This window comes from Salarias fasciatus, chromosome 11 (assembly GCF_902148845.1).
Source record: "Salarias fasciatus chromosome 11, fSalaFa1.1, whole genome shotgun sequence".
Classification (NCBI taxonomy): domain Eukaryota; kingdom Metazoa; phylum Chordata; class Actinopteri; order Blenniiformes; family Blenniidae; genus Salarias; species Salarias fasciatus.
Window position 1 is genome coordinate 16319377 of NC_043755.1, and position 60948 is coordinate 16380324.

General features: G+C 40.4%; 2 protein-coding genes across 2 annotated transcripts; both read left to right on the forward strand.

The window, feature by feature from the left end:
• Positions 1 to 21306: 21306 nt before the first annotated feature.
• Positions 21307 to 42460, forward strand: LOC115396910 (lysophosphatidylcholine acyltransferase 1). The gene is made up of 15 exons (XM_030102994.1): positions 21307 to 21769; positions 28706 to 28845; positions 30054 to 30268; positions 33228 to 33337; positions 33676 to 33736; positions 33910 to 33968; positions 36614 to 36648; positions 36981 to 37035; positions 37208 to 37290; positions 37449 to 37574; positions 38213 to 38366; positions 38689 to 38787; positions 39536 to 39677; positions 39803 to 42255; positions 42299 to 42460. Exons 1-14 carry the CDS (start codon positions 21647 to 21649, stop codon positions 40033 to 40035), a joined length of 1635 nt encoding a protein of 544 aa, XP_029958854.1. The 5' UTR covers positions 21307 to 21646; the 3' UTR covers positions 40036 to 42255; positions 42299 to 42460.
• A 6685-nt stretch (positions 42461 to 49145) lies between these two features.
• On the forward strand, positions 49146 to 60747 carry slc6a3 (solute carrier family 6 member 3). The gene is made up of 15 exons (XM_030103016.1): positions 49146 to 49244; positions 49670 to 49880; positions 50684 to 50815; positions 52859 to 53075; positions 53948 to 54086; positions 54238 to 54372; positions 55413 to 55516; positions 56110 to 56234; positions 56405 to 56517; positions 56611 to 56739; positions 56869 to 56968; positions 58264 to 58364; positions 58503 to 58670; positions 58752 to 58823; positions 59000 to 60747. Exons 1-15 carry the CDS (start codon positions 49158 to 49160, stop codon positions 59021 to 59023), a joined length of 1857 nt encoding a protein of 618 aa, XP_029958876.1. The 5' UTR covers positions 49146 to 49157; the 3' UTR covers positions 59024 to 60747.
• Positions 60748 to 60948: the final 201 nt, after the last annotated feature.

A 60948-nucleotide genomic window follows, 5' to 3' on the forward strand; every position in this document is an offset into this window, starting at 1 on the left:
TTTTTTTATTTTGTTGTAGTTTTTTTTTTCTTTTTAATACAATTGTCACCTTTTCCCAACCTTTTCGAAACTAGGATATAACATTTTGCATCTGTCTTATATGAACCAATTCAAGCCTTATTGTCAGTATAGATATATGATAATAAGTCTCTTCATCATACCCTGAAACAATGCAGTTTTTTTTTAGAGTAAATAAAAGTAGAGTTACTTCTCTGCACCGAGAGGAACATTTCCAGGCTGTTGAGGCACCTGATTAGGATGCCCGCTGAGCGCCCACTGTTGAAGGTCTTCCAGACTCAGTCAACTTGGACGAGACTCCAGTGTTGGCCCCGGACCCGCTGGAGAGATTAGATCTCTCGGTTGGCTTGTAAAGCAAGTTGGATCCCCCAGGATGAGCTGGAGGAAGGTGAAGCAAACAAAGACATCTGTGCTTCTTTGCTTCCCTGTTGCCACTGTGACCCGGTTTGGACCGCACTGCGAGGGAGATGAAGGCCTGAATGGGTGGATGTGAAAAGGTCTTACAAGGGCCTCTGGAAAACATATGTTAGAAGCATGTCAATACAACGCACTCTCTATGCATCTCTCCACATTTTCAACACTCGCACATAAAAGTCCTTCCCACACACACACATTCACCCACAGCCACAGATCCCTCTCTGCCCCCACAATCCACTTGATATCCCATATGGCATCTTGCTGAATGAGTGAATTCATCCTGACAACAAATGGGGTATAAGACAAAGAATATGTTTCCCTTCACTCGCCTGTATTACTAATAGATAGACTGTTGGGTTGCATAGCATAAATACTTTAACCACGTCACCTCCATTTGTAGCTGTGTGGCGCAAACAGATTCAAACAGGAACATATGAAATATAAATTGGCATTTTATAATGGCCTTTTGTGTGCGAGTAAGTGTGTGTCGGAGTGTGTGTATGTTGTTTGCAGTGTCGTCATGTTCTGCAGGGACTCTCCGGTCCTTGCAGTCCAAGTAAATTGAGAAAGTAGTGAGCAGTGGGAGTGAACTTTTCCGTGGGGATTTGATCGGAGACGGCAGGCAGCTGTCAGAGGTCAGCACAGGGGACAGAAACCGTTTCATCGGAGAAAATTCCTCCCTGTTTGGTGTTAAAAAATGAAATATATTGTGGATGCAATCTCTTAACAGAAATTTGCATGCAGAAATGCTATTTGTGCGAAACTATGAGGAAATTATGAGATATACATCTATAACAGTAATATCATGTTGATAAGTAAATATGCAACTGTATAAATATTAAATTCTATGTTGTCAGAAGGCAAATAAAAATCTACTTTAAAAATATATTCTGCAGAAGTATCCAGTAAAGGGATTGGAGAAGGAGACAGGAGGAAAGCTTCCCAAAGAAAGAAAATGCCATTTGCTTACCACAAGAGAAAATCCTCGTTAGCTGAGCAAATGCACAGAGCATGTAGACCAGAAGCAACATGGTTTCTTGGAGCTTGTACTACACTTCTGTTGGACATCATGTCAACCCAGGGCTGATCCATCACACTCAGAAACACACGCACACGCAGTGAGTGTAGTTGTGAAGCTCCGGCTGCAGATCTGTCATTGTAAAGGCTGTTGAACATCTTGTCTGTCTAACACGTACACACCAGCCTAACTGCTGTACTACATCTTAAATCACAGGTCCATCATTGCGCCGGGTGAGGAACATCTAGTCTGTCGTGTTACAAGCACAAGACTGCAAATTGAGGCAATTATGGCTTCATGGATTTTACACTTACAGCACGCAAGTATACACAAGATAGAAATTTCACTTTTGCTTGATTGTATTGGCTATTTATTTTTGCACATCGTCTCTCAGTGACTTAATTACAGGAACATATAGATATGGGCATTTCTGTTGACTGTGTTTTGTTGAAACATCTTACTGGCTGTTTTTAGACAACTTTAAAAAATCTAATTTAAGAAGGTTAACAAGGTAGTCGCAGCACCTTCACCAGCTGATGTGTAGTTTTCAATAGGGATACCTTACCCCTGACCTTAATGCTGTTTTTGTCAGCATTACAGTCTCAGTCGTCTATGAAAACCTCTCATAAAGCTTGAATCACAACCCTCAAACTGTACATGCAAAGTAGTTTTCTTCATTTAAATGGTGGACTTCCTGGTGTTTTTCATATGATGCCATCAGTAGGAGCAGCTTTAATTTAAATTTTTTTCCCCAGTACATTATGTTCTGAAATGTGGGTTATCCATAAAATAACTGCTGATTTTATCCTCCACTAATTCTATTTTTATCATGATTATTTGTCAAGAATTGCAAAGACAAAAGGCTGTGAGAAAGCGTCATGCCATCTTCCCCAAGACTCTCAGACAGAGCGCGTTTAACCTGATGCCTTTCCAGAAGCTCCTAAAGGGAAGAAATGTTTCATTCACCTCAAAGTCTTCAGGTTTCTGAATATGATTACTGTTGAAAAGTGTCAGAACAGAGAGATGGTGAAAAGAGAAGGAAGTGAGAGGAAAAGGAAGACAGGGGCAAAGGATGAAGAGGAAATTATCCAAACACAAAGTAAGCCGAAGGCTGCAAAAGACTGGGGGGAGAGAGTGCCTGTCCATCCCACTTATCCCAGTTCAGATACTGGCAACCTTTGATTTTGAGATAATCTTCTTATCCTGATCTGTGATAAGTGGACATCGGATCTATCTGAACTCACTCACTGTTTCTTTCTGTTGTGTGTCTGGCTGATTGCCTTGTCCCTCTTCCTCTTGCTCACTCTCAAACACACACACACACACTGACACACACAAATTCACACACCATACATAGTTAGATACATATGTACTGATGCAAGCCAAGTTTGAGTAAACTCACACACACTGGTACGTTTGCATATTCGGTCACTGACAGGGCCACACACACAGCGATCGGCAAACAGTTGTCCTTTCTGTTTTTAGATCCTTTTCGCCCACACACACACACACACACACACACACACACACACACACACACACACACACACACACACACACACTCACACACAGTCTCGGAGCATGGCTGAGCACCCAGGGGATGGATAGCATCACATTTAAACACTTAACAGACCAACTGGCAGTCTTAATGTATCTCAGACTCTTTCCTCTCCGTCCAGCAGCTGCTGTGAGAGATAGACAGATACTGCAGATGTTTCTGCTAATGGATCAAAAGACAAATGGGGCTTTAAAAGGGATAGCTGCTTTCCGGGAGTGTGTCTTCAGGAGATAATTATATGACATATTCTTCGTCTGGTGATTTTTATCTTATGCTATTATTATTAGCCGAGATGAAAATGTATTCAGCAACTGCAGGAGGGCAATGTATCACGTTGTAGGCCGCATGTTTTATGATATTTTATTTAGCTCTGTGATTTTTGTCTGGAGTGTCTGTCACGCACACTTACAGAAGAGGGCGTTGGTTTTAGATTTGTGTTTGTGCCAGTGTTTTTTTTTTTCTTTCGAAAGTCCGCTTTTTCATCGCTGTCCAAAGGTTACAAAATCTACCCACCAATACCTTTCAGGTTCCTCAGAAAAAGACCCCTAATTCACAAAATATGAAGCATAAGAAAACATGGAGAGGAGACAGGTTAGCCAAGAGAAATTTTTCACTTACTCCCATCCATCCACCTTCTTTATCGCTTCATATAATTTAGGGTGATGTGTAGCTGGAGCCAGCTGTACGGTGGAACAGTGGTCACTGCTCTCTCCTCACAGAGAGAGAGTCTGGGTTTAAATACGGAAAGGATAGGAAATAGGACAAAGTGCAGAAGATGGATGGATGGATGGATGGATGGATGGATGGATGGGTTGGAGCCCTGAGATCACGAGTTCACAGGACAATCACACACTCACATTCACATGTATGGGTAAGTTAGATTCACAAATTCATTTAGTGCCCACAGAAAACTATTGCATGTTCTTGTGCAAGGGCAAACCACAGTGCAGCCATGAAATGGTACTTTTTGCGGATATGTTTTTATTTTAAAGGCATCAGAAAGATTTATGTTTCGCAGATTGGAAATAAACAAGAGAGAGGAATTGAGACACACAGAGAGAGAAAGAGAGAGAGATTAACCATTAGTCAAATGTTATTAATGACTTGCCCATATGCATGTGCTGGACAATTAACCATTCACAGGTGAGCGTAACCGATAGGCGCCTTGCTTTCCCTGCAGTAAATCGAATGAACTTTGATAACATCAGTGGCATCCCTCTTTTTTCCTGTGCTCATTCATTCTGGTCCTTTTTTTTTTTTTTTTTTTACATTGTCCACTGGATGCTGGTGTCCCTTTGGTTATCAAACTATCACCAAAATTTGCTTGCCCATCTACCGAGGCGGAAAAAGAGGGAAGGAGGGCAGACGAGAAGAAGAGAGGGAAGAGCCTAATTACTTCAGCCCGTTCCACTGTCAGGTCATTAATAAAACCTAGTTATCTTCTCGTGACGCCCAGCCAGGAGCCTCCCTCCACCGTATCTTCTCCTTATCTGCCATAAAATATTTGGAAATTTTTCCAGCTGAATATAATTCAAGATTTTTGTCTTGGTAGGGTTTTAAGAAAAGGTGGCAAAAAAAAAAAAAAAAAAAAAAAGTGATCCAGGCAGAAGGTATTCATGATATAATGGAAAATTCCCACTAAGTGTGTGTGCTTGTGTTTGTATGATTCCATGTGCATGTCTACATGCACGTGTGTGTTCTCGGTGGATAAATGTGCTAGAATTACACTGGCCTCAGCTTCATAAACATTGATGGATCTGGGCAACCTGCAAATGCAGATAAGGACGGTGGAAAAATCACTGGGGCAGTTTTTTTTTTTCTTTTTTCGACTTCTCACCCAATGTATATTTAAATAGGAGTATATGTGCTATAGGTTACATCTGCATTACTTACTCTTTTGCCCACATACATCAATGACAAGCAAGGAAAAATGAATAGTCAATAATGGCATGTCCCACCGAGTCCAGCCGTGCATATTTTACAAGCAGCTTTATCAAATAGAAATAGTAATGTGATATGGACTTCATTTCCTGTAGCATAACCTCTCTGGCCTGTTTGCTCAGGAGTCTGGTAGATAAAAAACAGAGTGTAAATCAGGTTGGGTACATAAGGTAACACAGTTTCCTACTTGCTATCATCTGTCTACCTACAAAACTAAAACCAAGTTATCTTTCTCAAAAGAGCCACAGCCAGCCGGCTGCTCCCAGGATGCACCATTCCAGGACAGGGATCCGACCTGAAGAATTATTTGCAGTTACAAACTTAAGTTTGTTGCCTTTTTTGATTTCAATGAAACAGTAAACATGTTCAGCTGTCGGCCCTCAGGTATCATAATTAAACGCACACGGCATGTGCATGTGTTGAGTGTGTATGATGTATGTTGCCTAAAGCTTTCAATTACAGCCCATAATACCCAGCCATTATCTTCATCTCGGCCCCCCGATGACAGATCATTTCCAACTGCTTTGAAACAGTAGCACCCTCAGCTGTGTACAAGTCTCTGATCACACAAGAGCCGCATTCAGCGGGGAAATTGAGAAACTGGATATGGATTATAAAAGACGCTGCCCGGTCGAAATGTCCCCATGTCCCAGCGAAAGCATACCACAGGTCCACTCAGCGGAGGAGGGCGGAGGTGTGGAAAGTTCAAGCAAAGTGTCAGGAGAGTCGGAACAGGTGTCTCCTTGTGTCCACTCCGCAAACAGAGGACGGGCTTTATTTTCACCCTATTCCACATTACTAAGCAGTTTATGTGTCATATTTATCCTGCAACAAGCAGCTAATTATACTTCTTAGTGTAGTTAATCACTCTTGTGTTTAACACTGCAAGTAAAGGTCATAACTCCACACTATGATCTTTTATTTGGATACAGTCGGGACCCTACTAGAATAAAAGATGTATCACTAACATTTTTCACTATGGTCACACCAACACACGCAGTTTTGTTATTGGAAACTATATGAACTGGATGGCAAAGGAAAGTTTTTGCTGTACTGGTTCAAGATGTATTGGCCATATTCACTCAAAACCCAAGGTTTTCATTTTGTGTGGTGACTCCAGTTTGTATAATCTTTTCTATAAAATGATGGAGTAATATTAGGTTTATTGCACAAAAATAAGCAATTGTGCTATTTTTCTTAGGGAAAATACTCTTGTACAGTTATATATGTTCTTTAAAGTACTATGATGATTGTTTTACTGCTATTATGGTATGATTGCTGATGATTACTTTGAGTGTCACTAAATATCAATAAAAAAATTTGGTAACACTTTGTTTGAAGCACCCCTGTATAATACATTATAAGTACATTATAGCACTGTATAACTATAGTTATAAACACTCATAAATGATCACAATGCTTTATAACATCAGGACCTAACTTAACCCTAACCCTAACCCTATGCTGTATAGTGAGTTATGAAGCATTATGATCATTTATGAGTGTTTATAACCACTTATACCTGGTGCTTCAAGTAAAGTGTTACCAAAACATTTAGTTAATAATAATGCTCCATATGCAGATATTATGCAATACAATACACTTTTCTGTGAACTTTGGTGTTTTGCCGTTTTTTATGCAATAAACATGCATTGAAACCTAAAAACATGAAATTGCACAAATAATGTAAAGCTGATTGATTCTTGACCATTTGTTTATATTGTATTTCATGATAACAAACAAATATAATTTGTTTGTTGTGAATAAGAACGTGCTCAACCATAATCAGGTTTATTAAACTGCTAATTCCAGATGTTTACGTTTGCCTTGTGCAGATGTAAACACCAGGAGCATACCGTAGTATTAATGAGCACAGGACACTTGTGGCCCTCATACTTTTCATTAAAATACTGAATGTTTATACATCATGAAGGATATTTTTAGATAAAGATCGCGCATGCTCTTTGTTTCTCCGAGGTGGTCCGTAGATAAAATCAACATCCCAGCTGGCACGCTGAGTTTGAGTCAATCACACAGCTTCCATCTAATATCCCCCAGCTCACTCACATACATGTAGCCCACCCCCTATGATTCGGGGTCAGTCATGCCCATCTCCTCTGCTCTGCATTTAGGACTCATGAATAAGTAATGACATCTCTCATCACCTCAGAGCACTGACAGTCAGGCCAAGAGCTTTCATCTGCTCCAGCCCGTGTTCAATGTTAATGTTTTTCTTCCTTCTTGATCATGTGACAGACAAGCAGCTGACCCGAAACCACCATAAACAGTGACACCCTGTAAATGCAGGATGGTGGGGAAATGGAAATTTCTGGCTCGATTATTTCATTTTGATTTCAAGGCCTTAGTCATGCATTCAGTGCTTAAGTTTGCAAACTTTTTCCAGCCGTTAAATAGCGAAAAATAAACTAAAATGCAAAAGTGGCATCAGCGAAACATGCCTAAAATACATTGTTTTAAAGTTTGAAAACACGCATTTCTTCTGCTTTAAACTACAGTGAAAAGTGATTTCATAACTAAGAGAGCTCACGAATGAAGATCCATTTAGCCAAAATATAAATATTCATGAGTTTAGTGAGTACTTAGGCAAAGCAAAAACACATGACAGTATGTAAACACAGTCGACACGCAATCACACACAATTTTAGATGGAAAAACAGACTTTTTTTCATTATGATGGCATAAAATTCACTTATCTTAATGTTAATAAACCTTTTCCATTCGAGGTCAACCTGTAATGATACGTTCAGTTGTTCCTAAGTCATTAAATCATTATATTACAGCAAACAGGGTTTTCTTCAGGAAATCAGACATTAACTGTCGATCATCTATCTAAATCTTTACAGTCTTGATTAATTTATGCTGTCAGACACCCAATATCAAAATTAGTAGCAATTTACGATAATCAGTTAACCTTAAATGCAGACTTCTGTGGAAGGAGACAGGAGCACCCTGAGATAATTCTCTCCAACAAACACAAACGGGAAATTTGCCAACTCTACAAATATTTTCAATCAAAGAATTGATTTGAGCCTGAAGGGATTTTGCCTGAAAGGCAAACTGCAACACCACTGTGTTCCTGCTTTCATAATATTAGTAATACAACACAATTAATGGTGGTGGAGTGTGTGTTTTTAAGTTGTGTATCTGATTTCACTGTTTACAAGCACACAGTGTTCCTCATCCCGTTGCTTCCTTTAAGGAACGTTTTCTCTCTGCTGACTCAGCTTTTTCACACAATTTTTTAATGCAAAGACAAAGTAGAACATGACAGTAATGACCTGGGGAAATTATCTGTCTGACAAATGCTCCTTTAATCAAGGTAATATTACAGTAATCCTCCTTCATATGCTTTCTATTCTTTTGGTATTTTCCCTTTTGCGGTTGCCAAAGCAAATCCTTTCACTGCCCTGTGCTTCCTGTATCTTCCTTCGTCGCACCTGCATGTCCACCCTCACTGAACTTGTTCACCGGCCTTGTTTTTCTTTTCTTTCCTGGCAGCTTCAGCCTTGGAAGCTACCATTTCTCCTACGTATGAAATGAAACCATCTCCAACTGTCCACCTTGAACCGTCTCTTTACTGCACTCATCCTGTCTAGAGAAAATGTCAACATCCTTTGTTCAGTCTTCTGTTTTTCCATTTAGAACTTTTTTTTTTTTTTGCATTTTTATTGTATGTAAAGCTCTCTGATGCATTACAATCACCAGTGGAAAAAGTGTAAATCCATCAACATGAACGTGCATCATATCCGTCTTGTGTCCTCCTACACATACAGTATGTGAAAGGAAGTTTGCTGGTTCAAATCCCACAGCCAGCATGTCACTGCAGAGATTTTTTTAAGCAAAGCTCACTATTAATTAGCCACCTACTACTGTCCATTAGCTTTTAATGACTGGCAAAAGTTGCATCAGGAAGGACATCCACTGCAAAAGTTGCACCAAATAAACAAGCAGATCTCATGTTTCACTGTGGTCACAACAGAGACGGACAGCTGAAATACAAGAAGCAGAAAATAGTACTGTCCTCTAACATTATTGTGTTGGCAGCTCTTCTCATCTGAATTGTATTCATTCAAAACAATATAACTCAGCACACCTGTCATGCTAAAGTTACTCTCTAGACCAACAGAAGACAGAAAGGTGGTTGCTTCTGGAGGTCTTGTGATACAGCAGTAGGGAGACAGTCTGATGGTGCATTAAGTTGCACCTTTAACCGCTTTCAAAACTGGTACCATCTGTGTGACATTTGCTTGCTCTATATTTGCCTGCTAAGGTTCCCTGAGGATGGGGGACTGTTGGGTGTAGTGTATTTCAAGATGTTTCAGCCTCCTTCAATGCTTACAGTATCGGTGCATGATTAACATTTTCTGTTTTATACTCTTTTTTTTATTATTTTTTGATAATCGATGAAGGCTTCCATATGTTCTAAAGTAATGGGTCTTTACTGAAGATTATAGAATGGCTTTTTGGAGGCAATACCAGGAAAATTACTGTTGTCATTCTCTCTCAGTTCTGCTCTCTTTCCCTAATTCTCTTGATGTTTAGTCATTGAACAAGAGTGGGCCAGATGCTTTCCATCCCGCAGCCTCACTGTGGCATCATCATTTCATGTTAAATTGATGGATTAAGTTATCCCAGCCTCACAATCAATTGTAACATGGAATGTATCCCTTATTCCTTTACACCACTGGACCACAAGCCCAGATAGAGAAAGACGAAACGGAGTGAGAGAGAGAGAGAGAGAGAGAGAGAGAGAGAGAGAGAGAGAGAGCGAGAGAGAGAGAGCGAGAGAGCACTAAGACGCTGATAAGGCTCAGTCCCATTATATGTCATTTTAAACAAAGAAGCAAAGCAGCCTGTGGAGACTCCCTATCAGCTATTAAACAGAGACGTAGCATGCAGCCTGAGATTGATGATTAGCATTTTCTCCTGGTAGAATAAAGATGCTGGCCTGGACTCGTGATAACAAGAGAGAGTACAAAGAAATGCTTCTTTGCTTCTCAGTTTATTTTTTCCCTCAATATTCTTTAAGTGCTTTTTTTTTCTTCCTTCTCTGTTTTTAAGTATATTATAATACCCTCATGCGTACATGTATAACAGTTTCATCCAGTTCTTTTGTCACTTTTATTTCTTGTTTCCTCTTTCCTTCTCACTCTCCCATCACCCCCTCTGTTCCTTTCCGCCCTTCTCTCTCCCTTTATAGAGGGATATAAATGCACAGGATGTATTGCTGTCCTTTTGTCTTGCATCCTTGTGTAATCTGTTAGGAGTGGACAGCATGGAATCCCTTATGTCACAGTCAGAGACTTGTAAGTCCTGGTCAGATACAAGGCAGAATGACACAGAATGAAAGCAGGGTAAAAGAGGGGATTTAAGAAAGCGTTTGATAGGAGCATGTCAAGCCATTGTTTTCATCTGTGCAAAACCAATGTCAACCATTGTGTCGGAACAGTTTTAATAATGTGTAAGAGCTGCAGGACAGCGCGGTTGTAAATGTGCGGGAAAGAATGTATATGCTTGATAATTTGTCTCCTGTTGGATGCTTTTATACGCAACTGCCAGGGTTATTCTTCATGAAGGATTGAAATAGTATTAACAATCCAAACTGTAATATCTCCAGTCAGTGATGAAGGAATACATAAATGGAGCTGCATTTCTTTAAAGTAAAAGTTGTTTTTTTTTTTTTGCAGGTTTTGGGCTGTTTGCTTATCAATACTATTCCATACTATTTTATTCTATATAGTATTCATTCATTGATGATACGTCCAGCAACACGTTCTCGTCCATTTTTTTATATTTTGAATTGCTCGAGGGTGGTATGTCACCTGAATGTAATTCTTCTAAGTTGTTTTTTTTTTTTTCTTTTGCATTTCTGTGAATCATTTCACTGAGAAAACATGTTGCATATGTCACATAAATATAGTAAGGCACAGTAAGTGCTTGGTTTAAAGGTCAAAATATTTAATATGGGCTAATTCTGTTCTCGGCACTTAATATGATCCATGGTGTCAGCAACCCGACATACAGCTGTTGACGTCTGTCATGTAGGCCTGTTCACTTCTCCTTTTTATTTATAATATTGCACACTGATTTGCATGATTTGCCCACAATAGACACATTTAGTATCCCAAGATTGTTGCAGCCAATTAAAATCAGTTATAGATCCCCGTTCTGGCTGTCCATGAGTTGAAGTGTTTTAGGGAAGAAAGTTGAAGATAGTTTTCTTCTTAATGTGTATGAGTGGGTGAATGCATGTGAGAAACGTTTGACTGCAGAGGAATCCTGTCATTTAAACCAATGATGAAATATACACAGCAGTCATTTCTGAAGCTCCCCAATAGGATATATGACTCACCTCATCTCGCACAATAACTTTGAAATTAGACAAAATAGTCCTTGTTTTTTCACACTTCAATATATTTAAATTTATAGAAATTTTTACATGATTTGTGAAGTTAAAATGAAAGTAGGAAACCCCTGAAGACGTTGTAGCTGTTGTTCAGATATAATGTTTTTCATGTTTGTAACATGTTGCTACAACTGTAGTGTTTTTTAAAATGCTGTGATAAAGTTACTTGTGATTGAATTTAAGATATTACAAAATCTGAATAACCTTTGGGGCTGTGGCTTTTAAAGGTCAGGAGTAAGAAGTTAGATGAACACTTGGGAGCCTTAGCTGCAGCAAAAGTGTGAATTTGAGAAAATGACTTTTCACCCCATGATTTTCATTTGTATCTTTATTTTATTTTATTTTATTTTATTTTATTTTATTTTATTTTATTTTATTTTATTTTATTTTATTTTATTTTATTTATTTATTTATTTATTTATTTATTGAGAGAAAATATTTTCCGAAGAACAAAGCTATTTATTTTTAAATTAAAAGAAACAGTTTTTGGATTTAATTAATTATAAGTGGTACGGTATAAATATACAAGTAAAATGAAGTTAAATAAACTCTATGACAGTTATCGCACTAATAGACAAATTATAAGTTTTATGGCCTATCAGTTCAAATATCTGTCAAAAAAAATCTATTGTGAAATCAATCAACATTCAAGCTAAAATTACAACCTGTCATGAGTCATATGTGGTGTAAACTTTGAGAGAAATGTGGTCTAAACTGGTTGTTCATTCTCCCACATTCAAGCACGTAAGCTTAACAGATTTCACACTCACAATAGCTGATTCTACAATCTGATATAAAGTTATATTGAACTCTGGTCCAGAGAGCAACATTCTACTTTTGACCAAAGCTTCAGTTGTATCTGTAATTGGTACTTTAATAACACAAAGATGTGTGTACGAGAAATTACATTTTGACCAAACATGTAGATATTTAACATGAACATGAAGAATACCCAAAATCAACCACACAAGTGCACGTGCATGTTTGTGTTTGGGTATATACAAATAAGCTTGTTTAACACAACTGAAGCTTATATACATTTGTGCACAGGGTGATGTTTGTGGTCCTCCCAATGGTCTTCTCAAGCACTCACAAAAACATCACTAGAGCTCCTCCATTTGCCCGGAGCCAGTACTGCAAGAGCCAAGAAAAAAAAAAAAGAGAAAAGAGAAAACACTGTGGCTGATATGACACTGGTAGGTATGTGGATCTATAAATGTGTCTTTTTTTTAAAGATTTAAAACATAAGATTTTAGAGAATTTGATGACTGTGCTCAATAACACCACTTCGCCAAGTCAGTCCATGTTAAAGGCCAGTTTCCCACGTCCGATGCTCAAAACTGCCGGGTATAATTTGACCATCGCCACCGGGATTTGACCTATAAGATGTGGAGTCACTGAGGGGAAGCGATACGTTCAACAGGAAAAGAGAGCATGTAATGAAAAGCTCATTGCTTTGATACCTTTGTCATCACTGTAGATGGTCAATTAGACCAAACATTATCCCTCATTTAGGAAAGAGCACTGTAAGAGCCGGAGAGGGACAGAAAGGGCACATTTGTTGCAGTGTTGGCAGATGTGGAGACAGGGGAAGAACATTTACACAAAACGAAAAAAAAAAAAACTTTCCAAGAACAGTTGACACGAAACATGGCACCAGCCTTTCAGCACCGCGGCTGCAAATTCACCTTCCCAAGCCCCTCATGCTTCTTCCATTACTGCATTCCCTGACCACTTGTACCTATCAAAGTAGAGTAATTTTGTTTTAGTCCAATCTTTTCAGTCCGTTTGTAAAGGAAAGAATTAGCCCTCTGTTTCTCTTCCCCTCCACTCGTCAGCCTGATGGTCATTCTGTCTGTTCAGTTGATGTAATCTTTGTGATGTTACTTTAATGTGAAATTGACTCGAGCCACAACTCTCTTTTCAGATTGGAATTATAACATTATGGTGCTTTTTTTTGAATGAATTGCCATGTTTGTATAAGCCTCTCTGTGCAAGTCCTCCCTGTGGGTTTAATCCCACAGACCAACAAAATGTATCTGAGGCTAATTAGTATCACAAAATCTACTAAAACTTTGAATGTGAGCATGTGTGGTCACTTGTTTTGTCATGTTTACCCTGAGATGGATGAGCAACCTGTCCCCCTATAGTCACCTGGGAGACATGTTGAACTCAAAGTGGTTTAGAAGATGGATTGATGGACGTTTGTCTTTGTCATCAATGGAGAAAAATATATTGAAACCTTTACAGGCTTTTGGAGAATCACTTGAGAATCATGCTGCTACCATATTTTTACATTTCTGCTGCTTATAATCAACATGGCACAGTAATGGTATGGTTCAGGACAACAATATGTTATTGTTACACTTTCATTTGTTTGGATGCTGCAACAAAGACATTATGCTAATAAAAGTGGGTGTTTTGTTACTTTTTGAATCATCCAGATTAGCGTCTGCCTCCCGTCTCAGTGCCAACACAGGCTAGTAGTTGTATCAATCTTTTCATCTAACTTTCTGGAATAAATTGATAAGCATATTTCCAAAAAAAAGTATGTGATATCAATGACTCACGGCCCATGAAATACAAACCGACTGATTCCAGCAACTTAAAACGCTCAACTGCATCCAAAACATTAAAAGTTCCCATGAAAGGGAGAGTCAACTTTCCGTTTAATCTCAGGGGGCTTTTGCTCCCCTTTCTGTCAGTGGCCAGTGTGGAATATGCGGATGAATATTTGGCAAACACAACGTGAACACAAGGCGAACGAGAACGACAAATTTCAAAGCAAAGTCTATTTTATGCTCTTCATCTCACACATGAGAAGAGATGTGGACCACTGAACTGATGGCTGTGCCTTTAGTGAGTATCATTTAAGCCAAATCATATACATAATGGATTATTTCTACTAAATTATGGAGCATAACACCTGCCACGCTGTGATGCCGGCCGTGTTATTTTATACTTCAGAAAGCAGGGCGATGCTTGTTGAAAGATTGTGTTGTTAACCACGCTATCATGATAGTCTGGTTCAATGATGAGCAAATAGAACAAGAGGAACATATGATCACATCCTGTACAAACTCCACTTGAAAAGCCTTTGAATTTCACATTCATATCTGATGCAGAGACACAAATACACACCGGGACACAGGTCAGCGGTGCCCAAGTGTTTTATCACTGTTTTAACGCTGAGGTAGATATGTGGTTTCTGTCAACCAACACTCGACACTCAATGATAACGCAACCGTGTGTGTGTGTGTGTGTGTGTGTGTGTGTGGCCCAGAGCAAACTTTCAGAGTTTATCTCTTTCCTCTTCCTGTGTTTTATCACTCAGTTGCATTCCAGCGCCATGACCTTCCCCTCAATTCCCAGACAGCCACGCGCCTGAAAGAGGCTTTTGAAGATTTTAAATCTCTGTCGTAAAAATAATTATTTGGTCCTTTCTTCCTTCAAAAGCAAGATTGGTGCGTGCTTGTAACTCTATCGTTTGTAACTGTATTATATTAGGCATTTAATGACAGATTAAACTGATTTACTCTACATTGTACAGCACTAACCTGTGTATTTATTACAGACATATATGAACCAGTTTTGATTTTTGATTTGGACTGTTTTTCATTATTGTTGTTGTATATTTGCTTTGTTATTTGCTAATGTTATTTATGACTTATTTTATTCTACTTTTTGCAATTTACCCAGATGGATTTTACAATATGTGTCTATTGTGGCCATGTCCTGTTTGTTTTGTATTGTGATTACTTTTTCTCACTATACTGCATTTTTTCATGTCTTTGGATCATCACTGTATGTAAAAACTATACTCTGATGGTGACTCAGCTATCTCTCAAGGTCAAAGGTCATCTCTTGAAGATTGTAAGATTATTTTCATTGTCGAAAATGCATCAGTGTCACTTCATGAGAGACTCTTTAGAAATGGACGGACGTTTCTTACTCCAACAGACATTAACCTTCAGAAACGGGCACTCAACCCCACTCACTAATACTTCCCAAATAAAAGACATACCAAACACAAACACATGCCTGGATAATCCCTCCTTAGGCCCCCCCCCCCCCCCCCCCACCAGCTCTCCTTTTGTTTTTGCCTGTGTAAAATTACAGTTGTACAGGTGTCCCGCCAGCACGGCAACGCTGACAGACAGGCATGCAAGAGGACAGCCAAGCACTTGTGTTCACCACAAAGATCTTTCTTGTCTTACAACTGGCTGTCCTGCCCAACATGTGGCTTTGGTTACACAAACCCGCTCTCCAAGCAGGAGCCCCCTTCATCTGCGCGAGGAACACAGAGGACGCTGGAAGGTGCTTTCCAGGATGAGCAGCAAAGTGGCTTCCTTTTTCAAAGGGCCGCGGATGTACATGGCTCACGGATTCCTGTGTTAGCTGTGAGATAGCGTGGCACCTGGAGAGGCCAGGCAGGAAGAAAGGACAAGAGAGAAGGAACAGAGAGAAGCCGCTTAGATGCGATTCCAGAGAAGGAACCGGCGGCTCTCTCAGATTTCAAATGTCTGTCGTGTGAAATTGGGCTTTCAAACGCTACCAATCTCACTGACTCCACTCGTCATCAGCACATCATGAAACGTGTAGATTAGTTTCACAAAAGCCTGCTGCACACAGATGAGTGTTGTGAATTTGTCTTTTACCTGTAGGCTTTTGACAAAAATCCCCTCTTCACTTTTGTACGAGCTTTCCTTTTAACCGGCTTTTCTCTTTGAGCCAAACGTAAAACAAATAAACACAAAACAATTTTGTGTGTGTATCACGTACAAAAGCATATGAAACAAAAGGTAAAGTCTTTGTTCTCGAAGCCCGAGACAGGGGTAAAACAAAGGGCCTTTGGTGATTGACACATCCAGAGAGTCCCCTGCCAATCTCAGGCACAATCCATTTCCTCAAGCCAAAGTGTTCTCTTTGTGTGTTGAATATGTTTTGGAACATGCCGGCCATTGATTGACATGGGCGCAAGGGCTGGTAAAACATTTCTGTGGTGTGAAGCAAACAACGGTCCGTCTGTCACTCCGCCTCAGATGTTTGGCCTGCGGGGGTATGCTGATATAATAGTGCTACAAAAATCTGGACATTCTCCATCTCGTTCTCCTCCTCTTGCTTTGCTTTTTCCTTTGGCTCTTTCTGTTCGCTTTCAGACCATCATGCTCTTTGTTTCCTTGCCCTTCGATTGTCTTTGTGTTGTGAACCGGTTTTTTTACCTGTTTGTACCTGATTCTGAGCTCCTCCCTCTGCTTGTTTCACACAACTGGCCATCAAATATTTAAATTTCCAGTTTTCATGAGCTGCTTTGGTAAAAATGCATGATGCTTCGGATTTCATTTAGATGACAATGGCAACAACACTGCAGTAAGGCTCCAAAGGACTTCAGGGGGCTAACGTCTTTCTCCATCTTGACTTTGTGTTTTGAACCTAAACTAAAGAAATGTTTGTGAGGTAAAACTATTGATTATTTCACCAAGGCACATTTTTGCATTGCAATTTAATGCAAGTAGACTGCATGGTAGCTGACAGTCTCATTTCTGTCTGAAGTTTGCATGCTCTCTCTGTTCGTTTTCTCCATACTTTCCTTCTGAAGTGCGAAAATTCGTTAAAGCTCGATTGTTAACTCCAAAAAAAAAAGCTTGACTGTGTGTGTGTGTGTGTGTGTGTGTGTGTGTGTTTGCCCTATAGTGGTCTTGGAACTTGCCTTTCTTTCACATACATTCAACTGAATTGAAGAAAAAAATACAGAAGATGGATGCATAGATGAAATTTTTATAAGTATAACATCAATAAATCAACTCTCACACTTTATAACAAAGCAATAATTCCTGCTTTTGATGACATCAGACTATATATAAAAACTAATCATTCATCCATCCATCCATCCACTTCCTTCCTCAGTCCGCATGGGGTTGTGATGGCAGCATGGAGAGCAGAGAAGGTCACACAACTGTTTCCACTGCAACTACCAGGCCGAACAAAAAAATATAATCTCTCCAGCGGTTCTGGGCAGACTAAACAGATTGTGTGAGCTAAAAACATCCCATCAGAACATTTGGAGTTATGCTTTTTATTGCTTATGGATCCTACGAGCTAGAACGATAAAAACATAATGTGAAAAAGCATCAGGAAGGCTGGCAGTCAAACAAAACTAATTGTTCTGTGAGGTGGAGTTCATCCTCCCACACTTTGTTTCTAACTTACACTCCAGTTTATGAGTGGAATTATTTCTAAATGGTATTCTACTCCCATCTTAATCAGGATTACAACTTCCTGTTGCTAAACACACTCACACGCATTGATAATTGCCCATGTGACTTTTTAAGTAAACACAACGCATGATGATAGTGACATATTAATACTTGTTTAGAATGTTGAAACTTCCTTTTTCCTCCTCAAACAGTTGGAAGGCATAGGGCTGACACCCAGTGTGAGTCGCCACCTTGCACCTTTCAGTTTCCAAATGAAAACAATCGGGGAAAAAACGTTGTATATATAAAATGTCCTCATAGTTGTGTATTTCCAAAATGTCATACGGATTGATTCAACACAAGCATTACAATTTTAATCAGTGGTGTAGAACCAGGTGTTAAAACGCATGCGGCAGCCCTCCGGGCCATAAGAAATTGGACAAGGCACCAGGAAATTGTCTCTCCTCTGGAAACAAGTGTTTTGTGATTGTTTACCCCATGTCTTTAAATTGCATTTCTTCCTTTTTAATTTAAGCACCTCAGCTTTGGGATTGAAGGAGAGAACGAGAAATGGAAGGGGTTGTTGGAGAAATGGCGGTGGTGGTGGGGGGGACTTTCATGCTATTTTTTTTTTCTTTTTTTTCCATCCCTCTGTTCTCTCCAGCGTTAACCCTGTCTGATGTGATTCCTGTCAAATGCAAATGTCACGACCTGATATGGTCAGCCCACAGGGCACTTTGACTACATGCTAGTCCACACCCAAATTAAAATATGAAGTTGAGTAGTGTGTGTTTGTGTGTCCATGGCTGCAAAATATACAGCATGCACATTGATGCATGTGTGTGAGTGTGTGAGTGTGGCTGTCCTTGACACATCTGCGACAACAGAAACCATAAGCAACAAGAAAAAAAAACATGATTGCTATGAGAACAAGGAGAAATCAAGTGTCATAAATAAAGTACAACTTCCAACATATTGCACGATTTCTCACTCTATGCTTGAGTACTTATATGAACATGTACAGTGCAGTTCATTTGATAGGTCTGCACAAAGCGAACTTCTAAAACTGCTGTGTATACACTGTTCAGTTGGCAACCTCAGCAGACAAAGAACTTATTTTGATTTTTTTCATTTTTTTATTTGTGTCAATTTTGTGTCTTCAGGTTATTTTGATCTTTACGCTAATTTCTTCATGTCTCTTTTATTCAGAATGGACAGGAAACACAGTTTGGCAGATATTTGCATTTTAGCGTTATTGGTACAAATTGCCAGATGAAATATTTACTCTAAATGTTTTCTTATTGAATTCTCAGCCATTTATTGATTCACTGAATTTGTCACTGTTGGTTTTCCAGGACATGCAGGCTATCTTCATATACAACAGAGCTACAGTAGATGCATTTACAAATTTGCATTGACTGTGGATTTCATGCACGTTGTTGGAAATGTAACGTCACTAAAACGCCATTACCTGATTATAGCAAACAAGAGGGTTACAGTTTCTCTTCTCAAGAGCTCATTACTTTTGTTATACAACTAAACAGTAAGTCAGCTGCTGTCTCTCGGCTCTTCTGTCCCGAATTACCAGGTTTTTGCTTTTGTGAAATGTTTATCTTAAAGGTAAATAATAAACTGAACTCCTGGAGAAGGAGCTTCTTATAAATCTGGGTGTCTCTCATGAACCAACATGTAAGATCTCAACTGTCAATCCCATTAGTAATATCCTACACTGCATCATTAAATAAACATGAACTTATAACACTAAGAGCTGTCTATTTGCTTCTCAGTCGTAGCTATCTCAGCTGTTTTGTTGCTGTGTCTTGTAATAATTATTATTTTGTGAATATGTTTCTTTTAATCACATGTGTTATTTATATATGATTACTGAAAAAGTGCATATCCCATTAGAAAAAAGCATGCAGTGGAGACATTTCAATTGACAATACTGACTAACTCAAATAAACCAATGTCTTCAACTAATGGTGTAATTTCAGCTGAAATTATTAAATGGACTTATTAGAGAGACCATAGTTCTGAGCTCAGCTCAGCTGTCACAGCAACAATGCAACTTTGCAAACAACTGCACATGATTTAAACATTAGTGGTTTCCATTTCATTTTAGCTTTTTAAAATTAAGGTTTTAAGTTAAGCTCTCTTTTATGTTTATCCTTTCCACTGTTACTTGTGCTTGCTCATGCAGAATTGACGTTTTTCTCTGTAAAAGTTCCTGCTAGAAATGGCTATATGACTAATGCCATTAAAAATTTTGAATTGAATTGAATTGAATTGAATTGAATTGAATTGAATTGAATTGAATTGAATTGAATTGAATTGAATTGAACAAGAAAAATAACTCCACCATTTTCAAAACAAATAAACTATGATTAAACACTAATTTTGAGTAACTTAAACAATACTGGCTCTGCATCTCTATGTCAATGCCTTTAGAAGCTTAACAAATAGATTAAAAATTGAGAGCGAGAGAGACAGAGACAGACAGACAGAGAGAGTGAGAGAGAGAGAGAGAGAGAGAGAGAGAGAGAGAGAGAGAGAGAGAGAGAGAGAGAGAAGAAAATGGACTGACCGAACAGTACCACTAATTTTCAGCTTATTGTGTCAATATGAACCGCATGAAAATAAGCTCAAAAGTCTATATACCACACCAAATAACATACGAATATCTACACCTGTGCTGTTCACACAAATATTGTTCGCTTATGAAAATATTGTCTATTGGTTTTCTTAACAAATTTGAATTGCGCTGCATTTAAAGGCACTATGATGTTTTCACCACTAGAGGGAAGCAGACATCCAGTTATGAAAACCCTTCATCGCGTAGTTCTGAGATGCGCTTATTCGGTGCAAAGAAACACTATGTACAAGACAACGAATCTTCCATTTAACAATACGTATTTAAATTTTCAAACAATTAAATTGTTTACGAAAAAGCAAACCTTTATGCAATACGTTTACATTTTTCTTGTTCCTTCTCTGGACAAGCACAATACAGTGCTTTCCTTCAGAGGGAAGATTCCAGCCATTCAATATTAAACACCTGTTCATATGACTCCACTTTCCAGCTGTATGAAGAGCTGGACACCAATTATAGTATGCTAATAATAGGCATAACCTTTCTTTTGTTATAGGAAAGCCAAGCAGCACCGCCCCCACATAGATAGATAGATAGATAGATAGATAGATTGATAGATTGATAGATAGATAGATAGATAGATAGATAGATAGATAGATAGATAGATAGATAGATAGATAGATAGATAGATAGATAAATAGAAAAATAGATAGATTTAATATTTGTATATTTTTCAGATATTTTTGAAAAATGCAAAATATACAAATATTACGTTTATTTATATATTACATTTTGTATCCTTTTCTATTTTTTTTTTTTTTTTTTTTTTTTTTTTTTTTACATATTATACAATAGTTCTGATCAGTTAGGTTATGGGTCATATGTCAGGTGAATATAGTTGTACCACCAGTGAAGTTTTACAACGGAGACAAAAATATAAGTTCTATGATGTTTCTAAAGTGAAGAATAAAATTATTTGAATGAAATAGTTGTTGATACCCCTACTTCAGTCAATTTTCTAATGGAAATAAAATAGTTCATGAAATATTTCCGATATTTGAGGTGGTTGTGAAGGCAGCATCACTTCGTGCTGGGGACAATGCACGGACTGGGGAGAGCACCGCGCGCATGCGCAGTGCAGGAGGCGAGGGACCGCGGCTCCGTTAGCATCCCGGGGCTAGCGGACTGATCTGGCTGGGGAGCACGGTGTGGAGGAAGGCGTCCTGCGCACTGTATGCACACAGATATCGGCGGCTTCAGATATCCCCGGCTAATCCTCGAGCTAACCATTATCCCTCCATGCTGTCCAAGAAAGGGAGATAACGTTAATAGCCCTGCACTGCCACCTCAATTAGCCACCGTCCAGGACAGACAGGGGGAACTGCGTTTTGCGAGAAGAGCTGCCTTTTGAAGCAACATCATTTCCCCCCTTCCCCCGATATTATTAGGACTATACAGCTGATTCGCGTTACTTTCAAGGATGAGGTTGCCGAGTAATAGACAATGTGGGATGGAAGGAGACGGGAAGAAGATGGACCAAGCGCCCCCGTTTAGAAACCCTTTTGTGCATGTCTTGAAATTCACTCCTCTGGAAAAGGCAAAGGTAACATGCATGTTTATTTTGTGTCTTCCTCTTGCCCTGATGTGTTACAGTTACCAGGAGAATAGGCTACACTTTAGTGCGCCACCGTGGGCTGGGCTGTCACCATCATTTAACTTAACGGCATGTAGTCAGCTGAGCTAAGGTTAGCTAGCCGGCTAACATTAGCTACATACATGTTGCTTTTTTTCCTCTCCGCTGTGTTTTTACCTCAGCTACAGCTTTGTGAAGACCCGGGAGTTATTCAACAATATTCTGAGCCCGATTGCTATCCTTTATTCCACACATCGTCAAGTGTACCTTCTCTCTCAGGAATCCGTTAACGTCCTACTATAATGAAATACAGTTACTTGAGCATGGCCGTGTGTCCAGGAGGGGCCTAGCTTGTTGCTCTTTGATTATCATTTACATGCGTGTAGAGGCGTGCTCACGTTATTAATAGTTTTTAGCAAGATGGCATGTAAAATTGGCAGGGAAACAGTTACCCTGTGCATTTAAACATGGTGCCGTTTTCTAGTTTCTCTCACATTTCCTGCGGCATTGTTGGTTATCACCCAAGCCAACACGTGTGGATGTGGAGGGTGGAGAAGGGGATGGAGATCTGACAGGCATGGGCATTTTCCCTCCTCTCCAACTACTGCAGTGTGTCTAATATCTCACCTGATTACATTAGGCATTTTCACAGTAGATGTGCAGCCCAGCTCTCTGTCGTTGCCTTTTGATAATCAGATTTAGAGCTTTCAGCTTCTCTGGAAAAAAAGGTGCTAATTGCTGCTTCATCTGTTACGTTTCAGCTTCATTGCACGAAACTATGAAAATATTATCGTCTGGATGCAGCTTGCCCACACGGCAGAAATGTAAAATGTGATTTGCTTTACACCTGTCACTGTGTGGGACAGCAATTCCCTGCAAATATTGCATTATGTTGCATTATACACAGCTCAGTGGTGTGTATTGGTAGGTTAGTATCTTACTGGAATCTAAGATTTGAGCCCTTTGCATGTCAGACTCAATATAGAGCAGTCTGTGTGTGATTAATACTTTTTCATTTGACAACATCCTATTTACTGTGCTTATTTCTACTGTATCAGCTGTAAAACTAGTGTCCACAAAGAGTAACACATTGCTTATACTATTGTGTTTATGAACAGGGAGGAACTGAGAACAAATGTGAGACATTTTCAGTCACAGAGACAGCCACCTGTTTATGAATGGCTCAGTCATTGTAGGCATGAGAACGTATCTTGTATCAAATAACATTGACCTAGGAAGCTTTGTCCTCAACTCTTTTCATGAAGACTGAGGGGAAAAGTGAGAATGACACATAAATCACAGCCATGGGGAATAGCTAGGTTTTGTGGATTCACCTGTATGTCTGACGTAACAAAGTAAAGGAAGTTACTCATGCAACTGCAAAACTTAGCGTGACACAGAAAATCCACTGCCGTGAAAGCTTCCTCACACTACTTAGGCTTCCTGACACTGCTTAGTTTTGCAAGTGCAAATTGATAATCGGCATTGTGTAATTCTTCACATCTTAACTGACTGAGATTAAATTCTCACAGAAATACTTATTGCTGACTTCTGAACAAATATAAACTATATATTGAATACTTTGAGACTTGAAATACTTATCGCTGATGACTTTTTATGTCTTTACCACGTGCTGAATTAAAAAGTGGGTCATGAAATCCGAGTTGTATTTCCCTGATGTGATGAAACAGTGAGCTGCTAATTTCAGCATAATTGTGTTACTTTCACACCGACCGCACTGTGATGAATACTACACTTGAACTCTTGCAATGTGTTGACCAGATGTCTGTTCTACTACTGATCAACCTACACGATCAGTTTTATGTTTAGACAAAGGAAAAGTCTCCTGCATTCATCAAATGACCCTGGGTGACTAGCATCCCAGCGGCCATAAATGATCCTAATTATGTTGTTACAGAAGCACCTGCCTGCAGACAGGATGTATCAGTCCATAAGTAACGGCTCTGTTCGTCGCATTGAATGCAGACTCATTTTGAAAGAAAGTGGATCTTTACAAAGGGCAAGCTGTGATGGCTGTTAGGAAGTTCCCTGTATTGAGGGTTTCGAACCTGCCTAAAGTTGAACAAGAGTGCAGTGAGCTGGTGTCGGGGCAATGGATGACTAAGACTTTAAAAGCCTTTACACAGAAGAGCCACTGTACCAGAAATTCATTTGGAGCATTTGGTGCTCTAACAAAGCTGCATGACAGATATAATCAAATGAAAAGTTGATTATATCTGTCATGCAGCTTTGTTAGAGCACCAAATGCACCACAGTTTGATTTATATGAAACTGCATGGGTGAGTGTTTGGAGTGTGAACTGTTAGGTCCACCCCTGAAAATGCTTTTAATGTGCATGTTTGTCACAGTTGGATCGTGGAGCAGTGGAATAATGTGGCGAAATCTAATGAATCTTTTCTTTTACGTCATCTGCGTAGCCTTTATGTTGTTCACAAATAACAGTATGACGCTCTCTGGGAAGAAGACGAGTCAAAGGAGGCCATGGGATGCAAATGTTCTTCTTGTAAACCTTGGATCCTGGAACTCAAGCTGATGTTGTTTGGATAAATGCCAACTGCCTAAACTTTGTCAGAGAGCACTTGCTCCTCTACATACTTGCATGGCAGCCTCCTTGAGCCCTGACACTCTACAGAAATTGTTTAGAGAAGATTTGAGAAATATTGCAAGAGTTGAAAGTGCAGACTTGGTCTTTAGTCCATCCAAACCTAAATTTGATGTACGAAGAGCTGGAAAGCCAGTTTCTTCCATAGTTTCTTCCATAGAGGCCCTATCTCACAGCCTATAGAAACTATAGGGTCTGTTGCTCACACATTGATATGTGACACCACAAGTCACCTTTGGAGAACTTGCATAGTTCATTCCTTTGCGGTCAGAACTTATTTTGGCGGCACAAAGGAGACCTTCACGTTTTTAGGCAGGTGGTTTTAATTTAGTAACTGTTTTATGGGTAGTTTCCTTTCAAAGCTGTAAGATGAGATTCGTTTGAGGCCACATACTTGAGATTAAACCTGTTGATCACGCGGAAGACAAAAGGTTCTGAGTGCTCACAGGACATGAAGGAAAGTAAAATGGATTTCATCACTTTTAGGAGTGTGTTGTTGTCTTTTCTTTTCTGAATCCTTTGGGTTAAAGTGGGGATTAGATGGAACTCCTTCAAAACTCTACTCTGAAATGACATAGCAGGATATAAGCATAACTAATTATATGGAGAGACTTCTGTGTGCTTTTAAATTTACAAAGACTGGAAGGGTTGTGAAGTCCTTGATTTTTACTTTGTCACTCTCATTTTCCAGCTATTGCTGCGTTCTTTCACTCGATAATTTTTAAAATTGAGGGTTTGGCGTGTCTGGGATTACCCAATAGAAAAAAGCAGGCTGATAGGTCTGTTTATAAAAAGTAGAATTGGTGTTCATAGTGCACAATTGAGAACAGCAGACCGTCCTCTTGAGCCTAACTAGATTTTATCGCTTTGAAAATCGACTGTTTTCGTTACCAGAAGACAGCTGTCCAAAAATAGGTCCGGAGGTAATAAGGTGGATAATTCTGACTAATGGCAACATTAGTCATCTGCCCCAAATCTAGAATCATCTATAGAAGCTTGCAAATACTCATTAGTAGGCGATACTGTAATTCAGTAGGCTGACCCTTTAATCTACATGAAGCTGCTCATGCACATTTTTCACCCTTGATGAGCTAATTAACTGATTTGTAGAGTTCATTAGTAGAGCCCTAAATTGGCAACATGATGTTTTGTTTCTGTTGCAAATTGATGTCTATCAGTCAGCATCTCTGTCTTAAAACAACTTTGTACTCAAACGGTGAGTGAGGTGTCAAAGGTCACCTTCTAATGTTCTCTGTCCAACTTTAGCAAACTTCACTGATATTCATGTGTGATTTATTTGATAAGTCCAATAAAGACCTGAATCTGTGCTGATGTTGCCAGAGCAGCAACAGAACTATATCTTATTCCCACACATTTCAGGCCGTTACTTTTGCTGAAGAGCTTGAAAGGTGTCCCCACAGGAGACCGCATGCATTATCATCCAGCAGGTGGTTAAAGCGAAACCCCCACGTTTAAGCACGACAGTGTTTCCTGGTATAGTGTCAATAGCTAATGTCAGGTTATGAAACATGTTGAGTCCTGAGGGTGATGCATAAGTAAAACCTGAGAATACATTTTACCTACCAAAAACAGTTTGGAGTTAATGAGGCTCTTGAATTAAATATGGAGGCATAAAAACTGCCTTTAGGAAGCAAAGAAAACATGTTTCAGTAGGGATAAGGAACAATCAGGAAGCATTTTTGATTGATTACATTGGTATAATTTGCATGCGTTAACTTTTCATCCGGTGTTTATTTTTCACTGGTGCCTGAAGTATTTTTGTTTTTGCTGTAAGTGGGATGAAATTGGTAAGCTGTTAGTGATTTCTGCTCACTTAGTGATTTCGGCTCACTTTGAATAGCGGAACATTTTAGCATTTTTAGTCTGTCAACTGGGCAGCACTTTAGTTGCACATACGATATTGGTAAAAAAAATATATTGAGTTCAGAAGAAAGAACATTTCAGTCCAGGCTCAGGCTGCATGCTAGTGAGTCTGAGACTGTTAATTTAGTGCTGCTGTCCACATTCCATAAACACAGCTTAGCTCAGAAGTGATTCACTCTTTTCGAGAGCTGTTCTCGTATCTTTATGTACCAACAGTGAAAAGGTTACACTTGAGTAAGTTACTTCTCTTCACCCTCGCTTCCTCTTTCAGTGTGTCATGGTGAATTAAGGGAATCTAACGAGGCGCTGCCTGTGACTGTCTTAAAGCCACTGCTGTCTGTGAGAAAGCCAGATCAAAAACATTGTGTGCGTACGTGAATCGAAAGGTAATCGGTTGATGAAGTGTTTGTGATCTGAAAGTATCAGATCACAAACACTTCATCAACAAAATTAAACATGCCTGCCGTCTACTTTGAGGTTTACGTGAAAGCGTCATGACAGATGTTTTTCGCTCACACAAATAGTACATCAGTATCATCTAGGTCACACTTCTCGGCAGTTGGCTTGGTTTGCTTTCTGCTAAGAAACTGGCTTCACTTTCATTGCTGCTGGGTTCACAGGCCTGTGGTTCTGATAAGACCTTTCGGTTTAGTTCCACTTTATCTGTTGTCATTTTGCATTATGTGCTGTCTGTGGAAAGAAGCGTTGTAATGTCTGCTTTATTAGGTTTTTTTTTTTTTTTTTTTGTCTTTCTTTGGTTGAGTTTTGTTTGTTTTTTGGGGGTTCACGATTTATCTTGTACGGTATATTAAGATTTGATGCGCAAATCTAAAGGCTTTAGATGAATGACTGATGAATTCCAACTTCTAGATAACCTTTTGGCTTTTGTAGCATTATTTTAATTCAACGTGACTTTTCTGCATTGTTTTGCTTTAGGTATGTATGAATCTTTTAACAAGTGAATGCAATATACAGAAGGTCAGAAATACTCAAAACATGTATTTCTACTTTGATTTTTCTTCAATATAATGTATGTATACTACCTTTAATATGTATATAATGAAACAGCATTCTTTTTGGAACCAAAAAATGTATAAATCTTAAAAGAATGACTGAATTATTGTAAGGGAATCATTATATTGGTGCATTTTTACACCTCAGACAATGCACGTTTGCTGCAAGAGAGCTGAAATGTGTAATATGCGTTGTGAAATTCAGCGCTATCCAGGCTGATTGACATTATCTGACTACAGAAATAGAATTTGTTATCAAGTCAAATATTTAGAGAAGATAAGAGCTGAGATTAGGAAGTAATAAAAAGCTGTAAAGTAAACACTTTCCCTGGAGTGAACAAACAATTGAGCTTGCCTAGGAGGGAGCAGGTTTAAAGGAATGGGAGGAAAAAAGGGACATTATTGCATTTGGAACAAATACCTCAGATGTTTGAAGAATCTGCTGGAGTCACCCTCCCTGTTTGGAGGTCATAGTTCTGAGTGTTCACATTGCTACTCTTGCTGTCAGTTTCCATGTGTTTCACAGCTCTTTTCAGCTCTTGGTTATTTCTCAAGTTTGTTCTTCCTGATTTTGCTGTTGCATTAGCGTGTTTAATCTATCAATGTCAAACAAGGCCAGTGGCCTAAAACATCCTCTCAAATTGGAAAAATTCGAATGATTTTTTTTTTTTTCTTAAAACAACCAACAACCAAAAAAAAAAAAAAAATGTCCCATGAGTAGTGGACCTGACAAAATACTTCCATGAAAGATAGCCTCGTTGCTAGCAAACTAGTCTCATAGCCATGCTGTCAGAGGAAGTTTGTTATACCATGTTTAATGCAAACAGCTTTAGAATTTTTTTTTCGACATTTCATTTTGTTCTGCAGCAGAAGATATCATTAAAATTAAATTTTTTTGAGATTGGTTTAATTTAGGGTCAAAATTGTTTTTGTGCCACAACAAAGAAAATCTGTAAAGGTTATTGTGACTGTATTTTACCTGTCCGGCCCACCTGAGGTGGAATTGAGGAGCTGTATGTAGCCGCTGAACTAAAATATGTTTGACACCCCTGAATTAAACCTTGCCATCCAGTGTGTGATTCTGTGGTTGCTCCATCCTGTTGATTGAACTTGTTACCACTCTCTGTGATGTTCTTAAAATATGCTGGTCTTTATACTTACTTGTATAATTTATTGTAAGTCGAATTTATCAAGGCCTATCAGATCAAAACCAATGGTTGGTTGGAGACATTTGTATCATGGCTTTAAAGTCTGGATTTAAAACTGGATGACTTAGTGTAGAAAGAACACTGCCAATGTAACAGTTGAGATGTATTAAAATGGTGTGTAAAATAGTACAAACTGGTAAATCTCTTTTTAATTCTGTCTTTTTCCTTTGTTTTACAGATTGCATTAATGACAGTCACGCTATTCCCCATCCGTCTACTCATTGCTGCATTCATGATGTTGCTGGCCTGGCCTTTTGCCTTCCTTGCTTCAGTCGGGCGCTCTGAGACTACCGTCGAACCCCAGTGCCTCTGGAGAAGGTGGGTGCTTCAGTATGCATCAGGGGTGTCCCAAACGGATCTGTGGGTTTTGGTTTGGGGGCCGATGCTAGTGATTTTTGATGGATCACCTATGGACAAATCCAAGCGATCATATTTTGATCTTCTTTACATCAGCTGCCGTACACTGAACCCCGTTTGCGTCCTGCTGGAAACAGACAGATAGCAATCATGCCGCAAGCTGAAAACTTTTTACTGAAAACTGTTTATGTTGTAGTTTATTATCTTTTAGTCAGACTGTTGCATTTTTAGGTGGGATTCGTGTTTATGAATTTTAATTTCTTGTCACAGTTGAGGTGTTTATACTAGTTGATATTTTTCTTGTGACTGAATGAAGTTACAATAAGTTCTTATTCTGAGAAGAATTTTGATTCTATGAGTTTCATAATAATTCTAGCTTCTTCCAATGATGCTTTTAACTTTCGAAAACTTTGTTGCTGCTACAATATTGTAAGTACGGTATAGTCGTAATGTAGCAACAGAAATGTAAGTATCAGATCAGGAAAATATCTGTTTTGGCCGGAAAGATGTGAATCAAAACAAAAAGTGTGACTGGGACATCCCTAGGGTAGACCGTAAAAACACTTTTTGAGTGTGTGGAAGTCCTGGATCCACTGTGAATAATGTGAAGCCCTTTTTCCTGGAAATACTGGTACAGCATGTTTGGTATTGACATTCTGCAACTGTAAGTCAAAGAGCAGAGCACTTAGCCATGCAATCAACAGCGCTGCTTTCAGTATCAATAGAAAGTCACGTGGCTCAAAAGAGCCATTTCCAATTCCAGTTTGTTTTTTTTCTCAAATGACAAAATTTAACTGAGTATTGTTTATTCCGATACACAAATGTTTACAATTTCACCTTAAGCTAGCTGCAGTATCTTAAAAAGTTTCTGTATAAATAGGTATGAATGTTATTTGTTATTTATGACATAATTATAATGGAACACTGCAGAGTGTTGGAATTCTTAAGTTCAAGAAATCTTTCCACCAATTCTCTAAATGCAGTATCTACACAATATCGCTTCTACCTCCAAAAGACTTTTCATGACATTTCTACATTTATAACACTTTGTTTTAAACTTACCTTGGAAAACACACATCTTTACGTCCTACCATGCAACGTAGTGCTGATGCTGATTTGAAGTGTTTCCTATGTTTGTCCCTCATGCATGCACACTCTCCTGTTTCCAGACTGGTGGACATAATTCTGAAAATCATCATGCGGGTCATGTGGTTTGCGGGAGGTTTCCATTGGATGACAGTGAAAGGCCGACGGGCGCTGCCTACAGAAGCTCCCATTCTCACCCTGGCGCCCCATTCTTCTTACTTTGATGCCATTCCAGTCACAATGACAATGTCTTCCATCGTCATGAAGGCTGAGAGCAAGGACATACCTCTCTGGGGAAGTAAGTAAAAAGATCATTCAGCTATTGTGACATACTGTTGCTCTAAGTAATCGCGGCACGTATTTACTCCTACATGGAAAGAAATGCAGTTTTCATGAGAACATTGTGATGAACAAGTGGAAATCCTCCTTGGATAACCGCCGCTTGGCTGAGGAGCTCAGGAGCTTGAAATTAAATGGCAATAAATACTGGTCACCAAAGCTTTGCTGTGTCGTGTTTGCAGAAGGAACAGTGTTGATGTTCATTTGCGGTCGCTTTTAGTCTGTATTAATATAAGTATTTTATCAAGCATCATTGGAGCTCATGTTTTGAAGATAGCAGCAAAGAGGACTCACATTTGCACAGTTGCTCTGCTCTGTGGCGTTTTTGTTCTCATAGCAAATGATAATGGGGCTTATCTTGAGGAGGCAGTAGTTCAGAAAATCACAGATAAATAGTACAAATTATGCCAGAGTTGACCACATAATTAAAGTTTGAGTAACCACAGTATTCACTTCCCCAGAACCTCGGGGCTCCTCCAGGAATCTCCTTACACGTCAACATTCTCTGCTCTTTTTTTATTTATTTATTTATTTTTATTTTTTTATTTATTTTTTTTTTTGCTGTTTCCAAGCACATGAATAGACCTGAATGCAAAGCAGCCATTCAGACGTCTGTCTAGAGTTTTTGTCTTAGCACGACCTAAAGCTCCATGCAAAGGTCAGATAGGCCTCACTCATCTGCAGTCAGCACACACACTACTGTAACAGCAGATCCTATTAACTGGCTTGCAAGTTCATTTACCTCTCGAGTTGCCAGCAAAGGCATTGGTTCCCATTAAGACAAACACCAAAGGGCTCTGTGTTATTTTAGCCTTCCTTTCTCATTGCCTGCTAAGACAGTAATTGGCCTCATTGTTACCTGAAGGTTGAATGAAACTTGGAGCCATTTTACATTCATACATCAGAATAGAAACAGTTTGGATTGCAGTTTTTCAATGACGGTGTTAAAATGCTGTCAATCTAGCATTGACATAATTTCTGATGTAAACTATATGCAAAGATTTATTTTTGTCGCTCCACTATTAGCTGTGCTACAAATGCTGTCAAAGTGCCTGTGTACCTCTGAATAGGAAGCAAGCACCATGGTCAAGCAAGGAGACTACAGAAGAAGCATTAAGACCTGATCAGCCACAGTGACGTGTGTCGAGTCTCTCCGGGTTGTGGCTCCAGCTCTAATCCTTTCCTGTGAGCAGACAGCTCATAGTTGGAATCACTTTCTTCCTCATGGAGTTGAACCAGCCAGCTGTTATTTCAGTGCAGTTGTAATGGTTGAAGGCATAAGAAAAGGCTTCTGGCTTCTACAAAACTCCGTCTGTGTACCTGTAATTTATTGACCAACCTCTTCCTTTTTCGTCATATTGTACTTCTTATTGATCGTAGCTCTGAATAGCTTTACATTCAACATCATGTAAATAAATCCTTTTTGACATAGTGCACCAACTTTTCAAATTTTCTCCATATTCTTTAATTTTTTTTTTCCCAATGTTGAGGTTTTTCAAGGAGCTAAACTGAAATGACCAAGTTATAGGAAGTAAAACGTTGTGACTTAACTAGGCTGAAGAAACTTATCAGGTGATTGCAGTGTCCGTGTGACAGATGTGCACATGTTCCCCATGAGTCCCCAATCATGAGTCAAATATGCCTGGTTGTTTTGCATTGTAGAAGTTCTCTGAAATCATTTCTGTCCACAAGCAATACCATTATCTTCGAATATCCTTATATGTCAGACGGGTGTTTTTGTTTCTCCTGGAAATGGCTCTTAAAAAGTGAGGCTAGATTCACTGGCTGCTCCTCCTCAACTCTCAATGCTGGACTCAGTTGTGCTTCACAGTCAGATCAGATCAGATTAATGACTTGTCTGTCGTATCAGGTGTGTGACAAGCCATCTGCAGGTGCTGAACGCTGAGTGTTTTTTGAAGGCCAGGCGGGAGCGGAGTGTTACAACTGCTTTAGCAAGAGTGAGAGCAGCGAGGCCGGAGGTCAGAAAGAGGAACAGTTTGCTGAACGGTTATGTTCCAGAGCATGGGTCTGAAACCCATCAGCAGCATCAAAACATGGTCACAACTGCTGTTTAATTGCTTGTGAGTTTTGTTTTTTTTTTTTTTGTTTTTTTTTTTTTTTGGGGGTGGGGGGGGTACAAAACACACACTGCAAACTTTTTTTGCAACATATGCCTTTTAAAGGGTTCGTCGTGTTATAATCTGAGTTATCTTTTATTCAGATCAGTCTGGTGATAATGACATTGCATTTTTGCCATTAGCTGATGCTGGATTATTGTGACTTCAGCTAAAGTCTTGAGTTAAACAGTTCACTTTCTGATCTATACTAAAAACCAACACAATCAAAAAAAAATTTGAAGGTGGTTTGAAATGCCAGAAATTACATTCGGCACTTTATAACTTGATTATCTCTGCTTCAGACAGACTGTTTTCACCACTCAGCTAACAGCAACATGCTGTACAGACAGTTCAGCTCAGATGTCTTTGTTTCATATATAATGAGGACTTTTTATCCTCGTCTTCTTTTGAATGTAACGATTAGAAGGCCAAATAACAATTTATCTTTTTCTTACTGTATGCTGATCTATACTGTAAGTGTTTAGCCCTCGCCTGTGTAACAGAACTGTAATCACAGCAGAGTCCTGCCATGTTAGTCCGGGAATATGTCAGGACAAGACGACTTTAATGCTGCCTTGTTTTGCTGTAGTGTTTCAGCACGAAGCGTTCTGCTTAAAGACACCATCAAATCAAAGTGATGGTTGCCGTAAACAGATGCTTTGATCTGTCCCCGGTGGAGCATTTCATAAATATTTAATAAACGCTACTTTTACAATTAAAGCAATTACAGGCATTACAGTAGGAGAAGGCATTTTAGTGTTCCTGTGTTCATTTTGCTGTTTTTCTGCCCTTCTCTTCCAGCTCTGATTAAGTACATCAGGCCAGTGTTTGTCTCACGGTCTGATCAGAACTCCAGAAAAAAGACTGTGGAGGAGATCAAACGCAGGGCTCACTCTGGAGAATGGCCTCAGGTCAGTGAACGGAGAGGGAAACCACAGATGCACAAGGCAGACGAATCATCATGTTCCACCCACTGAATTCACTGAGAATACCAATAGACTATGGACATTTTTCCTTCTATAACCAAATGACCACAGAATTTACATCAAATATTTTCATTATTTTAATCAACTGCAGCCACGTACTGTATTTATTTTAAACTGAACGCAACAGCAGCGGAATATTATTTATAGAGTAAATAACATGACATCATGTGTAAAACTGGATATTTTAAGTCACTGTACAGATGAATTCAGATGTGACAGAAACGTGTTGATGCACTGACTTATGTTTTTCCTTATTTGTCCAGATCATGATTTTTCCAGAGGGAACGTGCACCAATAGATCCTGCCTCATCACCTTTAAGCCAGGTATCCTTTTGTAATCTCACGTTTGTGTTTAAATCAGTGTACTTACTGGCTTTTTTCCCTTCTACTTTTTTGGGGGAATTTCTAACAACAAAAACTTTCCTTTCTGGCTAATAAATGTTTTATACAGACACTCTGAGTTAAACTAAATCTGCTTTGTCTTTTTGCTCATGTAGGGGCCTTTATCCCAGCTGTACCAGTTCAGCCTGTGGTCATCCGATATCCAAACAGACTGGTAAGAGTTATTGGGACTCAAGTCATAATTTTTCTTCATGTGTAATTTTTCAATAGAAAAATCCATGTAAAAATACACGATCGATTGGGTGTCAAATACAAGTGCCCGTGGTCCTGCACATTATTTCATCAACTGGATCAGATTTCACTTTGGTTATTTGCACTTCATTTAAAATGCTATATCCAGGGTAAGCAAATGTGAAGTGTTAGCATATTATATGTGCATGCTGTGCAACAAGGAAACTGCAGTAAAATCATCTGAGGGGCACGGAAACGAAACACAAAAAAAACATGTGAGCACTCAAGACTTTGGATGCATTTGTAAGTGCCAGAATGAGTACGTGTGTGTGCATACTATGCATGCCCCGTAGCTTGCTTGGCATATTCCCAGAGTCTGACTCAGAGGATAGATAAATATCTGAAAAACTGACTCAACAGCATTTCAGACTCATTTTAAGGTCTCCGGCACAAAGGAAAAATCCATTCAGTTTCCACGTATCTGGCATAACATGTCATTAATCAAAGAACGTGGTTTTGCCTGTGCGGGAGATGATGAGTTCAAAGAATTTGCTGCAATGTGTTTGTTGACAACAACAATTAGTTTTTATGTATTTTAATGAATCAAATTCAAAAGTGTCAAATCAACAGGAATTAGCCAATTTTTAGATTGTCGTAGTTATTGAGATAAATCGTTCTGTGAGGCACGAGAGCTTTCTATTGCTCTAATTCAACAAAGATTATAGCTTAATTTTCCTCTTTTGATGCAGTTTTAGTTCATAATTATTGGCAGAGTAACAGATCATCTCTTCATGAATGATGCGGATCATTTATAAAGAAAACCATTAGTACTTTTCCTTCTTAAAGTTCCAGTATTTTGCCGCTAAACTCGAAATGGTTTGGAGATTCTTAGTTTTTCAAGTATATTCATGTTCCCATGACAGACTAATGACTCAATAGACAGCTCCTGGCAGGCCAAAGAGGAGGTTTCAGCTGAAGAAGTCTTTTAGTGCAGTTATAAGAAGAATTCAGTGAAGCATGCAAAGCCACTTTCTGCTCGCCTGCCTGGGAATGTAGCTAATCATGCTCTGATTCAGCAGACAAGTCCAAAGTATCGCTCAGGCTTGTTAGAGTAGCCGTAGAAAAACCATCTGCCAGAGAAAATCGTTCAAAGTCCTTACAAATCCAGCAAACCTCTGTTGTATTCTATTGGGGAAGGTTATTATCTATTTTCCGCAATATCTGTTTGAGAAATCGCATTTTCATTTCCATAGTCCTGCAGGGTGCTCAAACTGAGGTCACATCTGCCCAGTAACTATATTTACAATATCCTGATAATGCGATCAGTGTTTTGCATTGATAATTTCATCAGTTAAATACCGGCCCTGTTACGTCTGACTCTTTTCTCTGTAAATAAAGCTTAAAATGGATGTTTTTCACAACTTTATGTAACTTTCATTGAAGACAAATTAATGTCAGTTTTTTTTTTTTTGTTTTTTTTTTTTTTGCAAACTTAAACTCACTTTGATGATGCTGTTTTAACTCATCAGTCCAGAACAGCTGCTAACAACAAAATATTTTAACGTGCACCGTTATATCTCCATTAAGGACTCAAGTTTGTTTTGTCGCATCAAGTCTGCAAAAATCATGTCAGAAGGTCAAAAATGTAAACTCCAACTCTTCTGTCATGTTCAGTTCGACTTCACTGTACTGCTGTTTTCTCCCTGTGGAATAAAATAATAAAGCAGCTTTAAAAGCAGCGTTTTCCACAGTATCTTCACGATGCAGCGCCAAAGTGTCAGGTGGGGCTATTTTCGAGGGTTCTGTCTTTAAGATCAATGCAATTTTTTTTCATGCCCCTGATAAATCTGACCAATTTAAGGCAGAACTGAAGCGTGAACAAGTAACCTGATCCAGAAAATCCAAACTCGGAAAGCCAGACAAACTCAGAGTAATTCTTTGTTTTGGTGAACAGACACTGTGTGTTCATGTCTGGGAGGAAAGTTGATAGCATTGATTAGAATAAAAACACTAAAGCTGATTAAAAAAAGAAGAGGAAGGAGAAGAAGAAGCAGCCTCATCCTGGTTTTATTCCATGAAACAGCGAAAGCATACAGTTTGTGAAAGAAAACACATTTGTGTACCAATTTTCATGTCCCTGTGATTATTACCGCTGTGCTGATTTACTGTTTGTACTGAGCACTTTTACTTTGGTGGTTGTCAAGCTAACATGAGTGATTTGCACAATTCAAATGAGACATGAATTAGCTTAATAAATACCTACTTTTTCTGAGCTTAATTGTTTGTTTGTTGGGGTTAATTAGGCTCAGCAAATATATTGCTTTTATATAATAAAATACATTGCTCTATCAAATCCCCTATAACAAAAAGAAACGGGTTCAAAATCTTGGTTAAAGGTGATGAAATGATATTATTAGTGATATTATTACCAGACTGTAAGAGGAAATGAAGACTTTTTTCCTGCGGTACCCTGATCACACTGCGATCTGTTCTTGGTCTGCAAATAAGCTGCACTTCTATGTAGGACACATTAACAGTTGGTCTAAAAATGCGTCTTGGAAAGATTTTAATTATTTTTGTTCTGCTCTGTCTAATAATAATTTCTGGGCTTTTATGTGTTTTTCCCAGGACACAATTACATGGACGTGGCAAGGACCAGGAGCGTAAGTAGAAAGCATCGTTTTATTAACGGATGGTGTCAGTGGTGTTAAGGAGCTTCATGAAGCATATTTGTGCTTTTTGTTCGGTACGAGTCTGACGATGACTAGGAAAACGTGTGGCTGACTTGATGTTTGATCAGATATAAAAATAATCAGTGTGTCCTTCCTGTATCACCAACACTGATACACTGGCATTACTTTTATTGTAAAATAACATTATATAACTTAACAGGTTTACATGTAAGACTTTAATAGTCATTGAAAGTTTTTGATTGAGTTCCCTGATGGATTGAATGTCTGTGTTTTGATTTTGTTGTCTCTTTTTTTTAATCCAGATTTGAAATCTTGTGGCTGACGCTGTGCCAGCTACACAATGAATTTGTGATAGAGGTGAGTATGATCATTTTCAAATGCGGCTCTGTTCTCATATGTGTACAACTGTCCTGGTGATTGCGACTGAATGGTGTGTTTCATGCATGTCTTTTCGGATTCATGCATTTAATGTGACATATACAAATCGTCTATACGTCTGGTTTACTAATCTATTATCCTCCTCTTACAGTTTCTTCCCATCTACACGCCCTCAGAGGAAGAGAAGAAGAATCCAGCACTCTTTGCTATAAATGTGAGGCGTGTCATGGCAAAGTAAGTTCAATGTATAGCAGTTTTTATATACTGGCATCTCTTGTGTTCAGTGCAGAGAACACACTGCATACTGCATCGGCATTATGAGCTTTAAGCAAGGTTTGTATTGATTTGCACATGCTGATGTCCCGCCGCTGTCCCCACCGTGTTGCGTTCAGGGCCCTGGGGGTACCCATCACAGACTACTCATTCGAAGACTGCCAGCTGGCCATGGCAGAAGGCCAGCTGAGGCTGCCAGTCGACACCTGTCTGCTGGAGTTTGCCAAGCTCGTCAGGAGACTGGGGTAAGTCACTTAAACTTTCCAGAGCAATGCACACCACAAAGGTAAAGAGGTGAGAGGGTACCACAGTGCATCAAGGGAAATGCTCACCCAAAACAGCAGGGACTTAGAGGGGATTTCTGGCAGCGGTGTCTTGGGAAATGGTGGTCCATTCGGGTAAAGGCGTGCATGTAGCAGAAGGCGGGGTCGCTGCACATGTGACTCACACTGACTGGTCTGCTTCCGATGCGATCGAGTTGTAGTATGCTCTCCAAACACAAAGTGGCTCCCATGTTAAACTGTTTGGCTGGTGAGCAAAGGCAACTATCAACACCGTGTGGGTCAGAGGATGGAGGACTCGACTCTCTGTTTGGTAAAACATAGATTTGCCAAAGGAAAGAGGAAAAACAAAAAAACAAGGTTAATTTTTATAAATCTGTTGGTTTATCATTGTAACATATCTTTACTGATGAAAGAAAAAAAGCAAACTCCTTGAAATGGGTGATATAAATCCCCACAGGTACAAAACGTTTTTTTTTTTTTTTCCAAAATGATCACTTGAGAGTTAAGTGTTTGTTGTACAGAGTCAGAAATGAACAGTACACCGCGCTGTGTCCTTGCTCACTGTATGGATTAACGGAGTCGTCCTTGCTCTCTCTCAGGCTAAAACCGAAGAACACTGAGAAAGTCCTGCAGGAGTATGGGAACAGAGCCAGGAAGCTGGAGGGACAGAAGCTGGGCTTGGAGGACTTCGCTCACTTTCTTGATGTGCCAGTTTCAGATATGCTACGAGACATGTTTGCTCTTTTTGATGAGGTAAAACAAAAAAAACGCAGGTCTACAGCTGCACTGAGTCTGTCATCGTTCTGTCTTCAGTTTAATATAGAATCACATTGCTTTTGTTGTTTTCAGCATATAAAATCGCTCTGATATTGTAATGTTGTTATGATGTACAATAACAAGAGACATGGTACAAGTAGTATGCTACAGTTGCTGTAGTTCATGCCTTAATAAACAGAGTCTGAGATTAAAGCTAAACACGATACTTTGCTGCATAAAAGCAATCATCGATTGGAAACGGAGTCACCTCGCTCCCGCACTGTCTTCATCCTCTTTTTTTTTTATGTCGTCTCCCCAGCATGAAGATAACAACATGGATATTAGAGAATACGTGATAGCCTTATCTGTTGTATGCAGACCTGCCAAAACTCTGGGAACAATGAAATTGGCCTTCAAGGTACGTTCTGTTTTCAGAGTTCAACGTTATCGGACCATCAGACTTAACGGCGTTGTGTTTTCTTACGATCAGCTTGACATTTGCTGCGTTATAATACCACATTCTGCGGGTTGTCTCGGCTTCATCAAACAGATTAACGAAGCAGTTTTCATCTATGAGGAGCATATATGCACACTGACATATTTATGCTCTAATTTGCACTGAATTGAAGCATGTCTGTATGTTCCCACTGTTTTGCCTATACTCATGCTTTTAGAATACTTGACCTGTATTTCATTGATTTTCACGTTTCCAAAAAACTGTCATATTTACATGGATTTCTCCCTGCGTTCAAATTAAATAGCATACTATTGCGTAGTCTGTATTTTTCCCATACCTGTGCTGAAAATCTGTTAGCATTGTTCACACTGCATTTCTTCATATCCATAACACCCTGATACACACAGGCTGTCCCTCATTCTCGCAGTGTACTGGCACAGTTACATTGTAATCTTCCCACACCTGTTTCCATAGCGTACCGTCCTATTTATACTGTTAACAATGTGCTGTATGTAGTCCATACAAGCCCTCAAATCAATCTTTTCTATTATTAGATGCTACTGACAAGCGGCCGTTTGTTCAAGTGAGAAAATCAAAAATACAACGAGCAGCTCATCCCAGAACTCAAATCATTCAGCATTCCTGTCTCAGTTGTTGCCCTTCGCCAAAACGCTTCCTTCCTCATTTCTCCCCGTTTGACATTCGCCAGATGTTTGAGGCAGAGGAGGACGGTGCTATCACAGAAAGAGAGTTGGCAGTTATACTGAAGACGGCTTTAGGGGTGGCTCACCTCAGCGTGTCACGTCTGTTTACTGCCATCGACACCGAAGACACAGGGAAGATCACATTTGGTAAGAAGATCAACGAAACATCTCCGGAAAAAAAAAGGAATTTCTTTAACTTGAAACCACTGAAGCCTGTGACATGTATTCCTAATGTTGCCTTTGTCTCTGGCGCCCTCTTGTGGTCCAAACAGACAAGTTCTGGAGCTTTGTGGAGCAGCACCCGGACTTTGCGGAGGATTACCTTTACACAGAAAACGCAGGGCTCCACGGCGCCCCCTGCCACCAACACCAAACGCAGCCCAGCCAGCCGCCTGCGGGCCCTCAGGGCACCGCCACCAGCAAAACGGCCAACGGCATCTGTCCCGACTTCAGCCCCCGCGACCACGACGCAGCAATAGACGGACTCTCCAAGAAACACAACTGAGAGGGATTTTCCAAACGCAGTGACAGAAAAAAAAAAAAAGAGAGACGACTCTCCTGGCGAGAGGACGTTGTCGCTTAGCGAGGGAGTTCAGCTACGACGCAAAGTGAAGTTTACCTTTCCCTTTTTATTAGTACTGTGTCCATGAAATTTTTGGAGGTTATTTTCAACTTCTCAACAGTTTATTTTGGTATAAATTCTTCTTTTTTATTTTTTCATAGCAAGAATCATCAAAACGCCAAACAATGGCTGTTACAGAAACAATGCTTGAATACTTGAAGGGCGAACACTTAAAAAAAAAAAAAAAAAAAATCCCTGGGGCAAAATGTTTTTCTTTTGTCTTTTCCCTCCAGCGTAGGACCGACTGCATGTTTTACCACACAGGAAGCAAGTCAAAAACGAGCCCTGGGTCACGTGGTGAACAACGTTTTAGCGACGTCAGTGTTAGATTCTTGTTTCTTTGTAACTTTAATCCATCTTCTTTTCTTTATTGGGAGCTGCCTTTTGAGCTGAAAGTGCAGAATGCATGGACTCACACTATTTTTGAGCTGTACTGAGTATTATTTATGTGAAGAAGGAGGCTCTGAGGGTACCGGTGACAATTGCGCGACTACTTTTGAAGATTCAGTAGCCGACATTGGAGGTTAACTCAGGTTGCTGCTAGTTGACGGTCATGACCGCAATGACCCTGTCAAGTGTAAATATACAACGATATATTTTATTTAGCTCAGGGTTCAGTGACGAAAATGAAAAATTTACTCGTATGATGTCATCATTTTTGACGCTCAATGGGTTATTACGTGCATGTAACATCAGTACACTCCTGTCCATTCATCCCTCGATCACGCCGTCATCCCATGCTCGCCCTCCCCCGTCATTTTAAACCCACATTTTCATCGAAACGAAACAACGTGGACCAAAAATGCATCGGATGATTTACGTCACCCGTCATGTTTCTACTGTTCTTTTCAATTCGGTGGAGTAAAAGGCTTTAAAGGGGGGAAAAAAAAAAAATCTCACAGTGCGTGACCACTGGAAGCACATTCGGTTCGGTGGCTTTGTTGGGTACTTCAAAAGGCGAGGTCAGACTACTTCCCTTTATGCGCTACACTGTTAAAACTTCTTAATCATTCCTACCCTCTTCATAATGGATCATGCCTCACTCTTTAGATTTGATCTCTTTCTGGATTATTTCCCATGCAGATGCAATCCGGTGTGATATTTACATGTGAAGTCGTCCTTCGTGCTGTTTCAAATTATTTCAATGTGTTTCAAAACAGAGTTAAGCACCTTAAATCCCATTTAAGGACCATTCTGCAATTGGAACATCAGTATACCTGTGGAAATATTTTAACTTATTTTATAGGATTTTTTTTGTTTGTTTTTGTTTTAAGGAGTATTAGATTTTTCTGTCTGCAGAAGAGTTTGGCTGATTCTTTGGTTTTATTATTTAACAGTTTTAATCTCCACTGGTCAAATAGATGAGAATACTGTCCTTAGTAAATTAAATTATAACTTTTTAAACCTTGATTTACTCAGAATGAAACTTTCTGAAGTCTTCTGGATATTTTGTGCTTTCAAGTTAAAATTAAATTCATGCAACATTTTCTGAAAATACAATCAGCCGACACATTTTGATGTGTTGACAATAATGTCTGTGTGAAGTTTTAGGTAACACAATGCTCTTTTCAATCATCCGCCAGCCAGCAGTCGTTTGGTCGTCTTTCACGTTATTCTTCTGTCTGGAAACACAGAAAACTCAAACCAGCTTCTCTAAATTGCCGTATTTAATTTCTTGTGTTATCACAAGTAAACTGCTGTAATAATGAAAGGGAATACAGATAAAACGGCACATTGGGATCAATTTGTTGAATTATTTTAATTAGAATCTGACCAAAATTTCTTCCGTTTAGTTTTTCACCCCTTCATTTTTAGCTCGGTGAACGTCTGACCTTCCCATCTCCTTCATCACCATCTGTAACTGTGTCTGTGTCCCATCCTGGCTTTCAGTGAAGCAATATTTCACATCTCTTAAGCCTTCTCAAGATGTATGCTTTTGAAGAGTTCTGATATGTATTTTCAATATTCCAAATGCAGGACATTTTGTGAATTTTTGATATACGTATATGAATGATCTTTATTTTCACTGCCATGACAAAGATCTGTGATCTTCTCTCTCTTCTGCAGATTGTATTGATGATGAAAAATGAGCCACATTTGTTTGTTTGTTTTGTTTTGTTTTGGGTTTTTTTTTTTTTTGGTTTAGTTCTTTTTGTATAATATTGCAGTATTTTGTGCTGTATTCCTCCTACACAGTGTAAAGTTTTATTATTATGGTTATTATCGCTGAGTTGACTGCTTCGAAACAAAATGCAGATTTCATATGGAAACCGATAGCCTTGAATCTATAGAATTTTTATGCTTAGAAAAAAAGAGAATGTATTGACAATCTTGTCACAATCCGAAGCTACTCGAAGCGCTGATCTCCAGTGGACATTTTCCTACGAAATCATGGTTTCTATTCTCTTTTGAACCTTTTTTTTCTTTCCTCGCTCTTCCTTTTCTTTTTTAGCCGTGCAGGTTGAACTCGGTTAAAGTGCGAGTGCGTCGGCGTGTCGGGCCTCGAGGTGAGGCGCCACCACATGACGGGCCGCGTCACGCAGACCGCTCCAGACTGCACACCACTCCACACGTCGTCACCTTTTAGTATCGCTCCCTAACTGTTTCTTATGAAGTTGTTTTTTTCTGCTTGTACTTTAGATATATTTTTTTTTTTTTTTTTTTTTTAGGTTTTTTTTTTTTTTTTTAAAGAAATGGCGTTGCTTTGAAGCATGTTCAGTTAGAAGGTTGCAGTATTGTAGCTGGATTTTCCTTGAAGGAATAGCCTTTGCTTTCTCGTATTTACCACAAGAACAGGAGCACAGAGGAAATCGGGGGTCATGTGAAGACGCTGACCCCCCCCCCCCCCCCCACTGACTTTATTTTGGTTAGTTTGGTTAAATGTCTACTATTCTGCTCTGTCTCAGGATTGTGGAAACTTTGTAGCTTGAAGATAAATTTGTAAACTTCCGGGAGATTTGAATGCACCGTGGAATGGTATTAACTGTACTCCTTTAGTGATGTGATCGCACCACTCATGACTAGCTGTGTCTGCACTCTGTGTATGAAGAAAGCCGTACTGTTTCTGTACATAGACGGGCAATCTGACGTATTGAGCCACACTCGACCGCTCGTGCAGATGTTTCTGTTGGACGGTTTCAAGGAAGAGCTCGTTCTCCGTGTGTCAGTCCAATCTGAACTTTTATATGCTGTATGTTCAGTATTTACATGATGAAAATACTGGGTCCATTTCTGTGCACACTCTAATTTCAAATACCTCAGTGGAGGTGAGTTTCTTCTTTCTTTTGTTTTGTTTTGGGTTTTTTTCTACTTGGTATCAATCTGAGAAAGTGTAAACCTGCAAGAGAAACGTGTATTTATGCTACTGCTGCCTGCTCATCAGTTTGTCTCGCACTGAGCCTAAGACGAAAGACTTGTGTACTCTGACAGGGCGATATTGTCTTTCTGATGGCTTACTGCATGTGGACCAAGAAACGGGAGTCTTTTCTCTTCTCTGTAGCTGTGCGTCCTGTCTTTTTCTATACTGAACAGGTTTTATTTTGATAATGCATTTTGATGACCGAGTCATTACTGCAAGCTACTTTGAGTTTGTTTGGGGACTGCTACGTTATACCTTGTTAATGTGACTTTTGGGTGGAATTAAAGAAGAAACATTAACGCACAGATTCCGCCGTCCCAGTGGTAATTGCTGTGTTGAGAGTTGAGAGAGTGTGTAAAACTGCAAATCCCTGTATGTCATGGGTGTTCATGCACCACTGCTGACTGACAGTCATTACATTACATATCCTATAAACCTCCCGACTTGAAAAACACTGTTTAGTTACGGTAGGTTCCCATTTCATGAGCGCTTCTCATGGGGCTTCAGCTGGAACGCTGATTCACAGCTAACATCTGACCAATCGGCAAACAGCGCCTGTTCAGGTGAGGAAGGGAAGTGAATGAGTGTTGGGATCCAGAGCAGATGATGGATAGAACAGCAAAACCTGGAGAGATCCCAGCTTCACAAGGTGAGTGTGGAAGTGAATGTGTAGAAGTTTAACTTTATTTCAAATGAATGAAAAACCATTTAGACCGTTTCCTGCGGTCTAAATGAACATGTCAGAGAAAAATAAATCAGATATTGGTGCTATGTCTGTTTATATGATGGGTGTCTCTGTCTGAATCAACAGGTCGTGGCTCAGATACGTCAAGAAGAGGCGACAGACATCGAGGACCTTGACTCAACTCCAGAGCATTTCTCAGGTACAGTTTCACAAATTTGAGAAAGGGGTTTGATCTTTCTATCTTTTTTTTTAATTAACATGAAAACACAACATGAGGGTTATGCATCTTTCCTCCACTTTGTATATTTTGTTATGCACATGTTAAACTCGCTTCACAGTTTCAATATTCACCCCAGCAGACCCATCAGGAGGCAGCTCAGGCAGGGAGGGGCCTCATAGTATACTGACGGCCTCCATTCAGGCCTTTTACACATTCAGAATATAATTAACTGCCAATGTAAGAACACATTTTGAATCTCACTTTAATGAGTTGTTTTAGTAAACAGTTACAGCAGTCAAGAGGAAAGATCTTCATCTATTTTGAACATAATAGAAATCCTGTCTTCACCATCCTGAGTTATTGCATTAATGTCTCCCTCTTGAGGCTTTTGGAGGAATTGCAAGAATTGATCGCGCTGCAGAGGTGTCACTAAGTTTGTGTTTTCCTCCCTTCTTGCTCCAGGTGAAATATGTTCACAGTCATTGGATTTTCAGCATGTACTTCGTATGAAGCCATATTATACTTTTTGATTAACTGCCAGACTTCCTGGTGTTTTCCACATCATAAATGGAGTGGTTTTGTGGTTAATACTCTGACCGTTGCGAAAACGTCCCCTTTAAGTCCAGGCTGAGCTCAGGGATCTTGCTGTGTATGGTTTGCATGTTCTCCCTGTGTGTGCATTGCATTTTCTTCAGGTACTCCAGTTTCCTCTTACTGTTCTAAAACCCTCCTGGTTCATTCTGAACTGCCCAGAGATGTGAACGTGTGACTGTCTGTATCTCTGTGCTTGTCTTGTGGTGATTGTCCAATCCCTGCCGTCTCTCACAGTTTCACATTATTGGGTTTTAAATTCTTCTAAAAAAAACTTCCAAAAAAAAGGCTCGGATAAAGCTGCCTGGAAAAAACTCCCAGATGTTCCCTCAGAGAAAACTAATCCTGTGCTGACTACTGATCTCGTTTCAAGAAAACTCTTTGTATCTCACTTTTTGAGCTGGTTCATTGGAAAAATGCTACATTTTGCCCTCAGAACTAATTTTTTCACATATTGGGCTCATTTAGCTTCTTCTGATATCACCACTGATTTGGTTGAGACTCTTTAATTAGGTTTTAGGATCTGATGTTAATTGGTGTTTGATCCACACTCTTCTCCAGTATGTGTTTTATGGCGTTATCTCATTCAATCAGCATCAGAGCAAAATGAGAACCAGCACTGAGTAATGAAATGTTTTCTTTTCATCAGCAGCTCTTATTAAGCGTGGCGTGGCGTCTTGCTGAAAGAGCCTTTGTCAGCAGCCCTCGCCGCGCCGTTCAGCAGGTGAGACGGCAGGCTGTGTTTCAGGGGGCCGATTGTCTGAAATCAGTGCTTATGTTCATGACTCAATAGATAAAGAATTTGACCTCATTCCTCTTTTGTGTGTGTGTGTGTGTGTGTGTGTGTGTGTGTGTGTGTGTGTGTGTGTGTGTGTGTGTGTGTGTGTGTGTGTGTGTGTGTGTGTGTGTGTGTGTGTGTGTCACCCAGTTTCTGCAGGGATAAGCAGACAGTTTTCAGATGAAGCAAGTGGAAAGGAATCTTGCTACAAAAGAGAGCAGAGCTGATCTGATTGGGGACGATGTGTTCAGGTGAGGGCGGATGTGTGTTTGAAAACACGCCGGACTCGGCTGGGGAGCTTCAGTCCACTTTAAGCATACTTTCTTCTGTTTCCGTTTCCCTTCCTCCTGCTCCAACCCCTCTCTGCTCCTTCCCCTCCCTGCTGCTCCTCGCTGAGCTCCTCTCCGGGTAGCAGCTGTTGCATTTATGAAAACAAGACACTCGATAATGTTGGGCTCATCTTTTGTCCGAGCTCCATCGGAAACCTCATAATTCCAACACGGCTTACATCGACCCGGCACTTTCTGATGCGAGGCCCGGGGGCTGATGGATGATTGCACTTCAGAGGTGTGTGCATCGTGACTGCAGCGGACTTGGGGATTAGTGGCCAATTGATCACTGTGATTGGCTTGCAAACAACAAGCCGTCATTCTAGACGTGCGGGCCATAAATCTGTCCGTGGGGAGCGGGCTGATTGTGTTATTTGATGCCCCGCTCCTGTTTTGGCTGAGTTTGAAATGGGAGAGGTCTGGGTGTCAAGACTGATTGTGTTTAGGCAGTTGGACATAACGGGTAATGGGATTTCAGCCTTGACGGGGAGGGTGGGTGGGTCGTTTGGATCTATTCAGGGGTGGAGCGAGACGAGGGGTAGGAGGAAAAAAAAAAAAAAAGAGCAACTAGTGTCATGGAGAGCAGCAGGGTCAGGGTTTGATTTTCTACTGGATGATCGTCTCGGAAAACTATTTTAGTCTTAATTTTCTCACTTCATTTTTTAATTGTGCCTTACGTACCTCGTTATTAGCCAAATGCAGTTTGTAAGTTTAATTTCCGACTTGTGTCCATATTTTTTATTGGTTTAAAGTAAACTGAGCACAACTGGAATGAGTTAAAGTCCCCAACTGTTACAGGAACGTTTAAGCCTCACTCACACTTCTCAATGCTGAATCTTAGGATTTTCTTGCATTGGTGTGGAACATATGTCAGAATATGTACTTTTTTAAAGAAAGATTGCTGCTTTAATCTGTGAACCGATAGTTTTGTGATTTAAAAATTGTAAGCTTTGTGTGTTTATTTTGAAAGGTAAAACTGTTGTGGGAATCTGTGAGAATGACTCGGAGTCAAGGTTTTCACAGGAGGCTTATTTGCAGCTGCAGAGAATGCAAACACAAGTCAGCTGCCTGAGAGCAAGGCAGCAGGTCTGAGCAGAACTCAACCTGTCATTTTCTGGTCTTTCCTCTCAGTTTATACAGAAGCAGCAACTCCCAGAATAACATCTGTTGTCCTTCCGTGGCACCTGGCATCTGTGGACGTCGACCGATCATCAGAGTTCTCAGGCCTCATAAGCTCAGCTAAACGTCAGGGCGGGTTGACTCTCCTGGCTGTGGTGTCTATTCCAGGGAACCTTGACATCCACAACAGGCCACTGAAACCCAAACACTCCACATCGCATCCACTGAAAGAAAAAAGTGACCAACCTGGAAGTAAATCCAGGCATGCAACACCGACACAAATGTTCATTATTCATACGTTCAGCTCAGCACCACCTCGAATTAAACTTCAAAACATTGAAATTGAATATAATATGTGATCAGTATGTGTTATAAAATAATATGTGTTAAATTCCACAATTCTGGAAGAATGTAATGCAAGAAATATTAAAATGCTCATCTTCGTAAAGCTTCAGCGATGACAACCTGCATCTTCAGGCCCTGAGGAGACTCTTCCAGTGCTCAGATTATTACAACACGCTGAGAACTAAAGCACTGTGGTCTAGAAGATGAAAGGTCGGCGGATTTATCTGTAAAATATCCCATTTGTTTATCTTACTCCACAGACTTCTGGAAGAAGAACTGCAGCATCCAGGAAAATGCTTGAATCAGGTGAAAAAGGATGTGCGGGTGAGAAAGGAGGAGGAACCCAGGGGGCTGGGTGATCGGGGGTGGGAGGGGAGTGACGGTGATGGGGGGAGTGCTGTTGATTGTTTCTCATATTTCAAGAGTAGTCCCACAGTCTGATCTCCATACGAGACCACGGGGTGCTCTCTGGTCTGTGCGAGTGCGAGTGTGTGCGGGTGTGTGTGTGTCTGTCACGGGCACCGGGGAGGGAGGGAGGGCTTCCTACAAACTCATCATAGACTGCCAGCACCTCTCATCTTTTCCTCTCTACTCTCATCTCCCGTCTTACTGTGACTCTCAGCTTTGTTTTGGGTGTTTTTGATTTTTTTTTTAAGACTTTTTCCTGCCCGCCTTTTGCTCAGCGTCTCTGTTTTAATCTGGGTTGACGTCTTATTTTATCAGCAAAGGTCGGCTTGAATATGGTCAGCATCAGTGAAGAACACCAGTACTGGGATTAAATCGTCAAAACTGACAAGTGGAAGAGTTTATCTTTCAAGGTGAGTGTTTCTTTAGCAAAAAAAAAAAAAAAAATCTTTTTTTTTTATTCATGGAAAAATGCGTGAATTGAAATGCATTCCCTCCTAAATGTAAATGTGTTTGAGATTAAATTTATTGCTTGAGATAATTTAAGAGGATTTTCTGTCATATATTTATGAAGGTGTAACTTAAATGTAGGCCAAATATGAGAATTTACAGATAAAAATCACAAAAGATGATTATTCCTTCAGTAAAAAAAGAGAATGGAATCAGGTGTAAAACATGTTGTGGTTAGATGAGGTGAGCAGACGCCGGGCCGGACCTGCGAGCAAAATGGCGATCAACAAGTGTGAAATGAAAAGTGAACGCAGTGGTGACCTTGTGGAGATGCTCCCTCATCCTCTCCGTCCGCATCCTCCCCACTCTTTGATGCTTTTCTCCACTCATTCTGTGTTTTTTGTATTAATTTTAACAACAGTGATCTTTAATATGTATTTGCTTTTAGATTTGCTTTTTAAATTGTTTTGACAAATTCAATTATTTTCCTAAAATTGCTAAATTGTGATTCCTTTGTTTTGTTACTCAGTATTTATTTAAATGTCGAAAACCTGCTGAAGTGTTTTGTATTTGCAGCATCAGCTTATGCTCCCATAAAGACCAGTGGCGTGTCTCAGTTTGGTGTTTGGTGCCGTTCGGTGCGCTCCAGACTCACCAGCTCTCCCTGCCCGCCTCTCCTCTGCCTCAGCTGCCCGTTTTACCCCTGGAAGGCTGCTCGCTCCTTCATGCTGACGGAGAAAGCCCCTGCTGCCGTCATGTCCTCAGTTGTAGCCCCGGAAAAGCCCGCCTCCAACACCATGGGTCCCAAAGAGGTTAGTGCAGTAGTGGATTAATGACATGTAGTTTTAATTGGAATTTTTTTTTTTTTTTTGTAATGAATGTGTTAGTGGATCACTGCATGGTGCAAGATTCTTAATTAAGGGCATTTATCTCTTACTTGGACTGTCTGATTCAGTTTATGCAAACTTTAAAAGTGTAGGGTGGGGAAAAGACTCATAATGGGAAGAGATAGTACTTTTATGGATTTTGAAATGGACCTCAAGAGATTTATTTTACTCCTTACAATGCTTTAAACCTTCTTTTTTCACCGCATAAGGACATGACAGTTGTCTAAAGTATAAAAATAGTTGATCTACACTGTCTTTCATGTTGAAATGATGAAATAAAGGTCAAAGTGAAAGTGCTCAGTCTTTGTATGTATGCGCGATTCTTCATGGATCTCAATGTGAACCGTCAGGTGGAGCTGATCCTTGTCAAGGAGCAGAACGGGGTTCAGTTCACCTCCACCACATTAGTGGCTCCCGCTCCAGCTGAGGCGAGCGCCAGCGCCGAGGAAGAGAGGGAGACCTGGGGGAAGAAGATCGACTTCCTCCTCTCTGTGATCGGCTTCGCCGTGGACCTGGCGAACGTCTGGAGATTCCCCTACCTCTGCTACAAGAACGGAGGAGGTGAGGCGGACGAGTGAAGGAGGGCAGAACGGCATCGTTTTGGCCTGAAACGAGCAAAAGAAAGAGGCCGATATGCTGAACAGAGAGGAAAACCGTCAGAAAAAAATGAGAATGTGAACACCACACTTACTATACCCCCAGATGTTTTCCCATACACACACACACAGGATTTACACATGTATGCAGGTGCGTGTGTGTGGCTAGCTGTTTCTTTTTTCCCCCCAACCCTTTACAGAGATCAAAATAGGGGGAAAAAAAACCCCACCACAGCTGTTCCGAATAGATTAGCTCCAACAATCAGTGTCACTAATTATGGCTGTTTAACATAGAGCTCTCATTACGTTTAAGAGCTGTAACTGACACTGTGGCTGTAAATGAAAGTAACCATGGCACGCAGCTTTAGGACGCACTTTTCTGTCTGTCCTGCATGAGCAGTGCTTTTTTTGATTCATACTAGCACACTTGTATTTTACCTCTTTACATGCTGCAAAAAAATGATTGCATATCCTGTATGTAGTTTTTTTTTTTTTAGATTTTCCACAAACTTGCAGAAAGTTCCACGTCTTGTTTAAAATAGCCACATTCTAATTTCTTAACTTCAAATATAGTAGCAGTTTTTTTTGTATTTCTTTCGATTACTTTTTTTTTCCACAATCATGAACTCCAAATCCACAAACTTCTTATATTTTTCCAAAGAATGAAAACATTCTTTTATCAAAAATGACACATCCAAATATGATTTCACCACAGGACAAGCAAATCAGTGAAACCTCTCAGTGAACGTGTGTGTTTTGTGCGATCAGGTGCATTCCTGGTGCCGTACCTGTTCTTCATGGTGATCGCAGGCATGCCCCTCTTCTACATGGAGCTGGCTCTTGGGCAGTACAACAGAGAGGGGGCGGCAGGGGTCTGGAAGATTTGCCCCATATTTAAAGGTAAGCGTGTCTCAGGATCTTGCTTATTAAAAACTTGTGCCCCCACATGTAAACGTTGATGGATCCACATGTGCGAATTTATGACATTGGCATGGAACGCTTCCTGACATCTATAATCTGTGCATCACAGATTGCAATAAATTGACTTTTTCCCCCCCCCTCCCTGTATGTTTATCTGCCTACATGGCTGCTTGTCTTCAATATCTGCATGTCTGCCTCTCTGCCCACACCCCTGCCTGTCCACATGCCAGTCTCTTTTGTCCGCCTGTCTGTGCGTTGAGCAGCGGCAGGCATTGTTTATCCTCCCCGGGAACGTCAGGTTCTGATGCCACTCAGATGGAAAGCAAATGAAAATTGGGCTTTTAGACTCTTTTTCCTGATTGTCCGCATCCCTTTTGTCGTACGGCGGTGGCTTACACACTGGCTGACAGACTCTCTTTCCAGGGACTTTTCAACACATCATTAGGCAGAGAGCAGGTCTGGAGTAGCAAACACTGAAAAGACACATATTTTTATTCTTAGGATGGAAATATGGTGACACTTTTCTTTTTTGTGTGCTTTTTTAAACAATTTTTTTAGTTCATCTTTTTCTATGCATTGTATATTATATACCCTTGTTTTTCTAACTTCTTTAATTAGCTAAACAAAAAAAAAAATAAATCAACTTACACACTTAAAATGATATTTAACACCTAGCCATGCCTTAAAAAAAAGCCTTCAGGAGACAACATCAGATAACATTTATACCAGCAGACCATCTGTTGCTTCACAGCTTGAGTCCACAGCCAAATGATGTCCTTGCTGGTGGAGGAGGAGGTGGAGGAGGTGGAGGTGTCCCACAGCGCGCACGAGAAGCTTCATGCGTTTCTGCATGTGTGTGTGTGTGTCTCTCAGAGCGTGTCCCTCCATGTCAGTCTGTCAGGGACCACACTGAGTAGGTTGACGTTCTAATCACACGCTTCGCTCTCTCTCCCTGCCTCTCAGCGGGGGGATAACAGTAATTATTCAAATCCACATACACACGCATGTATTGACAGTAATTATTCTGATCAACAAGCTGGTTTCCTCTCAGGATCAATGCATTTGAAGAAAAGGGCTGAGAAGGGGAGATAGTTTGGCCTCATGCGGCGCTAATAAGAGGCATCGCACCCTGGACAAATATCACATTCCCATTACAAAGAAATCAATACGGCACAGTCGCGGTCATGCTTCCTGGCAAAGGTTAAGAATTAAATCCAGCCTCAGAAGAGTGGACACTGGTTCACATATCCAGAAAGGGTAGATTTCTTGATAATTACTGCATGAAAAAACACATTTCCTGAACTCTTCTTTTTCTCTTCTGTGACTGATGCTTGTCTCCTCTCACACTGAGCGAGAGTTCCTGCTCTGTAACGCACGCCTTGGAGCTAAAATCTCCAGTGGTGAAATGTGAGCCGTTGTGGAGCTTCTCCTGCTGAGTGACAAGGTTTCCCAGTGATGCAATGAATGACACCAAAACTTAATAATTAAAGCAAGTGGAAATCTAAGATTAGCAGCAGCAGCTGCCAAGTGAGGATATAATTTTGTTCACTGTATGGTGCATGATGGCATTACTACACTGAAGCACGAACGAGTGGATTGTTGTCTCAATCACTCACAAGTTAGAGGTTTGTTTTCCTGAAGCAGGACAGCGAAATATTTTGGCAAATGTCAGTATTTGGTGAAATAAAAAATGTAATATTAATGTCTTCTCTTTATTAACTTATAATTGTGTGCACGTGAATCAGTTTAGAAGGAAACCAAAATCTGGGAAAGACTGAAAATTACAACAAAACTGGCAAGAAAAGAACGTGAACCCTGAAGAGGCAGCAGCCATGGGAGGCTAAGTAGCAGAGTGGAAACAGATGAGATGAACAGTGGGGAAGATCAGGTGTTATAGCTGGCAAATGATTTTCACTGCCATACTATTTTAGTTATATATCTTTCATCTGTCAGATATTGACGACTCGCAGTAATCCTGTGGCTCTTCAGCTTCCCCATTGCTCGTCTGTTTCCCTCCCGCAGGTGTCGGCTTCACAGTGATCCTCATTTCCCTCTACGTCGGCTTCTACTACAACGTCATCATCTCCTGGGCGCTGTTCTACCTCTTCTCCTCCTTCACCGACGAGCTGCCCTGGGTCCACTGCAACAACACCTGGAACAGCCCCAACTGCTCCGACTGGGCCGACGACAGCTTAGCCAGCGACGTCCACAAAGTCACCCCTGCTCAGGAGTATTTCGAGTGAGTCTGCCCGATTTTCTTCTCTACCTCAAAGAAACGAAGAGCGAAAATGACATAAGCACATCCCAAAAAAGTGTAAAAGATTGTCTTTGGGATGTGAAGTTTTAAAACACTAAATCTACTGAGAACAAGTCAGTTTTTCATCAAGATGACTTTATCTACATTTAGCTCCTGCATTGCTATATTAAGCTGGCCAGGTGCCTCCTATTGCACTAAGTGAGGGGTTCTTCTGTTGTGACATTTGAGGCATATCATCCACAATGGCCGAAATAGCAGCCTGCTATTTCCCCAGAACCACCTGCGGATGATTTGATGAACATTGGCCAATCATATTTCAGTCTGATCTGTGGAGCTCGCCTCTGAAATTATCTGAAACATGGTGTCGGCGGTGTTGAGCGATCTTTCAGCCTCCCAGGTGACACGTGCAATGCATCCTTTTTGCTTTTTATAAACATGCACTTAGAAATCTGTTAGCTTTTAAAGTCAGGCTGTCAAAATCCCAGAGTAGCTATGATTAACTAAAATGAATTACGCCTGTATTGATATTTTTAATGTTTTAAACAGGATTAAACCCCTTTAAACAAAGTGAGGCATCAACAATCTTTACAGTTTAATGGTCAAACAATAGCTGCTTTTTGACCGTTATGGGCATGATTTTATAGAAATGTCACACATTTCCATTTGTTGCCTAAATCATGAGAAAACTGTTATCACAGTGATAACACACATACAAAAAAAACCTCTTGACTTGATCATTTGTAATATTTCTGAACTCTTCCCTCACATATTTGCCCAAAACAGGAACCCTGTGTGTGCTGTTATACTGACTTGAGAGAGGCTTTGTTTATTACATTAGTGTTGTGTGTCCTCAGCCGAGGCGTGCTCCACATCCAGGAGAGTAACGGTATAGATGACCTGGGCCGCCCGCGCTGGCAGCTGACTTCCTGTCTCGCCGTGGTGATCGTTCTGCTCTACTTCAGTCTCTGGAAAGGAGTCAAGACCTCGGGCAAGGTAACGCCGAGCGCAATATTTTAATCAAAACTACTATAATTCAAGCATTCTTTACTCAAATTTAAACTGTGTGTGCAAAGAAAAATGAGCCTGCTCCATGTGCGTGTGTGTGTGTGTGTGTGTGTGTGTGTACCTTATGTGACTCCTGCAGGTCGTGTGGGTCACAGCCACCATGCCCTACATGGTTCTGACTGTGCTGCTTATCCGTGGAGTCACTCTGCCCGGGGCCAAAGACGGCATTAAGGCCTACCTCTCGGTGGACTTCATGAAACTGTGTGACGCCAAGGTGAGCGCCAGCGGAGGCCGCCAGAGAGGTGGGGGTGGAGGAGGGCAGTAACTGAAACATTTCTTCAAGAGAATGCTTTGACATTTTCAGCTGATCTGTTGTGTTTAACATTTGCACTCGACATGAGTCTGTTTTTACAGTGGGTCGCATCTGAAGTCAGTTTTCTTTTCTGATATAGGAGGATTGTAAAGTTACTTCTGTAGCTTCTGAGACTTCTGTAATTAATGTCATGGCACTTGAGGAATGTTTTACTTTTCGAATAAACGTGGATTAGACTTTTGATAAAGATTGTCAAAATGACAGGAAGAAGATGACACAAATGGCAGTAAAAACTATATATATAAGAAGATTAGAGCTGAAGCCAGCTGGAGCAGGACAGGTATGGTGCGGATAGGAAAAAAAAAAAGCTTTTCTTGTGTGTCACAGTATTCACAGGTGCAGTGGGCTCGATCGGGAGATGGATGTGTTTTTTTTCAGTTTCGAACTGCACCCAAGAATTCGCTCAGACTCTGTTGGCAACAGAGTCTTTGGTATGAAATAGACAAATATTTGTGAAAAGATTCCAGCAGTTGCTTTATAATTGATCGATTTAGTTTAAAACAGCTGAAACACTATAATGATTCTGTAAACAGAAATCCAGTGTGACAGCTTGTGTTGTGCAAAAAAGCAGACTTTTGCAAAGTGTTTATATTTTTCCTGTCTGAAAAAAAAAACTTGCTATGACAACAACGCAGTGTGTTGTGGTAGCATTTTGCTGAGAAGCTCCATCGGGGAGCCTGCGGGACTCAAAGGCTTCAGTCGTGGAGAACGACAGAGAAAGTGAGAAGGGAGATCTGGAGATGCATAGGAGCAATTGGAGAATTAGATTAGATAGATGCATGGAGCAGTAATTTGCAAAATTACCCCCCGTATTCACGAGCGTCTTTCATCTGCTGCCGTTGAATGAGTTTCCTGCAATTATCTCTAATAATGGCTTTTTTCCTCTCCTGTGCCTTTTGTTTGCCGCTTCACACAAGTGTGCTTGTTCTGTCGCTCCCCAGGTCTGGATCGAGGCCGCCACCCAGATCTGTTTCTCGCTGGGAGTGGGGTTTGGTGTGCTAATCGCCTTTTCCAGCTACAACAAATTCAGCAACAACTGTTACAGGTGAAGAAGATACACATGTATGGAGGAGGAGGGGGGGGGGGGTCACAGAGGCAGGCGAGGTAAAGGGAAGGAGTTCCTACGAACACGCAGGAGCTTAAAGCACATGAATTACAATAACCTTTGAAGCTCCTTGATAACCCCCGTATGTCTTTGACACCATGCTGTGCGACAGGCGGCCGTAGCACCAATCAAAACTGTCGCGCTCTTTGAAAATCATCAGCATCCCACAGAAGGCTTTTATCTTCTCTCTTTTGTCTTTTCTTTTTTTTTTTTTTTTTTTTTTAAATGTTTCTGGTAACTCGCGCATGACAGCATGCTGCAGAGATTCCTTCTTTTTCCTCACTAATCTGATTTTTCTCACACGCTTTGAGGAATGTTTTGTCGCTGAACACCTCTTTACTTTCCTGTAAATGATCAGAGGTGAGATGAGGGTTTTTTGTAAACAAAAGTTAGTATGAGGCAGACGTTTATAATGCAGATCAAAATGTGAAAAATTGAAAAAATGATAGAAGCCTTCAGTAGTGAGTTCGGATTCAGAAAATATTGCTTCTGTATTTATTGCATTTTTTTCCTCTCTGAATTCTTTCATTTAGAGACGCCATCATCACCAGCTCCATCAACTCTTTGACCAGTTTCTTCTCGGGCTTCGTGGTCTTCTCCTTCCTCGGGTACCTTTCACAGAAGCACCATGTTGAGTTAGACAAAGTTGCCAGGGACGGTATGGCGCTTCTTCATTCATTTGTTTGTATGAAAGTTGCATTGAGCCTAATCTGCAAATGTTGCATTTCTTCCTATATGTCAGTCACTTGTAAAAATTACGAAAATGAATTGCAGATTTGTGTCTTTTCATATTTTGTGTTTCTGTTTCATCCTTTTCGGCTTCTTCAGGTGCTGGGCTGGTGTTTGTGATTTACCCAGAAGCCATTGCAACACTGCCCGGGTCCTCAGTGTGGGCCGTCATCTTCTTCATAATGCTGCTCACGCTGGGAATTGACAGTGCTGTGAGTCTAAACCCACCTGTGAGCCTCGTGTTGAACACAGCCCCGTGTTCCCTGCCGCGATATTTCATCCTTACTCGTGTGTTTTCCTCGCAGATGGGTGGCATGGAGTCGGTGATCACTGGGCTAATTGATGAATTCAAATTTCTCCACAAGCACCGGGAGCTTTTCACACTCTTCATTGTTGTCGCCACCTTCCTCATATCCCTCTTCTGTGTCACAAATGTAAGTTTCACACTGGCGATTTTTCATGTTTCCACTGTGCGTTTGTGATAATTTAACTGTGACGGACTTTAAAATCTTAAAGCGATTGTTATGTCTGCGCGCTCTCTATTGTGTCTTTCTTCTCCGCAGGGAGGGATGTATGTGTTCACTCTGCTGGACTCTTTTGCGGCGGGCACATCGATTCTCTTTGGAGTGCTTATTGAGGCCATCGGCATCGCGTGGTTCTACGGTGAGAAAGACGCACAGAAACACAGGATGGAAAACAGATGATTCTTTTTTTTTTTTCCATGGTGGGTAAAGCTGATGGTTTATTAGGGACTTGATGAGAAATCTGTTGGTATAGATATTCTGTGCTTGAATGTGCCATACGTCCATCTCCCGCTAATGGCTCCGGCCTCTTCAGCGTGTGGCCGGGTCTCGGTGCACGTATCACGTGGATTATCCTGTAGCTGTGGCGATCAGATGATGGAAAAGTGGGCCATATTTTGATCACTGCCAGTGTTACCTCTGTGTTCACGGAGGAAACACATAAAGAAAATTACAGCTGGGGAAAAGGCAATTCCCATTTGTCACAGGCAGGAATCAGCTGTCTAATAACTACATTGTACACTGCTGAGAGGCGGCGACCCGGGCAATTTCTCTTCAGAAGACGGGGGAAACTCCATCTCACCAAGTCTAACCCGGTTAAAATCTTCTAATCCTCTAATATCTGGAAAAATTACAAGCTTTTCTAGTAGGAACGCCATGATTCTTGGGTTATTTTTATTTGAACGTTTGGGTTCTTTCAGGCAGTTGTTCTAATGTGGGGCATCACGATCAGCAACAAAGCTTTGTCAGCACTGCCAAGATTTAATGTGCACTTAGAAAGAAAATCATAAGTGGAGCCTCTGATAAAATAAATATATTAGCGGGGGTGCTTGTATTTTCACCTGCTGCCAGTGTGAAAACCTGATCCCCATTTTGAAACATTAGCAGTGCTTCAAAAACAATCCGGAGAGAGCGATTGACCTGAACTTCTGCATCAAGTTTCTCGTCTCCTGTCTGGTGAACCTGGTTGTGAAGAGGAGCACAGAGGACCAAATACGAACCGGCCCTCCGGCAGCGGGGTCAGCATATTGCCCCACTTTGCTGGGTCCTAACCTTGGCAAGCCAAATAAATCAAGCCTGAGGCTTCAGTGGGCCTTTTTCCCCCCTATCTTCATATCTGCTGACAGGAACCCTTGACCCGTGTCCGCTGTGGTTTTTCGTTCTGCTGTCCAGTGCGTAAGTGCACTGTGCTGAGCTGAATACCCGGTTGTCACATTGGATACGATCTCTCTGCAGTGAAAGTTGCCTTCCAGGCAGGTAGGAAGAGATTTTAAAAGAAGGTACAGCGAGGTGTGTCAGTGTCGTAAAATGGGGTTTGAGTCGATTGCTGTTTGACTTCAGTTCTTCTAAATGGGTAAAGAATATTACAGTTGCTGTATTTTTCGATTTAAATATGTCCTTGGGGGAGGTACTTTAAAGTATTTCTTGGCATTCTAGGAGTGGATCGTTTCAGTGACGACATTGAGGAAATGATCGGCCAGCGACCGAGCATGTACTGGAGGCTGTGCTGGAAGTTTGTCAGCCCCTGCCTCCTCCTGGTGAGTGACCCTAACTCCAAGCTTTCCCAAATATTATAGAGAAAAAATAATATTTACAGTTCAGAGGGATCAATTGACAGAAATTAATATATTCTGAGCATTGATGTGTTTTGCACATATTGTCTCTTTTTTCAAAAGGTTATGGTCGTGGTGAGTTTTGCCACATTCCACCCCCCGAACTACGGCTCCTACACGTTTCCTCCCTGGGCGACGACGGTGGGCTGGTGTCTGGCCATGTCTTCGATGATCATGGTGCCGCTCTATGCCATCTACAAGCTCTGCTCGCTACCTGGGAAGTTCTGCGACGTAAGTCTGAACTGAATGAATTTGTATGAAACTCAATCTTTGTAAGTTTGCTTCACTTGATGACCGAGTTTCCTCTGACAGAGATTGGCGTACGCCATCACTCCAGAGACAGAGCATCACTTGGTAGACCAAGGAGAGGTGCGGCAGTTCACCGTAAGTTTTGATCTGATCATATTTCTGCAAAGAAATCCTGATTCAACACCTCATCCCTGCATGCTTTACAGAATTACCCAGTTTGAATTTCATTGATTGTTTTTTTTTAATGTACTTGATTAATGACAAAATTTGCCGTAGTTTCTGGTAATGTCACATTTTCTCTTGACCTTCAGCTGCATCACTGGTTGGTGGTCTGAGAGCTGCAGAGAGCGAGGGAAAGAAAGAGACGGGCAGTACGGACGCTGGATGGATGCATGCATGAGCAGAGAAGCTTCGAAGAAGTGAGAGAAGAGCCATTTCAAATCGGTCACAGTGACAATAGTGGTAGGAGAAGTCTTAAAGTGCCAACATACACACACACAAAAAACAACAAAAAACAAACACAGTTATAGAAACTTCAGTGTTCTTTGAGTTTAACAGTGGCTGTGTGAAGCTGTGCTTTGGCCCTCTCCACTATTTAATTAACGCTGGCGATTGGGATTCAGTCAAACAGCTCCTGTGGCGTTAAGCCTGTTATTTTCACAATGCAAGGTTCACAGACTTAGTTTTTCCTGCGTGAGCACCAACAGGTACATCCAAACGAATGGATTGAGTTAGATCGTCGGCATAGGCATCGCTGAAAGAAGATAGATGATGACAAAGTGCTAGAATACAACAGTAGCATGTTTTCATTTCTTTAAACTTGGTGGCTGAAAACTCCACTGTTTCAACTGAATCCCAGTCTGTATCATGTTATTGTGATTATTCAGTTGATTTTAAAGACTGTTATGATGATTGATATAACTGTTAGCAACTCCTGCGAACTTCACTTCTTTACGTTCATGAACCGCAGAACCGTTCCTTCATCTGCTGATAACAATATTGTCACGTCAGTGTCAGAGTAAACATGAACTTTCCGCACTGAGCCGGTTCTTCAGCATAAAGGGAAGTTTCAAATCAATGAACGCTGCTGAAAATGAACCCCCTCCTCCTCCTCCTCCTCCTCCTCCTCCTCGCCACGTTTCTCCTCTCAGTTACACTGAAGGGTTAAACAGCTGGGCGGTGGTTAGTAGGCGTCGGTTTATTGTAACGCTGTCATTCATTGTGTTTGGGAGGATAATCGCACGGGTGACTGTACTCCCAAATAATGTTCAAACTGAATCTGGCGACTTAAAACGGCGGCCCTGGAGTCGCATCAGCTCAACAAGGGAACAAACAATCCGAACTCAACCGACAATTAATTGCCAGCGACAGAAAACAGAGTTGATTAAACCAACCAAAGAACACAGCGAGCACAGAAATTCAGATACTGCTTCCTGAAACGAGAATATTTTTTTTTTGCAACACGATCTTCTTTCTGTCAGTGAGTTGACCACTTGATTGTTTGACTTATGTACCAGATTGCTCTCGCTTGCTTTAGTTCATGTGTGTTTTCTCCCCCATGAAAAAAGAATCGGGTTGTGAACAGGAAGCTCCAACTCTTCTGCGTCCAAAAGAAGGCAGACAGCTTTAATTTTGCCATTTACACGAGTCTGTCCAGTATTTCAAGACTGTTTAAAAAGCTGCTTCTTATTAAACTGCAAATAAATAGTGTGTATTGTAATAAATGAAGTTCTATATCGGTGTAAGTAAATGTAATGTAGAGGGCCTTGTATTGTATTGTACTGTATGATATCAAATGACAAGAACCAAGTATATATTACGTATACTTGCAAATATATATATTTGCCTTAAGAATATTATATAGAATACCCTCATAATTTTTTTTAATTTTCAATTTTTTATGTTTGATCAGAAACGTCGGCGAGCCCCTACGGTGCATGTACTGAACGAATAACTATGTCCCAAGTTGTATGCCTGTGCTGCTGTACTGTGCCTTGTGGTGTTTCTGACTGTATGATTTTGTTTTGTACTGTCAAATAAAGTATAATTAATACAAATAGTACATGTTCGTTTATTTCCAAGGGAAATGGTGAAGCTTTAACTATAAGCAACAAATCCCTGATATCAGTTTTAACATTTTATTTGACTGAAAGCACAAAGCCTCACCTCTGGGTGGATCTTCTAAATGTCGTTGAGCCGGTGCAGTCGTGAAGCCGTTTTGCATTTGCAAGGACAGACTTTAAAAGGTGCCATTATCACA

Excerpts from the sequence above, each read along its gene's own strand:
- LOC115396910 (XM_030102994.1), top strand. The coding sequence starts at position 21,647 with ATGAGGTTGCCGAGTAATAGACAATGTGGGATGGAAGGAGACGGGAAG. Across the intron at positions 28,846-30,053 it reads CCCCAGTGCCTCTGGAGAAG|ACTGGTGGACATAATTCTGA; the intron begins GTGGGTGCTTCA and ends TCCTGTTTCCAG. Across the intron at positions 38,788-39,535 it reads CAATGAAATTGGCCTTCAAG|ATGTTTGAGGCAGAGGAGGA; the intron begins GTACGTTCTGTT and ends GACATTCGCCAG.
- slc6a3 (XM_030103016.1), top strand. The coding sequence starts at position 49,158 with ATGCTGACGGAGAAAGCCCCTGCTGCCGTCATGTCCTCAGTTGTAGCC. Across the intron at positions 49,245-49,669 it reads ACACCATGGGTCCCAAAGAG|GTGGAGCTGATCCTTGTCAA; the intron begins GTTAGTGCAGTA and ends GTGAACCGTCAG. Across the intron at positions 56,235-56,404 it reads AGACAAAGTTGCCAGGGACG|GTGCTGGGCTGGTGTTTGTG; the intron begins GTATGGCGCTTC and ends CGGCTTCTTCAG.